Source organism: Trachinotus anak, unplaced genomic scaffold, assembly GCF_046630095.1.
Source record: "Trachinotus anak isolate AG129_WGS33_773 ecotype Australia unplaced genomic scaffold, CSIRO_AGI_Tana_v1 ptg000024l, whole genome shotgun sequence".
Taxonomy (NCBI): domain Eukaryota; kingdom Metazoa; phylum Chordata; class Actinopteri; order Carangiformes; family Carangidae; genus Trachinotus; species Trachinotus anak.
Window position 1 is genome coordinate 10462776 of NW_027273875.1, and position 72089 is coordinate 10534864.

Below are 72089 nucleotides of genomic sequence, written 5' to 3' on the forward strand. Positions count from 1 at the left end.
CTCTGGGCGGGAATGCGGCGGTCAAGCATCCCATCCACGCGGCCCTCTAATGGAGACCATTTAGGCCAGAGCTGATGTCTGATAAAGAGAACGATATCACTTCAAAAAACCCAAGGAACAACACATAATCCAAACAAGTTTGCTGTACATAGTAGAACCGGAGATTTCCGTGCATGTTATCCATGGGTGGATGGACGGGGGTGGGGTTTGTGTGGGGGAGGGGGTGAGTTGGGTGAGAGCGGCGGGGGAGGGAGGAGGTTGGGAGACCGGGGAGAGGGTGGAAGGAGGGGGTGGGTGGGTGTCAAGGATCTCACTCAGCTGATGCCTGAACAGACAAGCCACCACTGATTTCATGAGCTGCAGTAGAGGATTTTTGATTACAATAAGTATCAATAAAAAGTCAATGGGACTCTGAGACATCTTTTCTCTCTCAAGAGCTTTCACTTTCTCTTTTTTCTTGTTTTTTTTTTAGCAAAAATATCATGCAGTCTTTAGTTCCAAAAACCCCTGGTGGGATCTCATGTTTGTTTGTTTGTTTGTTTGTTTGTTTGTTTGTTTGTTTCAGGAGGAAAAAGAAACTCAAAGCCTTGAAATTCTTCTCTCACAATTATTCTTAAACATTCAAGTCATCCTATTAATATTTTGTACAGCAGAAAGGTCCTTCAGATTTCACACGTGTATATATAAATATAATATATAGAAATATGCATATACATATGTTCAACTTGTATATGTGTATACATATTTTGGAACTGTATCAAAGCCAATTTAATGTGCTCTCAAAATATGGCCCATGATTCCTAGTGGGATGCACATCAATTCACATAGTACAACCAGTAGATTAGGTTGAAAAATCCAAAGGTGATAGGGAAAATGACCCGGGACCACTTGTCAATGGTGCTAACATCTGAAAGGTTTGGGATTTTCAACTTGAGCTTGGAGGAGCGTCGTCTTAGCCGACAGTTGGCCCGGCTCCGCATGGCGCTCCGGTCCAACGAGTGGTGGCTGAAGCCATCTCGGGGCGCCATGGGCTTCCTGAATTGGACCCCGGAGCTGTCGAAGGACATGACTGAATTCCGAGAGTCACTGACACTGCTCCCCACGTCGGAAGGCATCACTTCGTTGTTCATCTCCAGTGTGGTGAGGAGGATGTTTCCATAAGCATCCACCTGCGAGGAGAGGGAAAAGACACTGAGAGTCAGCCAGGGCGGTAATGTCGAGCAGTAACCCCAGATTCCCCCTAATTGTAAAAAACTTACATTAACCCCCCTCCCATCCCCAAAACTTTCAAGCTAAAGCAAAATGCAGGGATGATATGAAATGTCTCGTTTTTGCATGCAACAGAAATAGTTAACCAAGTTTCTTTAAACAGATATCTACTAGTCAATTTTCACTTGCAAAAAAAGTGACTTAATCATCTGACTTTATTGTGAGGCTCTGGCCTACAGCTGATATGATTTCTAAATACATGTACCCCAACTTTTCTTTGTTCCTCGTGATACAGATTTCTTCGCTGTGTAAATGACCTGAAGGTGTTGGTTTGAAACGGCACGGAAATGGAGTCCTTGCAATGTGAAAGAAAAATGAAGAGAACATTAAAACGGCTATAAAATACTGGCAAATAAGCACATTTCCTAAGATTTACAGAATGCATAGGACATAAAGTCAACAGGAACAACTTTGAATAAGCACAGCATTTAGCACTTCACACACAAAAAACAGGGGGAGGGGGCTTCATTCAGTCTGACTAGTTCAGCATTTGCCATCGACAGACTGTTAACGTGCCAATGCCTTCTCATCCTGCGCGTTCAAGTTTTGTCTAATTTCATTGGAACACGTTAAACCACAAGGAAGCAGAGTGAGAATGAATGAAGCCTACAGCATAAACATAGACAACAACCTTAATAAGAAATGAGAATGTTTACACCACTGTTGAGCTAGATGAATCACTATCTCAATGAAAAAGCCTAGGCTCGATAAAAAGCAGTCAGTGCTTGAGGGAGAAGCAATGGATGATGGCTGGTGAATGCATATTGGGCTGTGGTGGCATCAGTATGCTTCTGGAAGATTACTCCAGGGAAGGCTGTATATGTGTCTTTGGATTAAATGACTATGAAATCTTGAAATCTTATGTGCAGAACATAGTTGTTTTGTACTTGAACTCTGACTGACACACAGAGGTAGAGTAAAAGAGAGGCAGCAGACGAAGTTGCAAACCTGTTCCCTCAGGCGCTTCTCTTCGTATCTTGTGCGCTCGTTGTTGGCTTTGTTCAGCCTCTCATTGATTTTCTTCTGTTGCGCAGGGCCCCGGCCAAAGAACACGTAATTTACAAAGGCATATTCAAGCAGGGCCAGGAACACAAACACAAAACAGCCCATGAGGTAGACGTCGATGGCTTTCACATACGGAATCTTTGGGAGAGTCTCCCTAAGGTGGGTGTTAATTGTTGTCATGGTAAGCACCGTTGTCACACCTGAGTACAGCAGCACACACAGAGACAAACAATTCACCATCAGACAGAAATTATACTGTATTTCACTTTCCTTAAACAGTGATGGAAGAAGTATTCAGTTCATCAGTACTGCACTGTAAAAATACTGCATTAAAAGTACCTGGATTCATGTACAACAGCATTACCAGCAAAATACACTAAACAAGTAACATTATGTAACAGAATGACCCCAGTCAGTGTCATATTATCATATTATTAGATTATTATTACTATGGAGCAGCATTTCAATTGTAATAGCTGGTAATTATAACCACTTTAAATATTGTAATTCTATAACAATTTAGGTTGCTTGTATTTTTCTAAAATCTGAATTAAGGACCTGACAATGTTGTGCAGCTAAACTGGAAATGCTCATGTTTAAATACCCCAAAATTGTTCTTAAATACACTTCCTGACTACACGTACACTGTTGTATACAGGTCTATTGTGGCTTTCCCTACCATTAACTCCCTATATATTTGTATTAGTGTCTGTTTTTTTATTGTTAACTACCCAATTATTATTAGAAATGTATTAATTACCATGTTATTGTTTACACCTGTCAAGTTAAGTCAGGTTATGTACATAGTTCCTAATTTCTAGTGCATCATATCATCTGGACCCAAAATAATTCAGATATAACTCTGATTGTAAATTTGATAAATGTCATCAGTATCTTGACGAACAGTGTGACTGAGTCTTGTTAGATTCTGTTTTGCTATTTTAGGGTATTTGGGATTAATTCATTGTATTATGAGTAAGCATGTCTCTTATACTTGCTCATAATGTGTAATATGTGCTATACAATGTACACATTTGTTACGTGACACCTACATGCTGTTACTTCCTGTGATAATCGGTGGATTTGAATGGGACTGAATGGGAACAGGCGCTTTAGGAGTTTCAATAACTCAGCAGTGGCTGTGTCTTACCCAGGGCCACCCGAGCTGCAGAGGCATCATAATTGATCCAGAAGGAGACCCAGGAGAGGATGGTGATCAAGATGGAGGGCATATATGTCTGCAGGATGAAATATCCAATGTTCCTCTTAATCCTGAAACTCAGTGAAAGCCTTGGATATGAGCCTGTACGGAGAAAGGATGGAGCGATAGTTTAGAAAAGAGCAGGGCAAGACTTCCAAACTCTGCACTTTGACAACACGCAGGGTAGTCATTTCTCCATTTGTTCAGATGGAGCACTTAATTTCCCCAAAGCGATGGATTCCTTTCCAGGGACAAGTTCGATTCCAATTAAACATGGCAGAAAGTCGCAAACACGGCAGATTTTTCTGCAACCCCCTATCTCAGCAGGCAGCTCCAGCGTCCCACTGAGAATTGTCACAGAGAGCTGCTCTGCCTTTCTTTCGCACTTTCTCTGTCCTCTAAATATTACCAAAAGGGCATTTTAAAAGGTGCATAATTGCAACACATGCCATTACACTGCAAGAGGGAGGAAAATATACAGTTTGTGGTTGTGAGGTGGTAAGTCATTCGATTTGTACATTTTGCAGGAATACGTCAGCTGGTTGTGCCAAGGCATTAATTGGGCTTTTGATTGCACTTTCATTTAAACAACCATACAATACAATGCTGATGCAAAAATCAATATAAACATATAGCTGGGATCGCTCTCCTTCAGCTACAGAGATATTTATGAGGTCTGAAACTATACAAATTGCTCTAAATAACAGTTAAATTCTGTTCTATGTATTCTATTCACACTTTTATGTCTAATTTCACACAAAAGAAAAAGACTTGAAATAAGTGTGATCTTTTTAATCTAAAAGCTATGGAGAACACACAATGATGAATGACCGCATCATCTCCAGGTTCCTGTAAATCTTTTAATGAATCAATACTTTAGCATACATACTTCATCAAGTCTGAGACAAATGCCTTAGATCACCTAAGCACTTTGTAGAATGGTTGCAACAAATGTTCACAGATTTCATTAAACTCAAACATGAGAATTACACTAGAGGACACTATCTAGGGCCAACTGAAATAAGATTGCAGCTGCATTCACAAGGTTTTAAATTACTTAGACTAACATCTTACCACATGTAACATGTATGAGGTTACATGTTACATGAGTGAGATAAGATGGCCCATACTGCTCTTATGTCCATGTGCTAACTATGAAGCTAAAGGCAGGAGGATGTTAGCTTAGCTTAGCATAAAGACTGGAAACAGGAGGAAACAGCTACCCGGGCTCACATCTAGATCTCACTAAATGACACGTCATATCTTGCACTACAGGAAGTCACTGCGCCCAGGCAAAAAATAGGCACAGAACCTCTTGTAAAACTACAAATTGTTCTTACACTTTTTTTTTTTTTTTTTTTTTACTGCTTAAACAAACAAGATACAAGATGTTCATTAGTTAGCTTTAGAGGTGCTGATAGACATATATTTTTTACTTTTACCTTTTTCTCTTTTTTTATTGCAGTGCCAGGCTAGATGTTTCCCACTTTTTCTCTTTAAGCTAAGCTAAGCTAACCATCTGCTGCCTGTAAAGTCATAGTTAGCTACCCCCTTATGTAAAATTAGCAATAGCAGGATGAAAAATAGTAAAGATCAAGTACATAATTCTCTATTAAAATGACCCATTCCAGAGGGATGTTTTAGTAATTAATTAACCTGTATGTGTATGCCACTGCAAACTACTATCCTAGTAATTTCCTATACTTTTAGCTGGTTTAGTAAAATAATGCATTATAGTATCTAATGGTTTTAGCATGCAATCTCAGTTACTATCCTTGCTGAGAATAAAGATGAGCTTGTGAGTCAACATTTGGTACTTCAGTTTCTTTTTCTTTTTCTTTTTTTGCATGTCAGCTCACATTTTATAAATATGTGGAAATGGCCACCTACAATCTGCTGCACTGAAAAGGAAATTGTCTTTCTGCATGACCCAAATATAATCACGTTCCCCACAGTGAAAATGACGTATTTACTGATGCCCACACTCACAGTGGTGGCGCGGATGCAGAGGTGTTTATATACGATTCAAGAATAATTTGGTGTACACAGTGGACACTTTCAGTCTAATTTAAGTGGGTATGAAACATTTTAAATGAAAGTCTTACCTGTAGTAAACCGTACTTCCCTGGATACCAAGCGGATGTCCACAATGGAGAACTGAGGTAACTCTAACTTGTCGACGCCCGTCACAGCATTGTCTCCACCTTGCCAGAAGAATACGATGTCATCTGTGGTATATCCATCTGCGTCAAAGTCAGGACAAATTCATGAGGGAGAGGGAAATAACACGTGAAGTGTAAGTGTGATGAAGAAACAATCATTAAAGTTTCTATTTTTAGGCTGTTGCAGGAGATTAGAAAAATGAGGTGAGGTCACTTTGACAAATCAAACTGTTGTTTCTAACTAACGCCATCATGAATTATAGTCATTCAGGGCTGAGAAACCTCACAACATATGCAGTCTTGACTTTTGGTGGCTATTGCATTGCAAGAATCTGTGACCTAACATGGCTTCATGGTGATTACCTTAAGCTTTCAATGGTCCTATTGCGAGTGAAACACAATGGAAGAAAATTATGGCTTGCAATGCTTTGTTCCTTTGGGGACTAACAACAAATTTTTTTTTAAACTGACTACACACATCATCTGCTTTATTTTACATTATGAGCCTCTCCCAAATTGCAGAGATGTCCATTTACAGTACTTTCAACAATGTGCATGTCTTCAACTGAGTGCTGCAGATGGGTCTGTCAGGTTGAGCTGAGTACAACTAATTTTTAAAAAAAGATATTACAGATAGAAGTAGGATCTAGCATCAACTGTAATGCCACCAACACGTGAAGCAACCCATTCATTCACTACAATATCAACCATAACTTTAATTCTTGTATTTTTCAAGTCAAAGTTGTATTAGATGCCGTAGTCAGACAATGGGAGAAGAGCGGCGTTTATGGAGAAATGACTCTGTTTTCTCTAGTAGGACCATGCGGCACCAAAAAAACAATTACTTCAGTGGAAAACAATCCAAAGACTTAAATCAGTCTGTTCTCTGCAATCACATGCTCCAGTGTCCAGACTCCTATGGAGCTATATCACTGCATGCATTACTACCTGCATGAATATTCATTAACATGTGTCACTTTGTATGGGACTCCCACACATTCTCAACTGGCAGTGCAATTGAAAGTGACCACAGTGGTAGATTTATGTCAATAGGCCAGTATGCATTCACTACAGAGCCATTTCTCAGTCCGGGAAGTGTTACTACATTTCACATTCTACTGCCACATGTCCAGACCTGGATGGCATTAAACTCACTACGGGACCAGGATTCATTACCATTAAATCTTTCTCTGAGGTTATAGGGTAAGGAAGTGTGACATTGTCCATGAAATTGAAACAACTGCCTGCCTAATCAATCAAACTGATGGCTAATGTGCACGACCCCCACTAATGCAGAGCACTCTATGAGCATAAGCAGCAGATATTCTTGCAACTTTTTAATTCATGGCATATCCATATTTCATTGCTTACTGAAGACCCTGAGGGTAAACACTCTGCAGTTTTATCTTGAACAGCAAGAACCACAAATATCTGGTGTATTGAGCAAGTGGGTGTGATTGATGACGCGGTCAATGAAAATGATCAAGCAAATACAATTTTTAATTACACCACTAGCACATTTTTCTCCTGAATAATGATTTATCTAAATTAAAACATTTGAAAAAAAAATGTTAAACAACTGTCGGTTAAATGATATTGTATAATATGTAAAGTCTGCATTTTTCCACATTTGTTTTACATCCCACAATGATCTTGTAGGAGAATGCAGTGGTTTTAGAGGGAGCTTTTTAAAGTCTGAGAGAATAACTTTAATGATGTCACTAGGGTTATCTTGGTTTACAAATTTATGACAGAAATTTTACAATTTTATATGACAGAAAGCTTGTGTTACAAACTGGAGGTGTGGCATTCACCCGGTAAGGGTGGTTTCACAAAAAAGTGCTATTGGTTGCATTACAGGAAATGTAGGAGCCAATGTTTTTGATGCTCGACCTATACTAGAACTAAAACTCAGGATATCTTGGCTGCTGCTGCCATGATTTAAACCAGTCCTTTTAAAAACCTGTATCTTGACAGTTAACCAAGTTTATGGAGGTCCAACGCTAAATCTCTGCAGTGCCCCTTTAACCATCGACAGAATGAAGTATGTCCTCTCTAATAACTGCTGTAAATAAAGGACTATTTTGAAGGAAGATTTGACTGTGACACCTGGTTTGGACAGTCATGGTTCATACTGTACTTGTATTTAATTTGGACTACTTTTTGTTTCATCACTGTGAGGTTACAGCAGATACTCCAGATCTTCTCATCTAACGCTTTACATGAAAGTGAAAAGTGTATTTCCCAAAATGTTGAATTGTTCCTTTAAAGACTGTATGGTAGATAAGGATAAGTTTCTGTGTAATAGAACAAACGGTTGATGTAGACGTTGGTCCAAATATGTGGATATCTGCAAACTGCCCACTTGCTTTTTTTAATTACATATTATAATAATACATTTTATTAGAACAATTGTGACATCCTTTTTATTTATCTAATGTAAAATGTATTAGTTGCTAGTTGTGTTTCCCATTTACAAATTATGCGTTAAAATGATTATTGTGGATGTGGTGGGTGTAAGCTAATATTAAACTATACTTATTTAGACAGTGTGTGACACATATGTGATTTGGGAGTTAAGAGCCATATTGAAGGTCAAGCAAATCAGTTTGGGGTGGACCTATCCATCTGTCACACTGAGGGAATAGTAATCAATGCACATCACCAAGCACTGTGATTTCTTCTTTATTTCTCAAGGCAGGCATCAACTGCAGAGGTAAAGCATCTGACAAATGGTGCACATTGGCAGAAATGCCAAACATTTCACTAATGGCTCCTCTAAATTATCCCACACAAATGCACTGACCAAAAAAAACCCTCCACTTCATTTCATGTAATTTTTATGGTGATTTTAAGGTAGTGGTACAACAGCATGAACAGCTTTCTGGCAACCATGCCTTTTGCTTTTGGAGGTTGGTTAAGAATCAGTGTAAAGGACTTTGTTGTGCAGGTGTCTGCATTACTCACAGCTTTCAATTTCCAGGGTGCAGTTCTGTTCATCAAGTGGGTACCTCCTCAGGTCCATCATGCAAGCAGCAGTGGTGGTTATTCTGAGAAGAAAACACAGAAACACAGCACTTAGGTGATATCATAGAGACACGAGAAGACAAGAAGACGTGGGGGTCATGGTATGTGATAGAGGAACTTTGACATTCGCACAATATGGACCACCATGTCCATTCATACAACACTTAAAATGCACAGTATGTAACTTTCTGCTGCTCGGGGTCTCTCAATCAAAACAAGAATAAAAGATGGAGTTTGGTGACATCGTGAAGTGTGGGATCATGGGAGTTGTTGTCTTGTCACCAACATTGTCATCAGCTTCTCCAGGTTAGAATTCTTCCAATATTAATTGTTCAGGATGTTTTTACTGGGACCTGAAATATCCATAGAGGTATCTTCCTCTCCAAAACAAACAAACTCAGGGATTAAATTTGGTAAAAAGACAAAATAAAGCTAATAACAAAAAGTTTCACAGTAAAAATCAGTGCTTCTGCAACAACCGCTAATGTTTGCTCGGCCTGTTTCTCTGATAACTTAAGATCCAGATGTCCGAAGACTTAAAATCTTTCACCTGGTTAAAATATATAGCTAAAAACAACCAAGATCTAAAATGTAGCTTAAAAGTGGATAAAAAGTCAATTTCGATGCATCTGGCAGACAACACTGGCATATGTGGCATGACGTCATTGACGGGTGACAAATGACAAGGAGAAGCAGAAGTTTGAAAATTGCTGGAAACATTTGGAACAGTTTAAGTAAACAATTACACAAAATATATAACAAAATATATAAATTTTAATTGGACATTTTAATGTGGAAAAGTTATATAATACACTTTTGTTTGTTTTTCAAATTTTGTGGTTGTTTGCTGAAAACATGGAAGTGCATCAGTTATATAATTAATGATGAGCTTTTAAGACTATTATTATTATTGAGAACATTGAGAAACATTTTGCCAATACCACACGTATCTTAGTGCACGTCACTGAGCTCTTAAACCTTTTAAGGGTCATTAAAGTAAGCTGGAGACTCACCCTGTGTACACAGGGACAAAGACAGAGAAAACAATCCATTGCTCTTATGTTTACTTCCTGAGTGACTTTAACTATTTTTCCTTATTTTCCAGAGACTCCTAAACATGATTTATTTTTTTATGTTTCCGTGAGTAGTCTGGAGACGTCATTTCTTTTTACATGGATCACTAAATGCTCAGCCTCTGTGTGCGATTTTGTCGATGTGTGTTATTTATTGCTAGTTCTGAGATATGCATTTCTGCCAGGTGGCTTTAGGAATGATGTATGCATAGCAGTTTATTAATGTCAATAAATCCAGCAGCCCAGCAAAACAGCTTTGGCTACAAATTATACATGTACAGCTCTTTGCCATTTAACTTATATTTACCGGTGCAGCACATTTTAGTAATTACATTTCTGTGGTTCATACAGGCTGGTACATGTTCATCATACCAGCTTTCATTCACTCACTGCCCTCCTGTGAAAATGAAATAGAGAAATTAATTTTCAGCTCATCATCTCTGTGTCAGAAGCCAGCAGCACGTTCACAGGGAAAGTTTGATGTGTGCACAGTGTACGTCTCTGTGCATGTTAGAGTATGATGAGGGTGATATGAAGTTTTACCCTCTCAAGCATATTTCACATTTAGGATACATTATTAATCATGTTTTAGTCAAAACCACCAAATCTACTGCAGTTTTACATTGATGCAATAAACAATTGTACACAGCCATCTACAGTGCCTGCTAATACAGTAGGTAATAAGCTGTTTGCATTGGAAATATACTGCTTGAATGCAGAGTTTGTAAATTGGTCATGGTGGGGTGAACAGAGTGCTGTCGGCAGGTAATTGGAAAACAAAATATGTTCTTCTGAGGCTGATTGGGCCAGATTAATACACAAGCATGTGGGGGCCTCTGGGTCCATGATAGCAGAAGGCATCAGAAGGGTAAAGAAAATAATACATAAAAAAAATGTGTGACAGGTATGTATTTATTATTCACAGTGACACTGAGCAGCATTCTGCTGCACAAGCATTAAGCTGCTCAAACTGCATCCTGTGCTGCTCTGCTGTGCTGCACCTCCCTGCTGTCTCACAGCGCTCCTCTGCCGAGAGCGTACAGCACGGCTACAGCCCATACACACTGTGACGGGAGAACATTCTGCCTAATTACATTAATAGGAAAGGTCACACGGCAGTTATGATTTTCCAGACAAAAAGTTGAACGACAAGCAATGTTTCTCCTCTGTGCTGTGGATGTCGACTTTAATACAAAATATAAATGGGTACGTTTTGGAATTGACAACTTAAGGTGACATTATGGATGGAAAAGGATGGAGGAGTTTTGATTTAAAGAAACATTCAAGCTCACTCTTTCCCTCTCCATCTTCAGCTCTGGTCTTCCACGCCAGATGCTGGAATTCCCTGCGACACTCTGCATCCTTTAACACCTTTGTTTAATGAACTACATGCAGCCCTCATACTTTGCACAACTGGAATAATATAATCCATGTTGAAACTGTAGCTAGGTGGATCACGTAGATGAAAACCTTCACACTAACTTCTGCTTCATCAATGGTGTAGTGGATATATAGATATATTGATTATGGCGTTATATGAGACTAGGATCAAGCAGGAGGTGCTGGAAAGCTGAGAGCGAGCATGTGAGAAAGAACCAGCGTAGTGATACAGAAAATTGTTGAGATTTGTTAACATTTTCAATTTAACCACCTTGGGGTTGGTTAGAGGGATGGCTGGATGGGTAGGGAGGGAAAGGTATGTTTGTAGTACTCATCTCTGCATATGGTCTCTATTATTTTATGATATTATGATTTCTTGAAACCCCAGTGACTTCTTCCAAAATAAAGCATGTAATGGCAAACAAAGCAACATTATCATAAATAGCATGACTTAGATTAGCTAATAAAGCTCAGATAAACCTACTAAAACTAAATCCTGATTGGTTTATGTATGTGACATCACCTTCCTCTTGGTGAATCCCTGCTCACTTCAAACGACTAAGAGAGAAAAAACAAGAAAAACTGAAAAACACAAATCTCTAAAATAACCAAAACTGTTCTAAATTTGGCTTTAAAAGGGATTTTAATGTAGAATCCCATAATTCATAGTAAGAAGCTGACTGAGAAAGGGTCCTTTAAGTTTAACAACAATGAACTGTAGAAACCAGGTATCTAGCAACTCATTATAACTACAGCTACCAAGCAAACTTGGGTCCAAAAAGTGAAGCAGTGGTAAAGCAATATGTTGCTAAAAGAACAAAAGGTGTGATTAAGTTGCATCTTATTGTAGAAACTAAGAAGAAATAAAAGAAACTTAAACATGGAGAGACCATCTGATGTGTTGCTGGAAACCTCAAACTGTGCCCTCTGTGATCATACGCAGGGGGACATATCCTGTCAAGAGTTACAGTCACTGCTCTTAAAAGAAAATACCCATGGTACAGTAGCGTAGTGAAGTAGTGAAATCCTGGCAGAGGCAGCAGCTCGGAGTAATGGACAGAAATGAATTCTTTGCCCCTTGGCAGAGAGAAAAAAAAAACCCCACTACGAATAAAATTGACTTTTTATGTGACACTTAACAAGTCAGGAGAGCATCATCATTGAGTAGGCACAAGTTGGGACGGCTCACAGTGAGGGCCTGGGATTTGGAAATGTCAGCAGATGTAGGTCAGCAACTTACAGTCCCACCAGAGATGGTCAGCAGCAGCCTCAGACCTGAACAGGCACTGCAGTCCAACACTCAGCAGTCTCTGTACTGTGTCGATTTCAGCATGATATGCAATAGTAGCTTTGTTTTTTTTTTGTTTTTTTAAGTCATGTTATTGGACTGGTCATCATCTTTAATAGGTGTGAGATGATTACATCGACAAATTATACAGTCTAAGAAACCTTTGTGAGAGATTTAACTTCTTTCATGTCATTACAATGAAAAACAAACCAGCTAAAAACTAACAATTAAATGTGCATTCCTCTCATTGTTACAGGCCACTCTTGGCTCCTCTGACCATGTATCATGCCAGCATAACAGAACCACTAACAGCAACCTGGAGGTGGATCCCAGAAAGCTCAGCACTACAGACAGGGAGGTTTTCAGATATGTGAGCAATAGTTTTGACACCTACACAGTCTACTCCTGTATCCTTCTCTGTGAGGTAGCTTGCTTACCAAACAAAGATCATTGTGCTACTACATTGTGCTTTAATAAACAGAGAAACATGAGAGAGCAGATTTACAGGAATGGGAAGAGAGAAAACACCATCTGGCGAAAGCTGAGCTCAACAAAGTCCTCAATGCTCTCAGGACCCAGTGCACTACCGAACTGGACGGTCCGTTCGCTAACGATGATTCAGCCTCTCATCTCACTGGCAAGTTAGAAAAACCTGCTCTATCGTGCACTCCAGGCTCTACACTTTCTACTGACACCGACTTCTTTTATTGATGTTTGGAACAACTTTCTTTGTTTGCAACATCCAAACTCCCTCCTGCACCACTCAGCAGTCCTCAGCCTCCTCCCTCCTCTCCACACAGAAATAAAGCACAAGGTTGAAATCTTGCTATGGTATACTGTATCTCACATATTCAAAAATGGCAATTTATGCAAGGTTTTCAAAAAGAAATTAAGTCTAGCGTGGTGGTTGGCAGCAGCTTTCCAGATTTGATTTGGGCCTACATGCACCATAAGACCTCCATCTTTTGATTTGCACAATCAATGGTCACTCATGGGGAAAGGAATTAGGGGCAGGGATGTGCACACTTATGGACTACAGTCCATATATTATAGTCATTTATCACAAGTGTTTGGCATCAGTGGAAGAAGTGCTCAATTCTTTTAACTTATGTAAAAGTACAGGTGTATCAATGTAAAAATGTCCTGTATTCAGGATCCTAAGTGGGGACACACATACAGTACAGTAACCACAGGCAATGGTCACTTTGAAAGGACTGGGGACATGATCTGAAACTCTTACTCTGAAAGGGCAGAACTGACAACTGTGCTGTCTACAATCCTCAAACACCATCAGGGCATTAAAATATGAAGAATTCAGCAACATGGACCAAGACTGTTTTAAGGAGTCAGTATGAGTGTATTCTCATGTGATTATAGCATCTTTTAAATAATCCTGATTTTAAATTTGTATATATATTTTTTTAATGACAAAAAGTTGCTGTAACTTGACTAGTTAGGCCACAGAATAAAGACTGAAGGTACAGAGAATGTATCACTCAACATCCAACACGAGATCAATTGTTGAAAAAATGAGGACACAGTTTTGAAGCAGAGAGAATGCGAGCTTGAACTTAAAATGAATACAAAAATAGAAATGGTTGATCAGCTTGGATTAAAATCAGTGTAAGCTGTAGAAATCACGGTAAATACAGGCTTTAAAAAAAAAAAAAAAAAAAAAAGACAAACACCAGCATCAGCACATTTCACAGTGAGTGGATAGGTGAGAGCACAGCACAAGGTGCAGCAGTGTGTGTAATGTGATTGTCCACAGTTTGTATTCGACTGCGCTCACGAGTAGCACAGGGGACAGATTCAAACAGGCGGTCTTTACAAGAAAATGCATTTAAGACAACATAAACCTCAAGCGGGCCGACGTGAGAGGCGCAACATTCAAACGAACTGAGAATACATCGTCTATTGTTAAAGTTTCATCCACTGTTCTGGAGAAAAAATGTTGACACAACCCTTGGGCAAAGTCGAACATTTCAACAAAGCGATTTAATTACATGCTTACAGGAGGCTTGCAAAGGTCCTGGAATCACCACTGCATGTAGATTATGCGCCGCCTCTAATCACTGTACACTGCTGAAACAATGGTCTGGAGGACAGATCCAGGGGTTTGACACCATCTGCCATACACTATTACTGCAGTGGGTGATGAGAACCATAAACCCCCGCGCAGTATGTCTGAGGATGAGATGTTGGAGGAATGGCTGATGCTAACGTCCCTTGCAACACTCTTAGCTTTCTGCGCCACGCAGGCACAAAGCCAGCGGAGATGCAAATGCAGGTGCAAAGCCATTTTCTTGTGATTTTTTCGATGCTTGTCCCTGCTTGGTGCTCATGTGGCTCCAGAGAAGGCCACATGTGCCGAGGTGCGCCAAGTGGAGCAGCTGGGAATGTTTATTCAGATCAGGTGGTGTATTGTGATATTGGTACCATTTTGGCATGAAATGGATCCTGTTTCCACCTGCTTCCTTTGGAAGCTAAGTTTTTCAGCCAGTGCACATTTAAAAACAATCAAAGTTACATTTTTAACGGCTAATAACGTTATCCACAAGTGCTTGTTGGAGATAGAAGGCCCTATTATTTAAGTTAATTTAATCCCTGTGGCCATCAAACAGCAGCGAGGGATGGAGGGATGACAGGAGCTGATTTAATTGGCCAACACGACTCTTCATGCTGATAACATATTCCTCTTACAAATAATGTATTCATCCTGCTCCAGCCCTTTCTCAGGATCGAGCCATGCTGCTCCAGGATTGCTCCTGGACATCTGGTCACCGGCTAAAATTAGTTTGCCACGCCCGTGTGCAACTGTCACAGATTGTATAAAGCAAACGTTAAAGGTTCATTTAGTAGACAGACATTTGCAGCATTCACCAGCCGTGAGACTGCAGTTCTACTCTGTTCACAATCGTCTTGTGAAGAGTCATAAAGGCAAAAAGAAAAACTTTTGCCATCATCACCATTATTTCCTTTTGTGTCAGCACCAATTCAGTAATTCAGAGTTTGTGAATACTGATTATCGTATTAATAATTCATCACTTCATATGATCTAAACCTTGTCACTGCCATTCTCTTTTATTCATGGAACAAAACACATTCCCAGCTTCTTTGTCGCCATCAAACTATTTTATTTTAATGACTTGTGTTAGCGATGTTGAGAAAGGCAGCGATCCATTCTGAGTTTGAACAAACCTCAGGACGCCTTCTTACTTTTAGCCATCCCCGAGGGATTTTAGATAGGTCCCTCTGTGCACATTACAGTTGACTGAATTGTCTTGTTTGTCAGTGATCTGGGACATTTAGGTGGTGAGCATTTTGAACCTTTTTATAGCCTTTCTGGGTCATCGAATCACCCCTCTCTCCTTCCAAAACACTGTTGTTGTTTTTCTTTAGCCACACTTAAGAGCTTGTACACTAATAACTTTATAAATAAAACTTAAAAGTCTGTTTATTGTTGCCAAAAATAAATCTGTCACAATTCATCCTGCCACAGGACCAAACTGCACGTAGTAGCAGCAGTGATCTTGTTTTTCTGGCGCCACATGTGATCATTGGTTATTTATTTTTTACTTGCCGTATTTCTGCCACATGACAAAGGCCAATGACAAAGATAGCAGTTATTCAATTAAAAGTTATCATATGGCTGGGTCTTCAGCTGTCTCCTGCTGAAAAAAATCACCTCTCCTTCCATCTGTCAATTAAGGGCTACTGCAGGAATGGCTAGTTTTTTCTTCTGGTCTAAAAATCATTTAATTGCTCTTTTTGTTCTAGATTTATACTTGTGATACCATCCTTCCATTTTCTGTACAGACTAATTCTGTTTATGGTCACAGGCTTTCCCAGCGTGGATGAAGTATTTTTCCATATTTTCTTTCAGAGGCATCATGCATGCCTTGCATTATTAAATCGTTCAAAAAGTAAAATTAAAAAAGACACGGAAAATCCATCTTTCCTCTATATTGAAGCAGCTTCCTCTTTCTTGGGCAATTCCCAGCATGCCCCCCCCCCCCCCCCCCCCCCCCAGAGAGTCCAGTTCACCTGTTGTGTCTTGTCTTTGGACTGAATGAGTAAGGTGGAATATGAAGCCGTTCTGCAGAAGTGTAGTGCAGCCACAAGTGACAATTGTGGGATATTTCTAAATACAAAAATGCAGTGTGACAGCAGTACAAGTGGAGAAGAGTGAGAAAGTCAGTGAACCATAATATCTACCCAAAGTTTGCATTAGCCGCCACAAACTACTGGTCATACCAGACCAAGTCAAGATGTAGCAGCAAAACCCCTGAGTGCCCTGAAGTGAGCAGCAGTGCCTTTTATTGCTCATGAATTCATCATTTTAGTTGTAAGAGGAAGAATGTATGAGGTCTTGTTTAAAAAGTCATAGAGTATCATTTTAACTCACATTATTTTAGAACAAAGTTGCAGTGCTGCACTTAGAATGAACTGATGGCCCTGAAACCTTTTTCTCAACAGTGCAGACTTCTGTGGGGTGCTTAGGTCAGTTTAAAGTCTTTTTTGGCTACACAGTTTTTTTTTCTTTGATAAATCACCTCTGAAAACGGCCGCTAGCACAGGCTCATGTTCATCTGGTAGATACATGTTGAAATGGAGAAACAAAACCAACAGGAAATTTGTCTGTATGTTTGTATGTAAACCACTGGACCTGGTATATAGAGTGTAGGAAATCAACGCACATAAAAAGAGGTAACTGTTTAAAAATGTGACACAAAATAGAGTCTGCTTACCTCAGCCCATATAAGACAGTGCCATCAGGGTGCAGTCGGATCATACGGTTTTTTACTGTCACACCATGAAGAAAGGACTTCTTGTCATTAAGGAAGTAGGTGTCAGGGAGCCAAAGCTGGTCTGCTACACGGTTGTCCAGAGTCAGGTTTAGGTTCAGCTCACCATAGGCCAAACGCTTATCTCGCCAGCTCTGCTGGAAATACATTGTGATGGTGTAGTCCTGGAGAGAAGGCAGGAGGAAAAACTTATATGAACTCACAGACAAAAAAACAATCCAGTTATACACAAAGTCGTGTGCTACGGTAACAACTTTGCAAAAAAAAAAAAAAAAAAGGCTTTCTGTTTTGTGTTTTCTCTTCTTTTTTGCCTGCCAGTGCCTGATGAAACTAGACATCGAGATTGGAGTCAGAAATAGTGGGCCTGGTTTATTATCCCAGGCAAAAAATACACAGTTTACAATTGATGTCAGGTCTAAAAGACATGACAATATAAGAAATTAAAAATCCCTCTATTCAGCTTTACCTCAACACAAAATAAAGAGTAAAAAGAGGAAAAGGCAACTTTGATAAGCTACGTCAGCAATAAATAAATACATCTACATTAACATCTACAACTGTTTAGCTTTTTTACGCAATCAGAGAAAGTAATGTACTCAGCATTTGTAGAAAAGGACATGGGCAGCGAACCAACAAATACAGCTGTACTAGTGCTTCTGAACAACACTGTATCTAACACCAAAGGCTCTCAAGTGAAGATATAACGTCTGCCAGCTAATGCATCATTGGCCTGGAGTCACAGGACAGCACTGTTTACAGTGAGTGACATGACAAACACTTATCAGCGCACTGGCTTCATGTAAAACCTACGCAGTCAAAAAAATGTAAAAATGATTCAAAAAGATTTTAAATATTGTGTAAACCAGTTTACGGCATGTCACCTAACACTTTCAGTATAATACAACTCACAGTACTGGCACCTGTGCTAAATAGACTGTAAGCACTGTATTTAGTGTTTCCCTTACAATTTATTTTCTTATATTAGTAGTGTAGTGCAATGCAGCCTTGATACTTAGATCCCCCACAACATCCTGCAGTACATGTTTGAGCATTATGCACATTAAGATACCAAGTATCCCTTACATCTTAATTTATTAATGATACAAAGTGCGTTGTGTTGAGAAATGTCACCTGTGAACAAATGAATAAACACCGAGCTCCTAATGAGCACTCAGCCATACTGCCGATAAACAAATCAATCAACCCTCTCATCCATTTGTCATTAAAAAAAAAGAAAAATTTCCAATGCAGACTTGAGGAAAGGCACTGACTAAAACAGCCAGCAGTTGCAAACATTGACATTTTATCTATTTTTCTTATCTATAACAGCAATTTTAAAAAATCTCAACCCACATCAGATTTAAAGTCAACACAGTCTCACTATACTATACTTCTTCAATCTAATATACTTATCATGTGTCCCTGTGTTCCCACTCTGCATCTTATTCTGTCATGAATTACAGACTTTGTGCAAGCGAAATGCTGTGACTAACAAATCTTGAACATATGTAAAATAAAATCTGCTGTGGCTTTGAACAGGTGGATGGTCATCTGATCGCTTCAGAAGCAAGAGCGAGACAAAGAAATGAAGAAAGACGGAGAGGGTGAAAGGAAACAACACAAAATAGAAAACCATGTGGGAGGAATGAGCGGCACAGTGAGTGAGTGTCACACTGAGTGAAATAAAGAAAGTGCTAAGAGACAGAATGACGTCATCGATCAGACTCCAGCCATATTGCCTTCCTCACTACTCACCCTGCGTTTCTGACTGCTCTCAAGTCTGTAAGAATATGTGCTGTATTTCTTGCACAATAGTGAGTGGATTATACTGTAAGTGACTGATCGATAGTTCTACACATAACACACATAATGTTTCTATTTGTTGAGGAAAGCAAGGTTCTCATTCGGTAAAATTCTTGTCCACCAACACAGATCAAACCAGACTGACAAACACAACTGGCAACTGTTTGTGGGTGGGAAGCTGGTGAGGGAGGAAGTGGAGAAATATAGGAGAAAAAAGCAAGGCTGACCAAAAAAAAAAAAAACTTACCATGTTTACTTCTGAGATGGAGTCGATGCTCGCTATGTTGATGCTCATTCCTACGATGACTGGAGGACCTGCGGGCACAAAGGAAAAACTGGTGTCACCACAAACTTAAGTTCTTAGACACACTTCAAGTCGGAAGTTTTCAAACACGTGTATTTCTCTCTCTCTCTCTCTGTCTATATATATATATTCTATATAATTTCCATTTTCCTGCAGCATTTGAGGTAAATGAAGCCTTGAAAGTTAATGCAAACAATTCCTACAGGTTGATGACTTAGGAACCCTCTGTCTGTACAAAGGCAGTGCTGAGACAAACTGTGATACTACCCCCTCTGATGCATTATTAGGACAACATTGTACTGCAGGAAGTAGTTCTGTATATTGCTATCAGAATAATGGAGAAAACATAAGTAACAAAGAAAGACAGACTGGTTGGTCAGGGGACCAACCTGCGGCAAGAAAATGACCCAAAACATGAGAAGAAAATAACGCGTCAGTGGCTTCACATGATGGAAGAGCAGCACACTCTCCAGACTTAAACCACATGGAGCTGGTTTGGGATGAACTGGACAGAAGCTGAAAGCAGAGCAAACTACATGTGCAACACAAACTTCTGCAACAGTGTTGGGACGAACTTCAGTGTGTTCAGCTTCTGGATGAATCAAACATTTAGATTAAATTTAGTTCAATGAGAAGATTCCCTGAGTCCTTGTTTTTAAAATCTGCAGTTGTTTATTTGTTTTATGTTTTAATTTCAGGAACTTTTGACCGGTAGTGTACATAAACATGTTTCCTTTTTGCAGCCATGTAATGAGACTTTATTCCCTTTTGCATATAAGAGCAACCATGCTCTCGTTAGCATGCACTCCTCCCTTAGGTCATTTTTTTTTCAGGCGAATGATTCCACTCGTTCATTGGCAATGTAATGCTTCAAGTTTGACATTATCTTCAACTATACTGCTGAAAAATGGCACTTTTAAATACAGTTCTACTCATACACAGGCTACTCCTGCAGTGTACAGTGACAAAGCAAATTCAAATGTTCCTGCAGCTCAGACACTGTACGCAGAACAGAAAGTAAAGATCAGTTCCTCTGAGAAGCTTATGAAACAACACTGAGAAAATGCACTCATCCATACTAATTTCTAGGCTAGCAATTCATGTAAAGGAACAGGAAGAGCAAACCGTGCCTCATTTACATGATTACAGTACATGCTGTAGACATATAAACAGCTATGCACATCGACTCCCTTACATGTGCACTAAACACTGAGCCCACTACAATATTCAGACAACTTTAGGTTTACAAGGATTATCCATTCACAGTGCCCATGTAGCCGCAGTCACCGCAACCACCAGTTTCTTCAGACGTAATGTGAGACTGTACGATCATTAACCGATAAGAGACACAGATAAGCCTACACAAAACTGCATGCGTACAATAATCTTTAATAAATGATTGTCATGATAAATTTGTGCTAGGGTATTCCCTGAGCCTCGAGCTCACCCAGAGTTTATTTAGTTTGTTGGTGTCAGCTCTTTTCAGATTAGGTTTTATCCAAACAAACCCTGAAAATCAGCATCACACTACAGCCACAGTTCGTCTTTGGTGACCGCAGACAGTAACACAGAGGAGGCTGGAGACTAGAGTCAGTTTAAACTACATACAGCATTGCTTGATGTTTTTTTTTCTCTCTGTTCTTTACTCGAAACCTTTCCCAGCAAGCAGCACAATAAAGAGACCTGGCGCCCACTGCTTGAGAAGCTGTTACCCTGGGCAGTGGCCTTTGGAAAGGAATTATGATAAATTCTTCTCTTTCTATACATTTTTAGTCCTTAGCATCCTTAACACCCGTCCACATTCCTTCCCTCTTTGTACCACGTCAGCCTATCAGGCCACAAAACATGAACTGCTGACACAGAAAACAGAAGCAGCAGAAACAGTCCAGTGACTGGCTCACGTGGCAGTGCTGAATCAGTATATCCAGATAATGTTATAGTCGAAATGACATTAGCATAAGGATCATAAACAACACAGTAAACAGCTCTACTACAGTGTGGACTTTATTGCATCATATCATCACATTCACGAGGAAAAGAACCCATGTCCTTCCACTTCAGTGAAAGATGGAGGATGTTTATGCGTGTTTGGGTTTTTCCTGCTCCGTCTTTCCAGACGCCTCCTCTCCCCGCCTCTGTTTGTCTATGTCCTTTTCACTGACTTTCATAAATTCAGAGCAAAAGCAGCAGAGGCTAAGGCTATTTGTTCTTGAACATCTGTTTAGCTCATTTGTTTTTATGCTTTTTCTTATACTTAAAACTTGGCAAGGCCTCAGTCCCTACACAATCTTCATTTCACAATGTGAGTGTTATGATCTGTGAGGTACATTCACTGTGCATGAAGATTTGAACCTATTTTTGAAGTTCAAATAGCACCGTGTCACCAAGAATTTTTAAATATTTGGGAATAATGTGATATAGTTTTCACGTTTTTTGTGAAAATACCAGGGTTAGGTCCAGACAGTTATGGACCACTGTGACTCACGGAGAATAGGGCGTTTCATATCTGTGCTTAGCTGACAGATGTACCAGCACAGGTTCACAAAAAAGATAGATATTAAAAAATAAATAAAAAATAGTCGTCTTTAACCAGATCAGATCTACAACTTCTCAACTGAATCCTCTCAAAATACAAAGCATTGAAATGCAAAACGTCTGGGAACAAAAGATTGTGACAGTTACTGAAGACAACAAGAGTCATGGTGATGTTTAGAAAATGTATCAGAGCTTATCAGAGCCCATAAAGATTGACGATGTATAAAAATTCCTAATATAACCCTAATCTGTCCAAATACCATCACTGCCCTGAAATAAAAGATGAAAAGAGCAGGAAAAGGCTACGCAGCTATACCTCTAATTATTGGATATGGCTAAAAATACAGTCTAATCAAAGCTGTCAGTCTGCTCTTTACCTTCACTGACTTTAGTGTTTATCACTGTAATAACAACACAGACCCACAAACTGTGTATCTGTGTTACTTAAAGCATATAGCTCCTTCAGATGTATGAAATAAGAGAAGAATGAGAATGATTTGACCAGAAACATTTTGTTTGACAAAAATGTTTATTACAAACATTTCATTGTGCATCGCATCAGGGCATTTTAGTGTATTCCCACACTCCGAAACAAATATGAATAAAAGTAGAATGGGGTCGAAGGCACACTGACCTGGGACAATGGTAAATGGTTGAATAAGGCTTAAACATGTGATTTAACAAACACTTGTTTGCCTGCTTGACCAGATTCAGAAAACCTCCTGCAGGGAGCACCGCCAAGGACTGTTTGGTCTGTGTCTGCACCAAAACTATTCTCAAAACATCCCATTGCATGTAATTCAAGATTGAGGAAGTGTCTCTTACCTGTTCCAATGTTTGCACATAAAAAAAACCCTATCTACACTTACATCATATATATTGCATCATGCTTGAATTCACATGGGTTTTAAGTTGCTGTTGTGATGCAGCTTGCAAATATAATTGTACTGGCACACATGCAGCTCCTGGGCGTAAAAACCTGTCGCAGCTGTGTGGTGGGCAATTTATCTAAACGCTAACACATTGACACAGAACAAGTTAGTCGGGTTCTCCAGCTAATTTATGGTTTTCTGCAAATAAGTTATCATAAGAGGGTCATTACTTGTAAGCTTTGTAAGCTCCAAACGAAACAGTGTACTATCCTGTACTATCCTTACGATCCTGAGGTATTAGTGTCAGAAAATGCTCCCATGAAGCCTGAGGGCAGACAGTCGTGACTGTGCTCATCTATGACGCCACAGAGTTAAGATACATGTAAAATTTCTACTGTAAAACTCACCACTCAATTCAGCACTACTGAGTGGTGACAGTATGTGTATCAGATATTGAAAAGAATTTAAATCTGAAAACCACGAGGGTATGAAAAGGAGTCAGATCCGTTATTACTGTTTCGATAAACCCTGATTTATCTACTGTAAGTGGCTCAGATCACTTCTTTCTATGGGGCCCTTCCTGGAGATATTGGTTAATTATGATATTTCTCTTCAAATACTGGTACTGAAATATTAACCAGCAAACCACTTGACTGAAAAGGCCCATCTATCTGCTCCCTTATATTCTGTAATCCTATTTCTCCCCCCCACTCCTCCCACTACCACTAAATGCCCTGAAGCTTTGTCATATTCCCTGACCCATCTCCCATCTCTTTCTTAAAAAAAAAAAAAAAAAAAAAAAGGGGGGGGCGGGGGGGGGGGGGGGGGGGGGGGGGGGGTGTAAGGCCATTTTCCATCGCACTTTGTGAAGGCAACCAGTAACAGTTTTCCCCAGAGATGTCAAAGTACATTCGTTCGCGAGATGAAAACAGAACGTACCAAATCTCCCTCTCTTTCTCTCTCACTGCATATTCTGACCCTGCTTTAGTGAAACAGAAGCACTCACTTTGTCACCACAGCTTTCTCAAAATAAAACCGCTACCTGCACTTCACAAGTTGTGAGAGGTACAGCGCTCGTCTAAAAAAATCTTTAAATAAGCATTTCTCTGTTAATTTTCATTCAACATCGGAAACACGGCTAAGAAAATGCTTCATTTTTTCAACATTCAATTCTTTAAAAACAACACTAATAACTGATAAACAAAGTCATCTGTCTTTTTTATTAGTTTATTAAAAGTTGGATCTGGTAGTAAAGGAGTGAGAGAGTGAGAGAAAGAGCTCATGATGTCCAAAGCATATTGTCTGTGAATAACTAACATATCAGCGTGTGAACAGTTTCCTCTACTCTTCCAAAAAGCCACTGAATGTTTCAACCTGCTCTGGTCGAGTAGGAGCACAGATGTCTGGTGATGGGCTGGATATACATGTGTTACATTAAAACAGAATAGAGAAAGAAACAATATTAATTATTTACCAGTTTTGCCTCTTGACTTTGTGTGGAGCGCTGTAACACTGGGCACAGGGACAGAGATTTACTAAAATTTGACTAAACTAAAGGTGCCCTGTGATTTCTCGGTCACTAGTGGTGCAGCGGAGTAATGATTACATGTTCTATTAGCGTGCACATGAGAATGAACATTGAGTGGTACAAGTTGCTGGCAATGCTAGAAAAGCAAAAGTGCATGAACGATATAGGAGCGGGAACGATACTGTTAAGAGACAAAGAACTGTATCTTTGGTTGAGTGTTCCCATTTTAGTGTCTATTCATCAGTGTGTGAATGAACACTAAATGCTATCCAGATGTGCCTAAATTCAATAATTAATAATAAGAAGTTAGAAGCTTTAAGATATGATACAATTTTGGCAGTGAAATATGCTTATTTTCCTTCTTGCTGAGTTAGATGAGAAGACTGACACCCCTCTTCCACCTGTCTGGTGATATAAAGCTATAGCTGCCAGCCTGTTAGCTTAGCTTACATGTCCAAAGGGAACTACATCTAGCTACCAGCACCTCTAAAGCTCTCTAATTAACACCTTTTATATCTTGTTTGTTTAATTCCTATACAAACTGAAACATAAAAACAGCAAAACTGCAGTTTGACAGGGGGCTTATGTGCTGGGATATTTCTTGGCCATGAGCAGTAACAGAAGTCTTGTCCTCGCTGTGAGGTTGCCAGGCAACCAGCAGAGACTTCAGGTGTTATCTCTCAACAAAAGATGACACCCCATATTTCAGTATTATACCAATTATACCATAATTACTTACTATTCAATAATATATAGTTATAACATAGTGATCACACACTTAACCTCTTCTGTCCTGCTGCTGTTCTGTCACTCATGCCCATAGAGAAAGAAAATGCACAGTTTTGCAGTGTGAGTCATTTGTGTGATGACATTTTCTTACATTTTGTGCCACGCTCCTTGTTAGAAATGGTATTACCATGGCAACAAATCCACCATCCAATTGCCGTATTGGACAGGTATCTATCCATAACCCATTTATACAAAAAGCCTTTTTGTTTAGGCTGTGAGCATCGTTTGTCACCACATTTAGCCAGCCAGAAAGGAGACTCTCCATATGGTAGTCTTTGGATCACTCTAATGCAACAGAGGTGGTTATCATTAATTCACACTGTGAGAAATAACACAACAGTCAAGTCATCTGAAGCACACTCAATTCCTGTAGAGCTGAGTGACCAGGAAAGCTCAGCTGATGTTTTGACAGTCAGTGAAGAGATTGACCACCCTGTTCACACTGTTGTGTCCTTGCTAACAGGATATCTGATGAGTGGGCGTAAAATCTTCCAACCTGACACAGTGATAGAAGCTACTATTGTGTATCAATAAAAGAGATGTGACATTTGTTTCCTAGTCATCCACTTTCTGGTTTTACACACCCACTATCAGCAAAAAGGCTGCTTGGGGGTCGTTTACTTGGTTTGCTGCCTTGGCGTGCTTGGCGTTCCACACTTTCATTTTCTAACAGATACAGCTGTCTACAACTTTACCTGTGTCTAAGACTCCAAATGTGGATATCATTACCACATATTATCAAAGCATACATTATAAAGTATAATACTAATGACTGTGACAGTATCTTCGGGCAATCTATCTGAACTAAATGACCAGTTTAACATCATCTTAGAAACAAACAGTCATGATTAGATAATAAAGATATATTAGATACTAAAATGAAATGCAAATGAAACTGTTAAAATAAATCCTAAAAGCCAAGTTGATGTTTTACATTTATTGACTGTAAAGCAGGTTAAGAAAATATTATTTCAAGGAGTTCTGGAGGTTAGAGGCGAACATGTGTTCTAGGTTTTCCACTCTGTCTGTTTAAAGACAAAAATAAATCCTTAGAGAGCACCGCAAACTCTTAGTCACAAGTAAAAAAAAAAATCTGGGAGAGTGTGGTTAGTATAAACAACTGTAGCATTATAGCATGGTGTCAGTGTGAGGGCAGTTAGTGGGTGTCAGAATCAGTGCAGAGCCTACTGTAGTAACATGGGCCTAATGGGAAATGCCCCTTTACTTGCACTCTGAAACAAAATGCTGCAACATTTGCATTACATGGTTACTGAATAACTGTTAATGATCATTTTCACAACACCTGAGTTGGGCTTGTGTTTGGATGATCGGCCTGGATCTGAATCGGCCAGAAGAATTATTAGCATGGCTGGGAACTTTGCAATCACAGTAGCTGCTGTGTCCAGTGGATTCACCAGATGGTTCAAAAACCAGTCATACATCCTGCTGTGCTTATCATGTTGTCACTCCTTGTTGACAGTTGTTTTTTTTATTTAGCCTAGCCTTCCCCTCTTTTGCTTATTATCTTTGTATGCTGTCCTCTCGACTCCAACAATGTGTCGCCACATTCAGCTTCCAGTCTGACAGTCTTATCTAGCCTCAGGGCAAACAAGCTAAACCCATGTAGTGGGCGGCGAGGCTGCTCTATTTAATGTTCCCTTTGGTAAAGGCATTTCATAGCAGTAAGTTTGTAAGTTGTACCCCAACTTCAACTGAGGGCAGCACAGAAGTGTGACTCTGCGAGGACCAGATCATCTAACTGGTCGTCTTGATTTTCTAATCTGAGCGACCTACCACAGTGCTGTACCTCAGATATTCAACACCTCCGACACCCGGGATCTCTATGTGGTATAAATCTGATGAATGCATAAGAAAACATTTGATATTTGACTGTAAGGAATCAAACAGACTTAAAAAGCCAATCTATGTCCCTATATAGAGAATGTCAGCTGCACCTAGACTGTAAAGAATGCTATATTATTATACTGTCTAGTTAATGTGATTGCCCTTAGTCTGTCAGCGAGTGACCAGCTGGGTGCTTGCCAAAAAAAAAAAGCCTCATGGATTGGCAATAGCAGTCAAAGCTCCTACTGTGCACTACATAGTTGTTCCTCGGAGATTATACTAAACCTGTGCATTCCTCACAGATAACAAAGCATCATTAAACTGGGATTTTTTGAATGGAGTTTGGTATGACATTCTCCACAACGGACACGACAGGACAGGACACACCAGGACTGTGCCTACTCTGGCATTTGTTAGGGTAAACAGTGTTAATACTATCCTCATGTAATGTGATTTAAGATACGTCTGCCATCTGGATAATTGCAGGCTTTATCAGATGTAATGGGAGCAGGGTATTTGTGTACCAGGGTCTTTGCAGCGAAGAGAAACAAAGGAACACAGGCTTGTTTGTATACATCCTTCATCAGACTACTAATGTTTAATATACAACGTGGACAGAGAGAGTGTGTGCATGAGATCGAGGCTGACACTGAGCCAGAAGGATGCAGAGAGAGGCAGACCTTTCCAACCCATTGACCTCGAGACGGGTCTTAAAAGAAATCAACTGCAAAAGCACACATACAAAAAATAAATAATAAAATTAACAATTTAAAAAAAAGGATGAATTACTTTCTCTAGTAATAAAATGCTTGATCAGCCTGAGATCTGAATGTAACCACAAGAGGGCAACATAATGATATTCCCTCACTATCTCCACTGCTTATAAATTGGACATTTTAATAAATGAAGGAGCATAAATTACCAGCAAACAGGTGCTGAGATTAGGAGCTGAGTTAACTCTTTTGGCATATCTGGGCTGATTCTGTACTTGTGCCAAGAATAATGAGTTTTCAGCAGGTGAGCTCATTCATTGCACCCCACACAGCAGCGGCACGTGAGATCTGACTTAAGAGGCTCCTTAAGGAAGCTAAACAGTCAAAGATATGGTTGTGTATGGAATACATAGACAGGAGAAGCATTGCTGTCCCCAACCCCAGTGAAATCCTCATGATGTTTACATTCTATGTAAATATGGAGAGCATGAATATTCATTATTCTACAAATTTCAGTCTGGTGTATAAACACAACAAACTGGATGAATTTCATTAAAATCGAGGATAGTGTTGTCATATTATTCCACAGATCCTGTCAGTTTTAAAGCCCTCTGAAAACAAATTTGCTGGACAGCAAAGAAAACACCACTCTGCCTCTTATATAAAAACTCTGATAATCAACCCATTGCCTAGCAACAGAGGGTTCCATAGCAACTGTGCAGCATTTTCCCTACAGTGTTGCAAGAGAAGCATGATGATTTATCCATTCGAGTCTGTGTTTGCTTTTGTTTTCAATGGCTACTGCTCTCATGAAGCCCTTTTCTCAAGAAATTAACAAACACGACAGTATGTTGCGTCGCACTGAATTCTTCTCCCTGCATTTAATACAAAGGCCTCCTTCATTACTTCCATCTTGGCAGAGAGCAACCAAAACAATGGCAGCAAATGCTCAGGAAAAAAAAAAAGCATCTTTGACAGGCATCGACTGTGACTGAATGAAGACGTAGTGAGATTGACACCTTAAAATTCAATTATTGAACACAATGTTTGTGGCAGGTTTAATGAATTAAGCTCCACTGTTGTTCCGGTTTTCTTACATTGGTAAGAGAGGGGATGCAGAAAAACATATCTACCTTTGGTTTGGATGAATTTAACCTACCTAGAATTCTTGTTATTTAAGTCAGTAATCGCAACAGGTTACATGATTTTTAACCTGAAAATAGTGATAAAAAATAAAGATGGCTTGTAAATTACATTCAACTGTTTATGTGCTAACAATGTCCTTAAATACAAAGGTTTTATACAACATATAGATCATGTCCAAACACATGGCTGGCACATACATTACAGAGTATATGCCATCTAAAGGCTGATTACACAGGTGTAAATAAAACTGAAATGTAGATATCAATAATATCTGAGTAAACAGCAAGGCATATAATGCTTGTTGACTAGGTGGTGATATTAAATCAAGCAGATGTATTCATTTAGAGCACATTGAGAGGGAGGTAGGTCTACAGTTTTCATACATTAATGGACCACAAGGTTGTGAATGTAATTGTTTTTATAAATGATGCCATATAGGTCACTACAGGGAGCTACTGAAGTTGGCCACACTGGCCCAATTTATTCTTCCTGCACCCTCAAGACCTTAAATATCCCCACAGGCTCACAAACCTGTGTTCAATGCACAAGTCAGAAAAAGTCACTCAAAACATTTTGATGTCAGCTTCGCCTCTAAAAACAATAGTTTTGATTGCAGTTCCATAAAGTCCATAACATAAAGTTAGCAGAGGCAGACAGGCTCTTGTTTTGTATTGCCACTGATGCACAGTGATGAATGTGCTTTACTGTAAGACGACACTCCTACAAACAGCTCTCCACCACCAGCATTTCATAATCTAATAAATATTCTTCCATTTTCTGTACATGCTCCTGCTCTGGGTTGCAAGGAGCTGGAGCCTATATCCCAGCATGCACTGGGTGCGATGTACAGGTCACCAGTCTATTACAGGGCTACCACACATATAGACTGACAAACACATTCTCATGCACTGGCAATTCAGAGTTTCCAGTTCACCAAACCAGCATGTCTTTGGTCTGTGGGAGGAAACTGGAGCATGGAGAGGAAACCCACACAGACATGGAGGGAACATGCAAACTCACAAATAGAAAGATTTCACATTTGAACAGATTGGTGGACTGGATCCAGGACCTTGTTGCTGTGGGGCGACAGTGCTAACCACTGAGCCGCCATGACACCCTTATAAATATTCAAAAACACTTAAAAAGTTTCCACAAAATGACTGCACAATCGTCTCTCCTCAAACGTGGCCCCTGGTAACAGGAAACTACATTCAAAATAAAATGCTCCCTTTCTCTGTGACAGTAAAGCAGGTAAAACATTACAATAGTCTAATATTACTGCTCCACTGTCATGTGTTTACAATATACATTGAGCACATTTTGCCACTTAACCTTGAGTAATTAAGTATTTCAAACCTATATAAAAAAAAATATATATTTTTTTTTTACTGAGGTCTTCCACTTTTTGCATTTGTGCTTTTGACTTGATTAATATGTAATTTTATGTGTGTCCATTGTAGAGAACAAAAACAGAGAAGATAGAGAAATGCATCTTTTTGTAAATGTGTCAGATTGGCCTGGTCTCAAGAGCTGCATGCAGCCCAGCATTAAACGGCATTAATGCATTTGTATGGCTGATGAGGCTGATGAGGAGATGTACGAAGATGGAAATCACCAGGTTGATGCAGGAGACACACAAGGGGAGAAGTGTTGGTTATAAATTGTTTGACAGTGGTCAAGACAGAAGCCTTATTAAAAAGAAGGAAACACATTCGCATGTTTGCCTTTACTCATTTTATGAACAGAACAAAGGTCTTATTATCTAATAATCAAAGTCTGCTGTAAAAAGGTTAATGCCAGATATTTCAGAATAAATGTATTAATGTCCCCAGTGTAAAACCTACTGACTTGACACTACAATTCATTTTTGCAATCCTGCTTAATGTTTTTCTTTGGGCCTAATTGATTGTGCCATATATTTCCAACTTCAGTCATTTAACCTGGACACTTTCCATATCCTTTTATTTCTTTATTAATTTCTCAGCTTTACATAATGACATAATGAAATTGCCTTTGTGTTGTTTTCAGAAGACGAAAGTACAAAAGAAATCTGCTTCAAGTTTGCTCGACTCTTTGCTTGTCTCTTCCTTTTTGTCTTTAGCCAATAAGATATGATTATTGCCTTAAATAACTGCAGTACTACTTCAGTCCCACCATGAACAATCATTGCTAATACTGTATGTACCTGTGTGTACAATTCAAAAATAACTAGTCTACGTCTTTAAATTATTGATTGTGCTGACAAAAACATTGTTACCAAAAATGTGTTTTATAATCTTACAAAACCACTTAATTCACTGCAATAATGTTGCTTGATGCAGCTGCACGTTAATAACAAGCATGGAACAGTGAATTATGTTGTGTTTTCTTTTCATTATGATGATTATACTTTGCTACTTACTATTTTCTAATGTATATTATGGCATTTATTATCCATGTAGTTTTTGTTACATGTATTCTTCCCTCCTGAAAAGTGAAATCCCAGTCACTATGGGATCTTTGTGATTAAATAAAGGTCATATGGCATCACTGCAGCATTCACCATTGTCGGAGAGGAATAATCTAACTGTAAAATTGGTGGCACTAACTCTGCTGAGCGGCTGTGAATATGCAGAACGCTATTAAGGCAACTATGGATAAAGAAGCAGCGTGGTAAGATTATTGATTGCTGGTGAATAGAGGGAAATCATTAAAGCAGCTCTGGTACGAGGAGGGAAAAGGGACAGAAGAGAAGGCAAAAGAAAATGATGAGGTAAAACAGGAGAGCAGAGGCAGTTCATCACAGGAAGTCAGAGAGACAGAGGATAAAGTAAAGGTGGCCTCGTCTTATCGTCCTATCCTGTCACAAATCTTGGACCTGATATATGAAACCTACTTAGATTCCACACTAAAAACTGCACATGAACGATGCTTCCTACTTACATACACAGATTTTGTCAGTGAATTATGAAACACCGCACAAATTACCAGCAGACATTCATGCTCATAAATCACTATCCCAAGAGGAACATTATTAAAATACTCCAAAAGGATGAACATTGAATTAGAAGGTTTAGTTTAACTTTATCTATTTTAGTAGATTTTAGTTTAATTGGGTACTCATAAAATAAAATACTGTATAAAATTGTAAAGTTAATGACATTGTAATGTTTGAGATGCTACATAATCCAGTCCATTCTGTGAAAATGTCTGAACATGGGAGTAAAGCAAAAATGTATGCCCATTCTCTTTTAAGTTCAGGTCAGACAGTAAACAGCTTTAACCCACATGTTCTTCACTGAAGACAGTAAAAAGGATTTGGTCACAGTCAGATATAACATTATAATATCTCATAGTGATGCTCCAGAGCTGCATTTGACAGGTGATGCAGTGTGGAGACAGAGGACGGTGTGCACACAAGAGTCCTTTCAAACTAAAATTTAAGAAGAAAAGAAACAAAGACTCTTGAAGGTTAATTTCTTTATTCATAAGAAAAGAAAAAGGCAGCATGCCCATACAGCACTGGCACTTGTGTACCCACTGCAGGATTTTACCCTGCAGCCATTAGGAAACTATTGGCTAAAGAAGAGTATAATTCATTTAATAGTCCTTTATGCTCCAACTTATAATTTATTCACTCATAAACCTAATTTATTCATCAAGTCACAGATTGACAGTGTTAATCAATGCCATTAATTCCATGATCTTTTCTAATCTTGAAGTGAACATTTTTGAAAAATTGGACAGGTAGAAAAGCTAAAGATGTTTAGGTATGCTATTAATGAGCTATTAGAGTTTCTTTTCCTGAAATGACAGTTGTCTTTGTCTCTTTCAGCTGATGTCATGTCTCAGAGCTAATCTCCTGAGTAACCTTACATGTGTAGTAAATCCCAGTTACCTCAGTGGCACGCCATGTATTGGTAAGTCCTGCAGAAGCTGCCTGCATAATTATATTAACCTATGGTAATTATGTGTAGATCCTCTTCAACAATCATGGCTAATATGTCTCGGGAGAGTAGGATTCATGAATTAGTTCTTTATTAATATATTAATTTGTGACCGTTACACTAACTCTGGTGTGCGTGCAAGGAGTTTCTTTTTTGATCAAGCTGTTATGAGAAAAACAGCAACCACAGAATGATTTAGGACTATAGACAACCATTGACCCTGACATGAGAAATATTGAGGTGCGCTGGAAGCTTAAGTGTTCAGGCAGCAACAGTGAACCTGCAACATCTGGCCAAAGACCTTTCCATGTCATCCCCAATCTCTTTCCCCTCATTTTTCATTGTCATTTTGCTAATGTTGGCTATCAAATAAAGACACAAAATGCCCCCTGAAAATCTACATTTGTGACAGGCCATGAATTTTGGGTTTTGCCTTTACATAAAACATAAACATAAACATAAATTATGGCCTGCAAATTTCATCGTATCTATGTAGTTATTACCATAAAAAATTGCCAAAATAAAACATACAAATTTAAATAAAAAATGCAAAAACAAATACTACTAATACTTCTGCACTGCCATCTAGAGTTTAGGGTTCATTTATTTGCACATGAAAATATGATACACCAAAGAAGCAGAGAAAGTCACATTGTGGAGGTGAGATAAAAAAAGAAACACAGAAAAACATCTCACCTCAAACAAAACAAAGAAAAGACAACAAGACAAACAAAAGTCAACAGAGCCGGATAACAGACTCTAAATGACAGACTTAAAAACAAGGAAAAAATAGTGTATCAAAAACAAAACGCATAAATGTAAAGTTAGGAAAACAAAATAAACTCACACAGACCAATGGGAAAAGCTGAAATCAAAAGGAAAAGTGACAGTGTGTGCTAGTGTGCATTCAAAGACTCAAAGGAAGAAGGACGGTGACGGAGGGAAACAGAGGTGTGTTGTGCTACGAGATGAAAAACTTCAGTCAGTTTCGCCGTCAGTCAGTCAGATACATACATCTATATTTGAACTGTAGAGGTATGAAACCTTGTCGACAAACTGGACGGATCTATTCTATGGATTCCTCTGTTTTAAAGGAGACCAGACATAAATATAAATGATGTACTATGTGAAAACTTTGTAGCTAGTAAATGATGGTAGTCCAGAACTGGTTGATTTTCTCCTTTAGAAATAAATATATCATATGTCTGACATATACGGAGGTCCTGCTATAAAAAGGCAGAATATCTGACTATTTGGAGACCATCATGATCATGAACCACATCAGCAGAAAAGCAGGTTGACGTAATAACACATGTTCAAGTCATTTCTAAACGTTTGCATAGCAGTCTTTGATTGAAACTGATGACTCAATAAGAGCAACCACAGCGTACCCGCAATGTCAAAGCCATAATGTACCCACCTTGCAAAAAAAAAAAAAAGAAATCTTGAATAATGGATCATTTTTTGAAAGCATGCACTTAAAAAACAGCGCCAACAAACAGCCAGAGACATAAGTTCTTTACTTCCTGGGTTGACAAAGCTCAGTATTTTGAGCTTTGGGCTTGTTGTTAGTCAACGTGCATTATTCTGGCCAAGCTGTTTCTGCAGTGTGCAGTTGTTACAGGGAATAGATTATACATCATAAATGTGCAGTATGTTGGTAACAAGTAAGTATCTGTGCACAATAACTATTACCACCCTAAAACTGTCTAAATACATTAACTTCAAAATGTTACCTAAAACTCTAACCACGACAGTTTGGTTAAGGTTTGGCAACTTAAACAACTTGGACTTGTACATCACTCGATTTCCTGCACTGACCCTGGAAGTTACCGTTCATAATCACTGATGTTGTGTTTAACTGATAAAACACAAAATGGTGTTGAGGTTATTTTCTCTATTCGAACACCTTAGAGTGCTCTATCATGTTTATACTGTAGTCTACACGGATGCAGAAGTAGGCCTACTGTTGTCATGGTTACCTGTAGATGAGAATACACCGTGCGTTGATCCAGAAGGGGAACTAAACTGCTGACCGGAGCGTACCATTTGTCTGAGGTTTCCTTTTCTATGACTTTAATGGATCAGAAATGCGAATTTCCCATGTCTTTAAATGACTTTGTAATTTCAAAGCAATCAGGACACAAAATATTACTGCATATTTTAGACACGAGGCGGCATATGGATTAAAATGACATCAAATCTTTTTCTATGTTGCTAAATGTGTCTGTGTATGCTGAGCCATCACATGCTAATTAGAGAGTGGTACAACCTCTACATATTAATACAGTAGAAACAGGCAAAACATAGGAAAAAAATGCAACAATAAAGGCCAATTACTATATAATAGTCTGATCTTAAGTGTATTAGTACAGGATAAGTCTTAAGTCCAGTTTAATATTTTTTGATGTTTTTCTGATATTGTTGATTACAGTATCTCCACTCTACCATCTTGTTTTTTCCTCCAGCCCTGCATGACGCTCCCATTATTTTTATGTGGAAACCTGGTTTATACAGATGACTGTTGGGGTTCAATAATGAGATAGGCTTTTAAGCACATTTCCTGGTAGTGAGGCTGACAACATCTATCTCCAGATGCTGTAAATGACATTTCTTTCCTTGTTTATCTATGTGAAACAATTGGATAGCTGCTGCATTTTGCCCTTGGCCAGCCTATCCTGGCCTTGTGAAGGGCACACCTTCCATCAATCAGTGCAGGTTCAAAAAGTGACTCAGGAAACAAAAAAGAAAAGAAAAAGACCAACGTCTGACCTAGAGTTTTTGTACTTTGTAGTCCACTGCGATACATTCTGGTGCAATTCCATCAGCATTTTTCTCCTTCATTTCAAAGTTGCTGAAAACAACACTTTGAATGGGAAGATGAAGTATGTCCCCTCTCCTGCATGCTATCTCTCACCACCCTTGCCCCCCTCTGCCTGCCTACATACACACCTCATTTAATTCAAATAGAAAATCTAAGTGAAGGGAAAAGGGGAAAGTGCCCAGCTTGAGCATTTTTCCTGTGTTTCCTCTGCAATAAATCACTGGGCGTTCTCTCTTCATCAGGATAGATATCACTTGTACATGCCCCAACATCCATCCTGGGATTCTGACAACACACTCCTGTTTTGCGCTGAATAGGCATTACTTTGAGACTGAATTACGATGGCCTGTGCTATCAGCCCATATGCAAAACAGCCCACCATTTGACATGTGGCAGCGCACAGACTAAGAGATTGTCCTCAGTATTGCAAAAGTGTCCACTGGTCTTGATAGAACTGCTTCCATATATATCATTTAATAGCTGCGGCTGCCAAATGCAGGTTGCATCTGATGTCCTGCACGCATCCATCAGCGGTCATGTTCACAGAGGGTAACATTGTGTGGGAAGTGATTTCTGTAAATAGCTGCACACATGTGAGAACAGCATTTACTCTGTTATCTCACAGGACACAAAGGATATCCTAAGCTCAATTACTCGTACATTACATACAGTATAATACATTATAACTGAATATAAAGCGCTGCAGCTCCTGCTTTTACGCACATGCCCAGGCTTTCCCTTTCATATTCGGTCAATTAAGTGTCTATTCTACTCACCAGGCTCACTGCAACTGATCTGCAGTTTCATGGCTACATTTACTGCTTTTCCATTACAAACAAGATCAAGCTGCAGCTGGGACTCATTTGGGTCAATGGAAAATGAGATCAGTAAAACCCAGGCTGCGTATGGCAGACAGGGACAGGTGACCATACTTTGATGACATGGCTGCAGGCTGAACTGGCACTGAGCTGCATCAGACCGGTAAAATGAATGCAGCCAATAGCTGGAGATCAGGTGCTTACAGTTATGGCCACAAGCTGCATTACATATAGAGTCTGGCTCTCACAACCCCATGGTCCTGGCACCTATTGGTGCTATTCAATGATCGACATTGTTAAACTGCAAAATGTACGCTAATGCTCCTACAGTTGGAACCATTAAAGGCTCATTTCAGATTCCTCTACGGTATATTGTAATAAATACCCAATAAATAACCATAACAGAGCTTTAAAAGACAGTGGTCCTGTTGTTCAGAAACATGGATTTGACATTATGAGCATCTATGGAAGCAACATGACTTTCAACATACTGTGCATTATCTGGCCATCAGCTGAGGTTTAAGATCAGTTTCGCACTAAGTGGTTTCAGACTTCTGGACCCCGGTGTAGACAGTTTAATATTTAGTGTACATGCACAATGTATGCAGAACCAAAGCAAAGCAAACTGGGCCTTTAACATACAAACATAGAAAATTCAAATTCCAAATACTCCTGACATCATTTGTTGTCCTATGTAAAGCACTTTGTTCTCCTTTGTTGTTAAAAGGTACAATACAAGTAAACTTGTCTGTTTTGCCTAATGATATAAAGTTTTCTTCTCCTTTTCAGGGGCAACCTGTTTTGCACATTTGAACACACAAAATTAAATGAAACCCCTAAATCAGACTCGTCTAGAGGTAAATTACGTTTTTTTTCCCTATTCAATCACTTCACATAAAATTCAAATGTCTTTTTTGGAGCGATACAACGACCAAACAGGATCTTGACAGGATCATGAGATCAAAACCAACGGCAACATTTCTAAAGGAAACTGTCCTCCTGTAAAACGAGCCCATAGGTCATCATTGCAAACAGCTTATTATGACCCACAGTTACATTTTATTGTTCATTGTTTCCTGTGTGAAACTGACAGTGTTATCTCTTTTGACCATGACCGTTAAACAATGTTAATGTTTATCATTGTAACCACAATGATGAAGTCATAGTACTCAAGTTGCTTAAGGTGCTTAATTTAACCCAAAATGAAGCACCGAACCCAAACCACGATCTTTTCCTAACCAAGTAGTTTTTGTGCCTAAACCTACTGGAATCACGTCAATGTCTGGTGTTGTGATTTACATTATTAATAAACTGACAATTAACAGGACTTCCTATTGGAGACCAATTGGGTGTTTAAATGAGGCTTTTCCGCCAAAATAATTTTAATGAATAGAGGGGAAAAATGCTCTGAAACAGAAAATGCTCCCAGGACCCCGGAGAACCCATCAGGGACTCTCACAGTCGCCTCTTTTGTCTTTTTGTTTTATTCTCAGTGGAATTATTACTGCAATTTCACATTGCTGTGGCATTATAGTTCTAGGACATGTTCTTTTCTATCTTCACTCTGTAAAAAGGTACACAGGTGAACATTCATTAATACCTCTTGTACAGAAACATCTTCCCTATCCACATGTACCTCAGACGCCTTTCATTCGAAGCTATCCAAAATAATCACAGATCAGATTATCACTTGTGGTTCTGAGCAGTCACGTGGATTTCTAAATGTGCAGGGCTGGCTACACCAATAGACAACACTTCATAAATTTTCCCAGTACAGCACCTTCTGTCAGACATTTACAGGCTCTCCAGTTTCTTTTACATCCTGTTTATGCACATCTACAGTATGTTCGGCAAAATTCATTTTCTCTCTGCTGCACAACGGAATACCATTTAAGACACACTAAGCCAGTATCACTGTTTATTACATCAGACAAGGACAAAATAAGGAAGGAGAGAAGCTGAGGGAAGCATCACCAAACTGTATTTGTGCTGATAATCTAAAATATTTTTCATGTTCAGTATAGGAAGGAGAGGGAGACAATGTAAATGCTGAGATAATCAACAACCGCCACAAAGAAGCTGAATCGCATGAAACAGACCAATGCACTACATTTACGACTTACAGAGCAGTCTATATTAACACTATAATATACATCAACTCCTGCTATGCACCATATTCATTAACACTGAGCCACTTCCGGTTTAAATCTTTCATTGTATGTTCATGTACAACACTGTCGCTTCCAATTAGTCTTGTAAGATTAAAAAAAACAACAACATTAAAATAAACTGTTTTTCATGCTTTTGCAAACTTCACCTAGTGTCACAAACTTTCCAGTTTCTGTTTGAGAGGCTCCCTATGTGAACAAATAGACAGCAAAATACTGCATCATCCTGCCTGTCACAACCCGACTGTAATTGGAGGCTGCAGTGGTCCAATGTCTCCTCATTGTCCAAATTATATAAACTAAATCACCTGTTGACTTTTTAATTACAATTGATGGGTAGACACAAAGACCTTTCTTTTTCTCTGGATTTTCTATGTGATGAAGAAAAGAAGATAAATGTGTATTTCAATCAGTTACAAATCCATTACTGAGTGATTTTTCCCTATAATGCTGCAGGTAGTGTCTGTTGTATGTACCGTACATTGATTAAGAGGAGATGAAATGTGCAGATGTTCAGTGTAGCACCTCCAAATGTGTTGATGCAAATGATTTGCATTTAAAGTGTTTTAAATCTTTTAATTCAAATCAAATTTAGGAGAAAAACTAACTCTTTATTTTGTATATATTTTGTTCTGCATGCGCCAATTTCACTATTGAGCTTAGCCTGACCGAAGCCTAGTCCGATATGCATTGATATGCATTATTTTAAAAAAACACAATCCCTCTTTGACTACAAGCTATACTCTTCATTATCAGCACTTGTTTGAACACGTTTTGCCATGTTATGTACCAGACATGTACAGTCTACTGGTCAAAATATTATTAAAAAAAGATCCCAACACAACACCTTTAACAATATACTGTATGTATCCAAAAGATTCTGCAGTGCAGAGTGTACATAAATACGATCTTTTCTGAATTTGCAGTTCAGAAATGCCTCAGCAGGAAGACTGGCATGTTCACAGCATTTGTGATATGTCACCCTTCATGCTTTGTTAATGGTGGAAGCTGAGCTCATAAAACCCACTCCTGCAATGATGACAGCTTGATTTGAAATATGTCCCCCCAGAAGGACGAATGTGTGAATGAGGTGAGAGCTGAGCCGGGTCCTCTTATATCTTCCAACTGACCTGACGTCACATTTGTTTTCTGATTTTTCTCAATTATAATAAGTTCAATGCAGTGAATTTCTTTTGTTAGAATCCTGAGCAAGTCTGCACGCTGGTGGTTCATTATTCAACATGTTTCCAGTTCCCATGCACAAATCAATAATGGCAACAGAAGAGGGTGTCAGACCACCCTGCCCTTTTTCCTGACCAACAGCACAAACCTACTCAGCACAGTCCATGGCTCCTGGTAGGAGGAGCACGTAGGCAAACAAATAATCTCTGACTAGATCACAAGCAGAAACATATATGTGACCACAAACCAACTGGCTTACCTAACTGGCATAAGTAAAGGACATCACGGCTTTAGTGATAAACAAACTATGCAGTGATTGGCATCTGTGTCATGGCCATGGGCAGTATTTTTAAATCTGGAAACAAGAACAAGAAGTCTTTTCATGCACACAGAGATAATGAGCAGAGAAGACACGGCTGTACAAACAGAATGAATACAAAATTTGTCTTGAAATGTCACGTTACAGCTAACACTAAAAATGTTATAAAACTGATATATGGTGTGATTATAAAGCTCAATATAATGTACACATTGTTCTTTAAATAAAGACTAATAAAACATTCATTTTTATGTTGTTGTTGTTTATAAAAATAATTGAAACAATCATCTACTACAAGGTAAGACTTGTAAATGTGATATTTGTAAAGGTATTGAGAGAATGATTAATAATGAAATGGGCCTCTTATGAAACTGATTTAGCCAGGTCATGTATTTCGTTTCTCTACCTAATAAATTTATTCAGATACAATTTATGGGTCATCACTTTTATAAAAGCCACTTCAGCATACAGCATAACATCATGTACATACTGGGGCCGTGTGTCGGAGAAACCGCACCATGTATTTCAAAGATGGGCTGTGTTATTTGTAGTTGTGATTTCATTGTAGTGGCGCACAACTTGACAGAGAAATAATCATTTGATGCAGAGACATGCAGGGTCTCAAGCACTCTTGAATGCCTACGTGTGTGTGCATGCATGCAAGGCAGTGTGAATGAGAGAAGGGACAAAAATCTGAGATGGAGGGAGGAATGCAGAAAATATGAACGAACAGTATTTTGAGCAAAAAATAAAATGGGTCTGCTCGAGACAAGAACATGGTTGCAGTGACATTTTGTCCAGATATACAGTCATTATTGAAATAGCAATTCGTTTCTGATCTATCACATATTTGTTCATATACGTTAAGATAACATGACACCCTCCTGAAAAAAACAAATACATTACAACCCATAGTTAATTATGACGGTAGCAAAGAAGGAAGTCAGGCGACGTAGTATACAGAGCGACAAAGTCCACATCAGGAGGAGGCTGGGGTGGATGGATGGGTACCTGTCATTGTTTTAACTGTTACCGTTCCACTACCTTAACTGTGTATTTGTTATTGTAACCATGACGACGAAGGCCATCTAACCATAAGGAAGCACTTACTTTAACCTGAAATTTTCCTAAACATAAGCAGGTAGTTTTTGTGACTGAACCTAACCAGACCCTGACTGTTCCATACGTTTAACTACAGGTTTATTACTATGACAAAGGTCCAGTAGGCCTGCTGCCATAGGAACGCTTTTACAGAAGACACTCCATCGGGTTGAATAAGAGGGCAGGTACGAACGATGAATGTGATGAATGTAATGTGTAACATACTGTACATGTCGCCAAACACTAGGTTAATATGAGACTCTATTTCTCTGCTGCTTTCTTAATGTGCCTGCCACAAAAAGCTCAAGTTAAAGAAGCAGTGTGTAGGATTTATGGGGGTCAATTGGCAGAATACGTCTGATCAAAACCTGATATAACTTATACCTCTGTGCTATTGAATTTCTTGGAAATCCAGATGCATCATCGAAAACGTCTCTGGTTCATTTGTCTCAGCTGGGAAAACTAGCAAAGCAGTCGCAGAGCATTTTCAGGATAACCCAGGCATGGGACTGAGCAGCAGCCAACAGCAGATATACCTCAACAATATGATATGTTGAACTAAATAGCAGGAGACCACTGCAGGAACTCCAGTGTAACAGGAAGCTGGAGGTTCAGGTGATCAGGGGTTGATAATATGAAAGGTTTAGTCCCCCAAAGGCAGGTAAGGGGGTTGTGGAGATTTTCTTTGATTTGCAAAAAAACACTGCGTTGACATTACAATAGGAGGCATTGCAGGACTGGTCTATCTCTTTGTCAGTATGATAATTAAGAGGCAGCTGAGCTGACAGCAAGACCAAGCAGGACCCTATTGTGCACGTTACATCTTTGTGAAGTAGGTAGTACAGCAGGGTCAGAATCTGAAAAGGCTTCTTTAAAATTGCCATAGTAGTTTACCATGCACAAAAAACAACCTGAGCTCAGGTGGCCTCTTTTGATGGCTATGATTTTATCTTTCTGTGACTCCCGAGCACGTCCCAATATGTGTCATTCACTTCTTCCTTTTCAGCCACACTCAAGTATGTTAAAACTCTTTAGCACCTGATCCAGGTGCTCTGCCATTGATGGGCGGCCTCATTTTAATGCCATTGAGGCATTAAAATGAGGCCTAACCCTAACGTGTGGCCGATTACATGTGCATATTTTCAAATTACTGATGATGATGCCCCAGGCCAGCCTGTCTTAGATCAAACACAACACAAAAGTTTTAAAAGAGTTACAGTACTCCAACTTTGTAACTCTGGACTATCAATAAGTGCTTGATAGGCTTGGTGGTTTCAAGATCAGCCCCTCACAGAGAATATCATACACACAGTGTCCTATGTCCTAGAGTCTCAGTCTCTCTTCATACCCCTTACAAGCATTAGTTCTCTCCATAAATGTACTGTTACTAATAAACAGCACCATACTGCCAAGTAGCCCATTCATCCTTGCACATCCCCTTGAATCATCTGACTCACCATCTAACACACCATTAATATAATCGAACTGCTGAAACCCACATGATTTTCTTTGCTTTTGAACTAGCGTTTCCAAGGCTGGTCCTGGACTCCGAAGTAAAAAATGAAATATTTCTGCTCAAGCCATGTCACATTTTGCCATATGTAATTTACACCTTTGTTTTTGCCCTAAACAATGACCAACATACATTCCCAAAGTGAAACAAAGACAGAGACTTCATGTTGATGACAAAGGCAGAGTGTCATGCAAACACGTTTCCTTTCTCCTGTCACAACATGTCTTTTATTTCAGGTACTGGATTAAGTAGTAGTAACAATAGTAGTAACTGTTTTAAATTTACACTCTTATATACCAGATGACTTGCAAATAACCAAAGTACAGAGTAGCCTGATATAATACAGAGGTATAAAAAAGATGATACTCTCCTAACCAGGTCAATGCAATGCTCTGGTTACCTTGCTGAATCTGAATCTACGTAATGCATCATTCAGGTCATATGGGGGTTGTGGTCTATGATTCAGCTCTATGACTGTAAGCAACTTGGAAGTTTCAACCAAGGGCTACAATCCAAACAAACAGATAACAAAAGAGAAAAAACAGATACACCATTTACATCACAAAGCCTCAAGTTGCTCTGCATTTCTTTTTAAGAAAATAGGTGAAATAAGTATAATTGCAATTCAGCTCCTCTGCAAAATCCCAAATGATGGGATAGTTGCCATTTGGGTCTGTCTACCAGTTCAGATTTCTATATCTTGAATTGCAGTTTGGCTCGCTCTTCAATGGGAGAAGAGGGCAGTGTCTGAACAGAGTGACTGCAGAGTGGGCTTTTTATCTGCATATACCGGTGATAAGGCCACCACACATCAGGAATATCCTATGGCATCACTCTTGGCAACCTGTTTCTGATCATTCAAACCACAGGGGTACACCTCTGACTTAGTTTTTATTTCAGATGTGGGTGTTGGCTCAGCTGTTACGGAAGCACAGTCAGTGTCCAGAACTGTGCTAAATTAAAACCCTCTTTGTTGAATCTCGAGAACTGAAGGTCGTCAGCAGTTGTGTCACGACAGAAGTAGCTGACTGATGTTGGAAATATCAAGACATGATGGACTACAGCTCCCTGGCCTGAGGGTAAAGCACAGCTACTCTCTGCCTGGGACACTCACTCTTCAAAACTTCCTCTACCCACTCCAATGAATTCACAGGCTGCTAGACAATAGTGGGTTACAACCAGCAAATCTTTAACCAGCCAACACCAACATAGATGATAATAATAATTTAATCTAGAACCTGAAATAAAAAGATTTCCCATTCATTTAATGACATTTTTGCTTTGAGTTTACAGCAGTGTAAGCGATACATTTGCTGTTCTATATAAGATGTGGCTACTTCAAGCATTGCACAGTGGCAAATTAATGCAGGAAACCAACTCTGTCAATATACAAAAAGTAAGAATATGATTCATTTTCTTTCTCTGTTGCAGATAGGGCAATAGAAGCCAATCTTCCCCTTTGTCTTTATACAGGAAAATACAGTATCTATGCCTCTTTCACCCAATCATATATCCAAAATTCATGTGTAGTTTGATAATTGTGAACAAGATGTTTGTTTTGCACTGTGTTGTTATAAGTGAATGAACAGCAATGTAAAGTATCTGCTAGTTGTTTGGAGTAAAATATGTGCTCTCTGATCTGCTTTCATTTGTGAGCTGTACTGTCGTTGGTGAGGACAATAAAGACCAGTTCAAACCGGACAAAACTCTTTAAAGTAATTTTGATGCAGTTTGGGAACTGTTATTAAGGCACAATTCAAAACGCAAATGAGAAACACAATCAGTTGGCATTTGCAAGCACCAACTACATGGCTGCATAGTTACATTAATGGAGCAAGTAATGTGTGAAAATGTTACAGAGACAATTGTTTGCAATTGAGTGATGTTTAATATTAAATTAAAAAGGTCTGGACCTTGTTAGACAATAACCAAATTAAATAGTCTGCAAATAGCATATTCCTAAATGTGAAAGGTTCAAAACGACTGTTGAACATCATAAGTTTGTTTCAGCAGTTGGAAACAAAGTGAATGAGACATTTCTTTGCAGCTTATTTCCTTCCTTCTGATTCTTGAAACAACTCTGGAATGACAGCACTCCAAAACACAATGAAGACATAACTTCAACTATAACATATTTTTATAATGGCTAACATCAGGCTAACATAGTTTGACACATAAGCCTTCATCAGAGCTTCTGTTTTTGGCAGAGCAGCCAACCAGAGGAAGGTTATATGAGGAGGCGCACCTGCTATATGTTTTTCAGTGCTTGCTCTCATCCTCATCAAGCGTGGTGTAGTCACAGGACTGACAGGCTGCTGCCTACAGCCAATTTCAAAAGACACTGGTGAATAATATATACTTACTAAGCACCATTTAGATTGTACCTGTTGAATTTAATAATGATCATAAATAATGTGCACACAGTGTAAATGTACGTGCGATACACCCAGTTTTCTAAACATATTATGATAGTTAGCAGGAAAAACCAAAGTGCCACTGTGAATAAGGATATGTGAAGTTCTTGATGAACATCATCATGTGCCATGTAATCATTTAATGATGTTGTTTAATGTAGTCCAGCTTTTGAATACGTAACCTGGCTGCATAGCACACTCAGATATTTTGTAGGTGAGTCATGCCACATAGTCACTATCTACCATTCATTACAGTTTATTTTTGAATAAGTTGAATGTCACACCTATTGTTTCTGACTAATCTTTTCATTTGATTCAACAAAAACATAAGCATTTGACAAACTAATAGAGGAGCAATTTTAAGATTTTAAGTAATTGTGGCTAAAAATGAGATGTTCGTTAATTTTGGTTCTTTTCGACTTTGTTGTGGTGTTTGCTCTGTTAACCTGCCCTGGTGGTGTAAAGCCCTTGTTCTTTTTTTCAGGCAGTAACTGTAATATATGACCTTTTTTTTTTTTGAACTCCCAAATTTTTTTCCTTTCATTTTACATTAGAGTATCCCTGTAATTAGCTAAGTCATTAGCAATCGGATAGTTCAAAACACAAACTATTTTTATACTGCTTAACATCTGTTGTTCTTCAGTAGCTTCAGTAAAACAATCAAGCCAAATGACATACACTAATGACTTGTCCCCCACGCCTTCTATTTTCAGCAATTATCAAAATACCATTATTCTAATGAGCGGATGTAAAAGATGCACGATTTCCAATAAAAGTTAATGGGGCAAAAGTGTTTTCCCTGATCTGCAAATCAAACGTTCAAAAACACTGCTATATAATACAAAGAGGCTGTAAAACATCTCTAATCAGAAAAGTCTTAAAATCAATAAATTCACTATTCCTGCTTTATTCCTGTAAGCTATTACCTATATTTTGTCACATGGAAAACTCTTGGACAGATTTCAGCAGAATGACTCACAAGTATCATTGTGTAAAAACCTTGACTTGTAAATACCCTCAACAACAGAACTTGAGGGCCCCCCCCCCCCCCAAGAAAAACAAAAAAACAAAACAGATGCAATCACAACACATACCTCCAAAATCAGGCCTTAAACGGATGTCATATCCCTTCAGCAACTTGTCCACGGTGGTCTTGGCCACAGACATTCCGGTGCTTCCAGTGGAGGAGCTGAGGGCACAAACCACAAGTCTAAGAGCCATTTTAAAGACAAAGACATTTTGTTCCTCTACTACTGTATGATAAGTGAACTGAAAATACTGAAAATTATGACGCCACTTACTCTCTGTTCTTAACATGAATGCCATGAATGCTACCTTTGAGGAGGAAGCCCCTTACATCAACATGGGAACAGAAAGAGACTCAAGATGCATTAAACAACACATAAGTTCATCCATCCCTCCATGCATCCCAGTTCGTGTGAAGTTGGCACTAAGCTGTCATATTTTGTCTGTTTCACTCTCAACTTCAGTTTTAATCTTGCATTCTTGCCTGTCACTGCCTATCAGCAAGAGTAAAACTTAAATTAAAACTACACATAATTAGGCATCATTTTAAAAGCATACTGGCTCTTGTGTTGTTGTCATGACAAAGGTTTAAAAATGTGGCTTTTTTTTCCCATTTTGTAGCCCCACCTACAGTGTCACCATCTAATCAGCTGAGCGGGTGTGATGGTGATAAACCTGTCAAACATTTAATTGATGTCAGTCCTTCAAAAAGTTGGCGTTAAAAGTGAAAAGTGTCATAGTTTCTTTGGCTGACCTGCCCAGTCTTCACGTGCATGTATTTAAATAAGCTCAGGGTTATAACACAGCCTCCCATCATTATATCAGAGGCCTCGTCCGTCTGAGCCTGGAGACAGACTATCCCCAGGAGGAACGTAAAGTCCGCAATAGTCTGACTGACACATATAACATTGGTGCCACGACCTGCATCACCTGACCGGGAGCTTCTCTCCAGCTGAGGTTCCTTGTTAAAGGGAGGGTGTGGAATGAGCGAGAGGGGAAGAAGTGGGTTAAAATTGCTCCCCTGATAGGAGCACTAGCCCTTGGCTCAGTCAAGGAAGCACTGTTCAATTAGCTCATAGGTAGTGCAGCTGTTCATCAAGCTGGCCAGTCCCAGGACTTGTGGGTCTGACACCTGAGAACATCATTATGAGAGAATACCAGTGACACCTGAAACACATACAAGATGACGCCCTTTCATCTGTTATTCGGGGATATTATAATGGAATCAAAATGTCAAAAAGTGCGACCCAGTCCTCAGTGAACACTTTCATCTCATAAGTGAGGCTGTGGGTTACTGCAGACAAGGAAGAGTGGGCCACAGGAGATATATAGGCCATCAGTGGCTTTATCAACAAAACAATAAAGGGATTGATCAGGAGATTCTGACTATGATGATGTTCACAGAGGCTTGTGCAGTAATTCATACTGTAAACACTACAAGGCATACAAGAGCTTATTCAAATCTCACACCCGTCTCCTGTCCCAAGAGCAGCAGCTGGTGATGACCTGCTGAGATGATTTTTCGATTTTGATTGATCTGGTTCCGGTCAATAAAATGGGCAATTAAGATGATCATATGAATGGGAATATTACTTGGAGCTTACAGAGAGGAAAAATATAAGTAGGCTTGCTGGCCGAGTGGCTCCAGCACTGTGGCCCCATACATCTAGCTGCTTACCACAGCGTAATCAATAGAGGATCGAATGACTGATCCTATCGTCTAATCATGGGTGAGCCTACTTGTAGCCTACTGAGGGCTGTCGTTTTAAGTAGGATGAAAGTCCCCCCCACCCCCACCCCCAACCAATACACATGTATGTGTATCCCCATTTTGATATCGGGAGTAGGTTACGTTTCACAATAGGCTTGACACCGTGCATGCGCATGTTTTTACGCTCGCCACAGGACCGTCTCATAGATCATATATCGGCAGCACTGCCCCTAATAAGCAGGCCTGGGTACCCCTTTAATGCGATTTGCCAGATCTCAGCCTTTCATTGACCGGTAATCACGTCTATTTGGTGTGAAAGGTTGTTTTTTTTTTTGTTGTTTTTTTCTCAAAGCAACGTTTTCTTACCTTTGAACAAAGCATGCGAAGGACAAAGCCGCCAGAGCAGAGAAAATTCCACATAATTTATCTTCTTGACGACCCAACATCTCCACAAATCCTTAGATATAGTTTCTAATCCAACCAGTCCAGTGGTCCTCCAGAAAATGCACAAAGTAAAAACTGGCAATCAAAAAATAATTGCCTTTTAAAAATGTCGGATAAACTAGCCTACATCTACGCATGCGATGTCTTCATTAAAACAGGCTTCTCGATTAAAAAAAAAAAAAAATCTCGTAATTGGCCCCCGCTGTTTTCCCCAGCTATGGAAATCCGTGCAGGTCACAGAGCCCCTCGACCAACACCAGAAGATCAGACATCTTGCTCAAAAACCAGCACACACATTAGTTTAAAAAGTGATGACAAGTATTCTTCCCCTTAAAAAAAAAACAAAACAACAAACACTGGCATGAATGACTGAGCAGCAGCCTCTTGGTGATCAAATTGGTGGATGAAATTTCCCAGTCCAAATCTGCAGAAGAGGCATGGTTCCAGCGATGCTCTGGCGCCAGACTATTCCACAATGTTGTTAAAAGATATTTGTTTGAGCTGGAAACGCTGGTCGGCTGAAGGGGAGCGGTGGGTTTAAAAAAAAGAAAAATGAAATCTTCATTCCCTTTTTTTTTCCCCCCGTTGCTGCTGCTGATGATGATGATGTAGATCAGCGCAAAGTCACTGAGGGGAAAATGCACATTGAAAAAGCACTGGGTAATATCTGATGCAGACGTCAGAGCGGGCTATATCACTCCTCTGGTGAAAAAAAAATTAGATGCCGAGAAATATGGATGGCCCCTGATACGCTAATGCATGTATCACAACGTCGGGTTTTCACATCAAAGATGCAAACCTATCTGAAAAGTCCACTTGCCTCCGCTGTCCAGCGTTAAATGGCGTTTGAACGCGTTAATGTGGTCCGCTGGTGCTCTCCTCCAGACACTGAGCAGAGCAGAGATTCAACAGTTCAAAGGGACATGATGAAGAAATCTGCTCTCTTTTTTCCTCTCCATTTTTTTTTTTCTTCCAGTTCTTAGTTGAAATTAAAACAATGTCCTGCTGGTGGAAGGGGGTGGGGGGGGGGTGGAGGGGAGAAGGGGGGGGGGGGGGGGGGGACACCTAAGGTGAATTCCTTAGCGACAGCCTGTTCATGCGCTGAATTGTCTGTCGATTCTCTCTGAAACCCATTAGGATGCTGCGAGTGTGTGCCGGCGCCTTTTCATGCATTTCACCCACTTTGCCACATTTCTGAAACAAACACACACACAGAGACACGCACGTACGCGCCCACACACAGACACACAGACACACACACACACACACACGCACAATCTTTTTTTTTAAATTTATTTATTTATTTTTACTCAATTCCTCATCAGGAGCCAGGACTCGTCCTTTTTGTTTCTGAAACATAAACATCCTCACTGGAAATCGCTAACACCCGCACGTCACAATTCAAGCATCACACAGGCTCGTGTTTCATCCAGAGGAGGAGGTTTTCTTCAGGGATCTCTGTGCTGTCCAGTTGCTAAGCAACCCATCCAGCACTGATGCAGCTGTGGTGAAGGCTATGCGCAAAGGCTCATTTAAAGGAGTAGACCCGGTGCTGTCACCACTGTGGTGTCAGTGGGACAAAAGCAGGCAGCAACTGATGGAGCTACCATGGAGCCCTTTTCTGCTGTGATTTTGGGAGGAGGGTGGGGGTGCAATTTACAATAACGCATGTGAAAAAACTGTGGGTGTCAGGGATAGCGCGCTCTCCCTGCTTTTGCTTCATCATCATTGTTCTCCTCCTCCTCATCATCATCACCATCATTGTCAGGGCCACAAGCGCTGTGACAAACCAGCCCAGCCAATCAGTCTATAGCCTCACTTGTTGTTTCTTTTTTCTTCGTTGTGGAACATGTTATGCACAACAGGCATTTGTTGCTCTTGAATATTCTCTGCTGCCCTCCATACCCAGAAATAAGGAGGATTCAGTTTGTCCCTCCCATAGGTGATGTCACAGCACTGAATTAAAAGGAGAGGAACTGGTGAAGCAGGAAAAGTAACATTTTAGTTTGGTTCTCCGGTGGTGTTTTTCTGGTTTGGATGATAATGTCATTCTTACTTGAATGCTGATGTAAAACAAAAAGAGGATTAATTATGCATTTGTGGTTTGTGGTAGTTCGTGGTTTTGCAAGAGAGATGGCTCAGGACCCTTTTGACAGTGCTGTCTTCAATCCCCTCAAACATAAAACTGACATAATGTGGACATTTAGCATATACTGTACATTAAAGAGCAAAACAATGACTGGCCGTGACTTGGCACCCATGGGTGAGCAGTCAACATCACATGATGAGCAAGATTCAGACTGCCCTGCACAGGTCATACTTGTTGCATCACAGCAGACACCTATGAGCAGCTTTCATACTGGATAGTTGCAAATCTGTTGCGCAATATCAGAAACAAAATCTTTAACTTGAACAGAAAGGAAAAGAAAAGAAGAAACTGGACTTACTAGCTTCCTAAGTGGACACACAGAGAATACTTTTTTAATATATCACAGGGTGATATTATATTATATTATATTATATTATATTATATTATATTATATTATATTATATTATATTATATTATATTATATTATATTATATTATATTATATTATATTATATTATATTATAAAAATCACAGCTATGCTTTTTTTTGCCAACACAAATAAACATACTGTAGAAAGTGGGAGGGGATTATGTTTTTTTTGTTTCTGCTAATGAGGTGCTTTTTGGGAGAGCAACTTTTGATGAATTAATTTTCAAAATGTTTTAATTTAGTCCCTTTCTCATGAGATTTACTGTTAAATGGATTAACTAGCTGCATCAAAAAAAAAAAAAAACTGCCTCTTGTTAGTACCATGTGTATTTTGTGTCTGAATCAGGGCTTTATTTCCTACTTGCGAGTTGAATCACTGTCCGTTTTTAACGTGTACACATACATTAAAAACTGTGTCAGTTTTTTAGAAACAGCAGATGTGGATCTTTAGGGTTAGTGGGGACTGAACATCATCTCTCTAAAGAGCATTTCCTCATTTCATTAGCCATAAGTTTCCTTCACTTTATTCTGCATTATAACATAACTAGTTAAGTTAGTTAGTGAATTTACCTTATGATGTAATGCATGTTCAGCACACCCCAACCTGTTGTACTAATAAATACCTATTCAGTGACAATGAACTGCATAAGCTAATGTTCATTTAGCAGAGTTGCGTTACCCAGTAGGCTTCCACCTTTAAATTTGTGGTAGATACTTTACCTGACTAATACCAGAATGGTTTTCAAAATGTGATGCAGTGATTAAAATACAAATGAATCTTCAGGTCATTTTTTTAATCAGTCTGTTTTTATATAGATGCCAAAACAACGGTAATTGTGTCCTGGATTACTTGCTGAAAAAGCAGACTTGACCATATAAATTCTTAGAAAGCAGCCCATTTCCCATAGGTCATGTTGGTGAGGGCCATAGCGGAGCAGTGTCAGTACATAATGGAGTGTAATGTGGGGCTGGAACCTGTGTGACAGCGTGCTACATGGATCCCTTCAGTCTCCAGGCATGCTCAGTCTCTGCTTCCCCCATAGCTGGTCTCCCTCACAATAGTGTTCCCGTTCACAGCGTTCCCTGATTACTGCAATTAACTCTATTTGGCATCTATGACAAGGAGATCCAAGCCCCTGAGATGTGCATGCACCATGCTCTTTTTTTGCTCCATTCATATGTTGCATAACACGTGTGAGTTATTGGGTCACCCTTGCTCCTCTGATATAAATAGTATCACATGGTTAATGCATTGGTGCCTTCCAGTCACTCGCCTTCCCTATTGCTCTTCATATCTGTCAAGCACCCCAATCAGCTCCAAGTAACAGATGATATATTTAACTCATGTGTTTAGAGATGTTTCATCTGGTCTTCATGCAACTTCACCATCAGACTGTGACTTAAGTGAACCTACCGTACAGGTTTTTAAAAAAGGGAGGGACTTAACGATACTTCACTTAACATTTATGTGTTGGGGGATTTTGTGCGTTCCCTCTGATTCGAGAACACAATCAAGGCTTCTCATGAAGAAGCTGAGTTTCATTTACCACAGTGCAGTCTGCAACAGTGAGATGAAATGACAGTTTAAGTTCATGTTTGGTCAGTCTCACTGAGAGACAGGGGTCTCCCCGGATAGCAAAATAAATCTGGATTATGCTCGGGTCACATGCTTGTTTTCTTCTGGTTCAGTATACGCCCGGTTCCATGGCTTGAATCTGGCCCATATATAGCATGATTGTAAGATGCTACTTCCACATCTGGATCAATTGTGGCGCACACACACAGAAAATCTTCCAGCTGTCAGTCAATACAGGAAGATAACAGCCAGACTCTGCCTATAAAGGGTAAGCCTATGGGCCAGACTCGGGCTGAGGAGTCAGGCATATGTTGGGCCAGAGGTTCAAATCAAATCAGTATCACTGCTGTCTCACCTCAGTGTGGGAAAACAGATCAGGAGACCTCCCTGGAGACAGATGTTGGCCTGATTTATGTCTGAACTTGATGATATGTTGATTACTGTATTTTATTAACTATCCACACATGCTTAACCTAGACTAGATGGGTGGAGTGGGCTGACCTGTACAATGTGAAACAATTCAGGGTTCACTCGTTCAGTGTCAGTGCCCAATTTTACAGGTAAAAGTCTTCTCTTGAAAGTAGTTGCAGAAAAAAATATTAAACAATACCAAAGAGGAAACCAAAACATATAGGCAGTGAGGCACATAATCTGCCAGCAGACTCACAGTGTAACTAAATATGAGTCGAGTTGAAACGTGTGATCTGTGTAAGCATTGTGCGGCAGGTGAATCAGCTTTAATGTGTAGGGGTGGTGCATGTGTTGTATGACTTTGTTGCATGATTATCCACTGTTCACCATGGTACTCATACAGTGTGATCACACAGACGACACTGCGAGAGCTCACCTCCCCACTGCGTAACAGTGCACCCGACAAGCTTTGAGAAAAATGAAGGTTCAACTTCAATGTACATTACGCCACTCATTGACCGCAGTGATGAGATTGGAGGCTTTGAAAACACACAGATCTGAAGCACTACCTCGAAGCGGGCTACCAGGCAATTGTTGCTATGCTACCGTAGAAAGCTCAATCAAAGTGCAGCGTGTTGCTCGTTGAGGCTGAACTGCACCACAATGTTCCAAATACTTGTGAGGAGCGCTGTTTATACTCCAACCATAGACAGCACACAAGAAAGGAGGAAAATGCATGCTAATGCTCCTGCTTTGTCCACCTCAGGCTTCTGCAGAAAAAAAAAAACAATCATGTAAACAAGCCAGAATGATGCATCACATGAATAATATCCACTATTGATCATTACGCTGCATGTGGTCTAGTTTACATACTACAGGATGGCAGATGAAAATCCTGTTTATGACCCCAGACTGGCTTGAATGACATTTATTCATGGTTATTAAACATGGTTATAAAAATGATAGACAATCAGCCTCAACATTTACGACTCCTTATGTTAGACTGCTCACAGCCACATAACGGTGTTCCCACATGATGAGAAATTAATGATCATGTGCTGATTGACCATAAACAACAAAGTCATGGCCCTTAAAGGAAATCAGGGAAAATGTAATATATGTTTTAAAGAAATCAATAATGATGACATGAGGTGCTTATCCACAGTAAAAAAAACAAAAAAACAATTAGACTATGGTTAGACAAGTCACACCACCCTTTTGTGCACTTACATGTAATACAGAGTCCACATCCAGCCAGCAGCTTAACACACAGTCTACCTGTTCATCCCTCTAAATGAGAAAACTAAGGGCTTGCCACCCTGCAGGCAGCACACAACTAACTGACCTGAAACACTCATCTGTCCTCTACACCAGAGGAGTGCACATCTCAAACAGTCACATGGCTCGCCGGCTCCAAAATTAGCATGGATGGAGCACAACACTTGATGCTAAATAGCTATTGATGGAGGACAAACACTAATACGAATCTGTAAGTCTGTCCCTTACCTCACCCATGTCCCTTTGCAACTCTCAGTGCATTTCATTTATGGAATATTTGGGGTTGGTGCATATTTAACTGGACCCAAGTGGCCTTTTATTGATACAATCAAAAATGAATAATTAAGTGTTTGTAAAGGTCTGGCATGAGGTTAATCTTCTCAATGGTTTATCAATATCAAAACAGCATGTCTGTGATGCATATGTCGTCCAGCAAAGTCTTCAGCTAGTAACAGCGTTACCTCTCTCTCCCTCTTGAGAGTAAGTGTATGTAAGTGTGCTTGTTTGCCTTTCCATGTGTGAGTAGGTACACCCTGTCTGTACATATGTCATATATTCCTCTTCGTTTTTTGGACTCGGTGTATCTTTTATATTACGCCATCTTTCAGCTAGGTGGATTTCAGCATGCCATTGATTTATCTTTTATCAAACACAGTCTTAGTATTTCTCCCTGTGAGGATGACTTAAGGCTGCGAGATAGAGTCTTCATTTGGTCATTCTGTTATTCCTCTGGCAGCGGGGTAACCCGCGTAATGCCCTGATTTGCATTCAAAGTGTCCTCATTTCAGTTTTCCTTAAACTCAAATGTCAAAGCCTGATGCAACAGCCTTGTTGCCTTGATAACGCAGAAACGATGGATGTCAACACCAAGCAGCAAACATGGATTCACCCGCTATACATCAAAAGATATGTATCGTTTCATAAATAGTAGCATTTTGTCAAAAATAGCTCTGTAGCATCCCTTCCTGTTTTCCTATCTGTATTCTACGTGGGATTTCTACACGGAACTCCTACGAGAAAGGGTTAATGAATTCCTCACACAGATAGATATTGCCATGGAAACAGCTGCGTGACTGCTTGCAGCTTGTATACACACAGGAGAAAAAAAAAAAAACAATGGTGCCAAAGGTATTTTAAAATTCAGTGAGCAGAGGCTTTCCAGTGCACATAGCTGCATTTAAGATTTTTTTTAACAAGCACAGAGCCACAAAGAGTAAGGAGTAGCCACCCTCTTCCCCCTCTGTCTCTCTCTCCTCTCTCTCTCTCTCTCTCTCTCTCTCTCTCTCTCTCTCTCTCTCTCTCTCTCTCTCCATATTTCAAATTCAAAGGAATATGATTGGCATTGGAGATGCATTTGAAATAGCCATGGAGTTAATGCATTCAAAAATATGAGGTCTGGATGTGGTAGATGGGAAATAATACTCTGCTCTATCATTTCCTTTGCAATAACAAGGTACACACACACAGACACGAAAATACACACACACACACATACACACGCTCTAACACAATTCCAGCAGAGAATAATTAATTCACAATATGATACAGACCTTAGGCAATGTGCCTCGCGGTTGAGCTGAGAAAGAAGGAATAGATTGAGGGCCGCAATGCTGCTTACACGCTCAAATACAGAAATGTACAAATACACAAAACCATGCATAGCCGCACGCACACACACACACACACACAAACACACACAAACACACACACACACACAAAGACACACAGTGCACATGTACATGCAATAATTATTTGTCCCTTGAAACTGTCCCTGTGTTTTCAAACCAGGTAGTACGCTGCTGGTGGGATAACCTAATCCATCTCAGCACAAAAACATGTTCTTTTAGTGCCATTAGCCATCCTCCCAATAGTGAGTCAATAGTCTCTCACACTGCCCAAATGGACTTTTATGCTTGAGTCTGCAAATATGACTCTATAGGTTGGTTTCTGCAGCATTCATCACTGGCACTCAGTTGCTGAAGCAAAATAACTGTATTTAGATTCATAAATATTTTGAGATGCATTCAAAAGCTTTTAAGTCCATAGAGAGGAGCTGGCATAGTGATGCAAGGAACTGTAGGTACAGCAGGCACAGAGCATGGGGTGTACAGTAAACAAACAAACAAACAAACAAACAAAGAGAAAAGATAAACGGGGCCAAGCAGTAACGTTAAAAACACGGTGAAGTCTGTGACTTGCAGAAATCTCCAGGATGTAGCTTTCTGTCCATTTTGGACTAAAAGGTTCTCGTGCATTTCAGCTTGTTTTTTTTTTTCCTCCTCCAATCAGAAACGAGAGCAGGGAATTCTCCCAGGAACTGAACCACATTCCATCAGCATGTGTCCTGTCCATTACGCTGGATGTCGAGTGTGTAGTACGCTCCAATTTTTCAGATACATACACTACATTATATGGCAACAACATTCTTTATGCTTTACGTTCACCCATGTAAAGTTGCGCAGGTGTAAGAAAACAAATCTTCAAGATGTGTTTTACAGTCATTGTATTCTTTATTTTGTGTTGCTGTGTCCGTTGGGCTGTGTGTTATGAGATTCTCTACACAAAAGAAATTCGCTGAGAACCAGCTTTGAAAGAGTCAGGCCTGTAAACTCTGACGTTGTTTCTGTTAGGGTAATAGAATAAGAATAAAAACAAAACATGAAAATAAATTCAAACAGGGACAGATGAACATAATCACATCAAGTTTTCGCATTCACTTGACAAAAATACACTGAAGCTATTTTCAGAAATCAACCAACATCAGCTATAATTAGTCAGAAAACGTCACAGGTTGAGGCTCACATGGGATCAGTCAATTCATAATTTGAGCTCAGACCAGTGCATCAGCCTATTGTGTTAAGTTTTTGAGCCACATCCATCCAGGTTAATTAAAAAGAGATGGACTTCAGCAATCCCCTCGTCACACAGCAGGACGAACTGTGGTCAAGTATAATTACACAGCTGAAAGCAGATCATAATTGGATAATAATTTTTTAGCAATTCCTTTTGGGATCCAATCCTCCAGTGGGAATTTTTAATTGATGAGATAGCTCACAGCTGCCAGAAGTTACAAGATTAGGTGACTATCATAGCTTATCACACAGGCACAGAGAAGTAAGTCATAAAGCAAATTAGTGGGAGGCTGTGTGACTTTGTCAGACAGGTAGAGATATTATCTTATTTGCTAAATGAGCTGTGGATGGACGCTATCGTTCTTTATAGCTAGATGTTACACACCCGGCTTTTATAGTGACATGCAGCCAAGACATTAAAGGTACATTTCTAAGGCCTTTACAGTCTAAAAAAATAATACTTCTAAGGAAAAAAACTCCAAGGTCTGTGACCAGAATGTCATTTGTGGCAAGGTGCACGATTCAGCCTTTTCTTAAAAAAAAAAAAAAAAATTGAAGAAAACTTAAATAATGATATTCTTCTGTTGTAAGTTTTACAAACACAATTTCTAAGAGGTAGGGTTGAGGGATGTTACACAGTACACAAGAACTCGTGAACATGATTCTGGAGCAAAAGGAAGCACAAAAATTAATATGTTGTATGATTCATCCATAAAAACTGAAATGTTAATTGAAAATGTCATGGTCTTAGGGAGAGTTATGCGTCAGACTATTTCTTGGGCTGTTGTTTGATGGTTGAGGTTGTAGCGTGTCCTACACGCCCTCTGTAACGACATCAGTACAGTGACATCATTGTGTTTGCTTTTCAGAACCCTTACAAATAACTGTTATAAAAAAAATTTAAATAAAAAATAAACAGGAAACATCTGCAAACAGGAAGCAAACATTGGTTTCCTGTCTGATGTTTCATCGACCCATCCATCATGACCTCCTCCCCACATGGACTTTGTTGCTCTATGACAGGGTTTGGTCACTTGAATGTAAACGTGGTTTTGGGGCACAGGCTGAAACTACTGATGCTGTCGTTCTTCTTGGGAGGACAGTCTCTGAGGTTAACCAGCAGTGACCCCAGGAAGTCACTGCTCCATGCTAAGAGATACCACAATGTGACAGTGGAATCAATCTATTTATCTAAACCCCTAGGAAGAAAACAAATAGGAGTATTTTCCAAATTGTCGAACTATTCCTTTGAGGACACAAACTGGTGATTTGAAGGAATGATTTTTAATTAGTCAGACAATTTTGCTCCTGACTCCTGCATGGACTCTGTGACTTGCAGATCTTGTGAGTTTTAGCTTGAAATATAATTTCTAATCTGCAACTTGAGCAATTCTGCTTCTTGAAGGATTTGTATGAGTATTTGACTAAAAATCCAATTCTTACTGTTTTTTTTAATCTAAATGGAACTTTCAAATATGAATTAAAACACACGCTATGAAGCAACAATCTGTTTATTTATCTTCACATAAAAGGAAGATATCAAATCCATATCAAACTCACCATGTTCAACATTGAAACAACTGCTGTGATTAAGTCTTAATTACAATAGGAAATTATAGATCAGCCCAGCCTTAGAAACTGCTGCGACTTCTCTCAGTGTGTTTAAGCAGGCACGAGATTCTCACCAACATCGTCAGGTCACAAGTCTCCGTCATCCACACCTCCAGAAGGACCGGCAGGCGTGACTGACATGAAGTCACATTTTCAGAATTCCTAAATCTTTCACAGTTACTTAAAGCACCTGAGATTGGAGTTGCAAAAGAAAAGTATAATGATTAGAATTAAAATACAGTAACACGGTGCTAAATCACAAGACACTGCTTTTGGTTCAAGAACAAAATGTTTTCTGGTGCCAGTTGGTCGCTCACAGCATCGTCCTCCATCTTGAAGCAGTTGAAAATGGAAGCTAGCGGGAGGGAAGACATGTCTTGAGATTCCAGTGAACAGGAGGCTTCATCTCCAAAATACAGCGGAAATCTCAGCATCTGGTGAGTTGTGTTGATTCACTGGCATTGATCAATAACCCTGTCAACCCACCACAGATATATTATGGTCATTTTGTGCGACAGGGCAGTAAAATCTTACTTATTACCCTTTTACAGTAATGTGGAGGTGTTATTTATCGCAGACATTATTTAGCCTGATATTCAGTTTTGAGCTCTGGTTGTGTGCTGACCTTGATCCTCTGTGTTATCGCCGCACTTCTTCCATTATAAATATCTGCACATTATTGCATACAGTCCTGAAGTGAACTAAATTAAATTATGTTTTACTTTTCAATAAAACTGTTTTCCCAAATTAATAAGGGTAAAGAATGCAAATGTTCTACTGAAGTGAAATGTCGCAGAAATTGTTGGGTTATATTTCAATAGGTGTAAAAGATATCTACGCCTTTTTATGTGGCTGCTCTGCAGCATCTGGGAGGAAAAGTGCTGTCTTCACGTTTTCTGAATGTGAACCTAACTGAAGCAGTCAGTACATTTATTGTATGTAAAGGACACCTCTAATAAATGTGTGTGTGTGTGTGTGTGTGTGTGTGTGTGAACGTTACTTTGCAAATTTATATCTACACTATTAAATGATAAATAAGAAATCGCTGGTTCTGAGCAGTGCAGTACAGCCCCACTTGGGACGGTCTCATCCTCTGAATGGGAGACAGTGCTGAATGGGAAGTGCAGGGAAGCAGATGTGTGCTTCTCCTTAACAGAGGTGGGGTCGTTAGTCAAGACATAGACTTGCCAAACCAACCAGTTTGTCCTCATCTCATCAAGTCTTTTCTCTCGTAAAACTGAAAAATACTGTTCGAGAACACTTCTGCTAAAGCGTAAATCTCACCTTTGTGTTGCTTGCTGAAGTTTGTTTTCTGGTGTTGATTTGTCTCATTGTTTCCCATTGTGGCTGTTGGGGGAAAAACGACCCACCACAACTACTGGTTTTCACCAACCATCAAATACCAGTGGGTATTTTTGTCTTTTGGCCTCAGACGTGAAGAAGTGACAGAAAGATTTTCAAACACTATTTATTGTTTTTCTAACACAGGAGGGGACTTTAACTGGTTGGTTTGACACACTCATCTCTGGTTAACTTCCCCACCTCCAGTTAACAGGAGTGCACATGTAGTAGACGAGACAATCCCAAAAGTGCTCCACACTCACAGACCACTGCACGTGAATCAGTGTGAATCAACAATCCCAAATCCTTTACTGAATGCTCTTCCAGATATCTATATTTTTCTCTGTAGTCCTTATTCCCTGATTTGTTTAGGGCTTTTGTGTTTGACTGCTCGCAGCTCTCATCACCCAGTGGTCTGATGACACATGTCCTTAACCTAAATCATCCAAACTGTCCAAAGCTCACTCTATCATAGCAACTTTTTTCTCCCTTTTTGTGGATTGCTAGATAATTTTACAGATAATATACTAGCAGTGTTTAAATTGGTCACAAGTCAAAAATGTTGGGAACTACTGAACTACGAGAGATTGACTGCCCTTGTTGTATAGAATTGTGACTTCAGTTACGTAATTTAATCAGTGAAAGGTGAGGTAGTTGTACCATTTAATGCTTCAGGTCATGTCTTCAGACACAGCTGTTTGCTGACCTTCAAACCCTTGCCCAAACCCAAACAACCAATTACAGCCAATCTGTCAGCATGCCCATTTCTGTCAACATGTCCACTTCTCTTGACACACCTACCAGTTCCTGTCAAAATGCCCATGTTTCAGGGCTGCAACAACACACACTGAGGAAAACACAGCCACAGTGGTGCACAGAGGCTCTGTAGCAAAGAAATCCTTACTTGTAATTCTTGATTTGTTGTGACTTGAATTCTTGATTTCTTGTCTGGGTCTACATGGGAAATTCCTCCAGAATCTCAATTATCACACCAGAGGCCTAAAAATGTAACTTACCATGTTGCTTCAGTTCTTTTACAGGCTCGGCAGTTTTATCAGGGCTGAAGCTAATAGTCACATGTTGGTCCAGAGTACAACCATTGCGTTCTTATCCTCTCATGTGGCCTGGCTGGCTGCTGCATTTGCGCACCTCCACTAATGGAAAGAAAATCCCCAAATTTTCCCTTCTCAACTACCATTATTCCTGTTTTTCCTGCCTCTGATAGCAGACTAAACCGACCCTTCGGTACTCCCAAAAATGCCGTTAGATTTTGATAAGATGGAGACTCTTGCGTGCCATGCAGGCACACTATCTGCACCCCCAAGGCCAACTGTCTGCTGCATGCAAACCCACGCTTCTGAGGAAGGCTTTTGTAACCCCTCAGCCACTCATCTGGACAGATAAATTACTGTGCCCACACACTCACAGCCAGAACAGTGAGCTTAGCCACTACACTCCAGACTTGCTACTGTACATTATGCTACTGGGTGACCTGTACCAAGGGTCGGTCACAGGAGAGGGTCACCAAGCCCTGGATGGCCATTGTAATCCAGATCCTCTTTAATGTAACTATCATTTTTAATGGGTGAGGGAGTAGCAGAGACCAGTGGTGGGTCATTGTGACAGATGGTTTACGTATAATGACCCAACAATAACCGCCACTATCATGTCTTTGGAGTGCAGTGGAGTCGAGAGTACTATTCAGCCAAGCTATGGACAAAGTCCAAAACAGATATGAGGCCATCCATCCAGGTTGACTGTTAAATGAACTATCAAAGGGTAGTTGATTGTCCCTAGCTGCTCCAGTCCACACACAGACCAGCTTTACAAATGTCCCACACTTCAGAAGCCTCTGGGCTTTTCTCAGAAACTCGTGGCTACCAACCTGACCATCACAAACATACATTCAGGATGGTTGAGGCCAAGTCAGAGATGCCACAGAAAACAGTTTATACAAGCATAACAAAATGGATGACCTGCAATTGTAAACCTACTCAATCATATTAATCTTTTTCACCGTGTTCATACTACAAGTGGTGTGTACACCCTTGAGTTAAAGCGCAGCCACGGCTGTAGCCAAGTTTATCATAGTCATTGGATTTCGTTTGACTTGCACCTGCAGCCTTATCCTCTAACCTTACAGGATGACTGGTTACCAAATGTTCTTTAATCAATAAGTTGTTCGATCATTAAGTGGTCCAGTCAATAAGTTGTACCATATAGTTACAAGCTTGCTTGCTTGTAACTGGGCAATTAGCCTGAATGAAAGCATCAGAAAAATATTTCCTCTATGGTTTTGAATCAACTTTGTTCCTCAGACCTGGAGAGTCAAAGGGCCAAGTTAAAAAAGACCCTTAGAAAAATATCTTAATATAGAAGTCCACAGAATTGGGGCTTTTAAGGCAGCTGTGGTCAGGTCCATCATCTCATAACCTATCTGAGGGTATGAATTGCACTATTTCTCAGCAGGTGCCATTGCTGACATCCTGAATGCTAATGTCTTAAATCACACATGTAGTAGCCCACTGTGATTTACTACAATATGCTGCATCTCTCTCATATTTCAGCCGTGTGATCCCATCAGCAGCAGGAATGGCACAGGTGTCACTTTCAAAGAGGAAATGCCCCTGCTGGAGAAACAGGAGATCAGAACAGTTCTCCTGGCAGAGATACAGTGCTGGTTTTACAGCAAATGTTTTTAGTGCCAAATATCATTTTGTCTGGATGTCTCTCAATCCTTATATTGAAATACAAAAGCTGATTTAGAGAAGTGAAATTTTGCTGACAGCAGATGCTTCCTTCTCACACTGTGTCTATAGGATGGGTAGTGAACAGCCTTGGTCACTGGAGCACAGTGCTTCTGTTATGTACTGGCAATAGATGCATACATTAATGAACATGCAAGGACATGGTCTATTTCCATCATACAAGCTATTGGCTTAGTGATGTTCACTCATACTCAAAGTGATTTACAACCAGATGCCCTCTCTCACCAAGATCCTGCAAGTAGAGAGGAGACTACAACCTTGTGTTGTCTCACAGTTGTGTAAAGTATTGACACGGCAGTGTCCACGTGTTTACTCACTGTTGTTTTCACATGGGCCATCATGTGGTATTGCCGTAGGCCACTGAGGCCCACTCGCAACATCCATCTAACTCACAGGCTGAGCTGTGTATGTAAAGTACGCAGTCCATACACACTCATTATTACATATCCATACACACAGAAGCAAAGCAGCTAAATGCAAACACTAGAATGACAACATGCCCACAATGACAATGGAAACATGATAATGTTTAACAAGTATGATATTTACTTCACCATTTAAGTTTACAGTGTTAGCATACTAACATTTTCTAATTATCATTAAACAAATAAACAAATGAGAATATCATTAGTTTTGCAGGTATTTGTTCATAAGCCACAGTAGGCAAATTAAAATTTTGATTACGCAAGAGGAAAAGTCAGGGGATCACCAAAGTTATTAAAGTTTGTCCTCAAGCCACTATGAATGCCTGTACCAAATTTTAAGGCAACCCACTCAATAGTTGATAATAAAATTCAGTCTAGACCATAGTGGTGGACTAATCAACACTGCCACGCACAGAGCAATGACACAAGCATGGCTAAAAGTCTTAACAGTGTACAGTGCCCCAACTAGCCTCTACCCCTATTCTCGTCATTAACTGAACATTGCTCATATAAGCAGCGTGACTGGATGGCATCCATTTGATTTAGATCACTATACCAGCCAAACCACTAAAGCGCATCATCTGGCTAATCAGATCACAATCCAAGTATCCAGATCCACCACTTAATCTACCCTGGCATAATTGAATGATAGAAATTGCAGTGAAACAACTGAGGCCAGCGCTGCCTGCCGATTTGACACTATGCTAACTATGCCAAGAGCTCTCACATCTGACACCAACATACACACAGTTGTAGTGGCATACTGCCACTTTCAATTTGTTTGTTGACACTTTTCTAGATTTTTTCGCCGTCTTCCCTTTCTGTTTATCTGCATAGATAATGAATGGGATATCGTCACTTTGCAGCTATTGCCCCTCCTAACAGAATTACTGCATTTCTTTGAAACTGACACCTTCGCAAGACACGTTTTGTTTTGTCAGAGTGGGCTGAGAAAATTAGTGTGTGTGACTACAGAATAATCTACACCTTATTATTACTGTTGAGAACTTTCCTTTGTTATAGTACTTGCTAAGATAATCAAAAAAGCTGAACTTCCATCCACTGATCTTGTTTCCTCACAATATTTTCTAATCTATATTTAGCTTTAAAATGCAGGAAAAATAATTTCAACATTGGGACTCATTTTACATTTGAGGTTAATTGAAACATTGTATGTTCTCTGCAATATGTAACACAGGTATAAAATGACCTGAGGTCATTGCCATTTTAGTCATGAGCAATCAGCAAGCACTGTACTGTTCATGGCTCATTGGCCTCACTGATTGAGATCAATATATGGATGCACTGGGTGAGGGAGAGGCTGGATGTTAAACATGTCCATTCTTGTCCTTAAAAACTGCACCATTTGATTCAGTAGTGTCGGCAAAGACAATAATATACTTATCAATTATTATATTAATTATCATAATTATTTTAATGATTCATATATTGGTTAATTATATGAATTGATGTTAAGTATATTTTCAGACATATTGTACATTAATTACTAAAAGGCTTTGAATAATATAAATTTGTAATATAATGTTCCTGGTCTTGCTGGCCATTACCTTGTTTATACAACAATGAAATTCATAATTTTTTTAATAATTTGAGACGGTTTGCCTGTAAAAAAAAAAAAATTCCATTGGTCATCTGTGTGAGAAGCTTATTACGAACCATAGCTACGTTTTACTGTTAGGCGACCTCCAGTGGCCACAGTAATTACGACAGGAACAAAGGAGGAAGTCAGACAGAGACTTCTGTTTGTTTCCCACAAGAAACTGAAGATCAATGATGTTTCTGGGCATGAGAGTGTGCCGTGTGCATGTTCTGGGACAAGGCTCAATGACTAAATAATAACCGCCCCCCCCCCCCCCCCCCCCCCCCCCCAAAAAAAAGATTTCAGTACCCACCTTGCACATTGTCATAAGCAATGCAATTATACAAGTCTGAAGACGCCTTTAGAGAACAAGAGACACATTAAGATAAGACGGTTTCTTTGAAAACACGCTCTTTCAGAAAGATATAGTGGACAATCATCTGCATAGCAAGGAAAAACAATTACACTTATACATTATTATAAGAATAATAGTCTATTTAAAAATGTGCTTTGAAGAAGTTTATGATGGATTAGTTACCGGTGCAGGTGAATCCCTGCTTCCTAACAAGCGCATGTTGTGTTGAATTATTCTCCTCTCCCAAACCCAACCCAAGACCAAACACAGAATCTGCACCAGTTGCTCAGATAAGGATAAGTTGGGTAGTAGGATGTTATCAAAACCACACACATTTGCTTCAAAAAGCAGTTCATCGTATTTGTACCTTTCTTGGTTGAGTCTGTTTGACTTTGGATGGTTTACCTCACTTTTTATAAATAATAAAATAAACATTGTACTTGATCCATTATTCCTTATTAATGAACAATTACAATTCATCTTTCTTTTTTTACCATTAATTTACTCAGGGTAGGAGCGTTGAGCTGAGATTTTTTTTTTTAATTTAGAAATGCCCAGTTTCATTCAGTCACACACATTCACAACAGGGAGTACAGACACAGTCTAATACACTTGCTTTCAGGGATCTCCACTGGACATCTCACGGTTAAATGCCTTGCTAGAAAGCACCTCATTGGGTGACTTGTGAGACATTTACAAAAACATCACTGCAGACATACAAATGCACAAGTGTGTTCTCCCGTGTCCTGAAATATATTTTGTTAAATATCTGACATTTGTTTTCATTCGTACTAATCTTCCTTGAGGCACCTATTTTTCCTACAGTCGTGTAGACTTTGTTCTGGCCCGAGCGATCCAAATCACACACACTCCCAACAGGAACAGCTGCGGAGCCCCCACCAGGGGAGAGGAGGTGTGTGTGTCTCTATGTCTGAGTGCATGTGTGTGTTTGTGTGGTGGGGTTCAGCCAAGGGACCTGAGCCATCTCAAAGCAGCTGCGCTACTCTTTTAGAGAGGTGGCCTCACATAGATGGGAACAAATAAATCAGGTATAAGCAGCACATATTAGTTTTATATGTCTGTTCATCAGTGTCTGAAAAATGACAAATTACAGAGCTCTTTTAAAGCTAGTTCTAAATGCATAAAATGATTAAAATCATGTCATGTAAATTCTTATAGCAAGCCTCTGACTCAATCAGCTATTAAATGAGTTATGCCATAATTAAGCTAACATTGCATATACTATAATCACAATCAATATCACAAATAAGCACATGACTGACTGACTTGTTTTCTCTCTCCCCCTCACTCTCTCTCCCCCTCTCTCCCCCCCTCTCTTTCCCCCTCTCTCTCTCTCTGAGATGGTCAGTGTTGAATTAAGTGCACTTGAATCTTGATTATGCATTCTTCCGTAATGTGGCCTTCAGTGGCCACTAATTTAGAAACACAATCTTCCCCAGGGCTTCTTTCTGCTTTGCTTGGTATATACGGATTCTCATATAGATGATTCACCTCATATTCCAAAGGCACAAGGTTGTGAACTCATGGGCAGGTCCTAGTGGGTTTGGACCTCCATATTTCTCCTGGCAGGCCATGCTTTCACACTAAACCAACCCAGAAAGTAGCGGTCATTACTGCGGGCGAGCCAAGCCCTTCTCTTGTGGTGTCAAACCAAATGTAAACTAATCTGTCAACCTAAATGTGCACAGCTCAGTATTCTGCATGTCTAAGAGACCCGAGGGGAGAAACTCATATATTGTACAGTATCAAGCAAAGACAAGGCCAGAGCCAACCAAAGGGCCTGGAAAGCAAATGGATTTTGCAGCATGAGAGAGAGAAACAGAGAGGAAGTTACAGAGTGAAGCACAGGTTATGGTGGTGGGGAAGGTTTGGGTAAAGATCAGACTTTGATCATTTCAGTCAACCACACTAAACACTGTGATTTGACAACAACATCCACATGATAAATGTGCAACAAGTCTTTATTCATATCTTATAAGCCATGAAACAGAATCAGTATGCAGTCAATTGTATTTGTACTTTTCATGGCCTACTTGGATCATTTTTAAATTATTTTTGAGATGTGTTAAGTATGGCCAGCTTCACCTGTCCCTTGGGCATCTCATGGTTATTTGTGTGTGAAGATCCAGTGTAGGTGCGTAAAATGTGGCACATTTGTGCCTTTTGATCACATCTGACAGAGAAAAACAGTGCTGATTTGTGCAGATGTGGACTGTCCTGAGGGAGCTCTTTTGCACATGTGCTTCATTGATTTCCCAACTGGGGGTAACTGTGGAACCAGAGGTCAGACCCCAGTGCCCTTGCACAGATATTCACCCTTTTATAAGAATAGGGTGTACACAGTGAGAAGGCAAATACATGTAATATCGCATTGTACACACGTCACCACTCACGTCCACTGGCCTTCTGCTTCAGTGAGCAAACAGCAGCCTTTAAAACGGGGAGGAAATTCTGAGCTCAACACATAGACAGATGTAACTCCAATAATTTAACCTCTGACATCCTCTGGTTAGTCCTGTAGTGTTCCAGTGAAGCTATTGGTTTCGCTTCTTCTGGTAAAGAGAATTAGAAGCCACTACATCATTCACCCCACACTGCCGGCCCAGAAGTGGCGTGCGACTGTCTCCCTGCAAATTCATCATGCCATTACTGCTGAGGGAGAGCATGCAAGGCCATGGAATGAAAAAAACTGAAAAGAAAACATATAATTTTAACAGCGTTTGTAACTGATTTTAGTGATGTCAATGCTAAAACATCAAGTACTGCTCACTGGACCAGTCGTTTAATATCACGGCCTATTCAATCATTGTCATTTCTCTGTTCACAATCATCAATCTGTTTGTCAAGGTGCATAAAAGGCTTACAGTGTGGTGTTGTATTTTCTCCATTCAGCAAAATCCCCAAACTACTGTACATGCAGAAGAAAAAATACATAATCTGTTTAAAATAGATCTCTGCTACATAATGTAGCAGTTCATAAATGCAGCAATTTCATAAATTTTTATCATCATTTCTGCTCAGAAGATTTGTTTTTGTTTGGAAAAGAAACAGTAAACTGCTGACATGCCCTCTTGTCCTACCATTGTAAGTGCTCTTGTACAATCAGAACCTGAAAGACAGGATTGATTTATGAATCTCCTTCTGCCCCGAGGTATTGATAGACCACTCGTGACACCACATCTCATTGCCAGTATTGATTGCGCTGTATTTCAGGGTGGGGGGCTGTGACCTTAGATACTGTTGTGGATTGCCTGACCGTCACTCACTTCACATCAAGGGTCACACGCAGCCCCCATACAACGCATAATACCAGCACAACATCGGTCCCACTATTGTTCATGAGGAGCACTCTCATGATTATCAGTGGTGCACTCTTTGGACTGATACTTTCCCTTCAGCTCAAGGTAGAGAGTCATGAATAAAGATAGGCATCCATGAATATACACATAAATAAATGCACTACACATGTATTTTACAAGCATTGATTGTGGTGGAAGAAGTACTCAGGTCATTTATTTGAGTAAAATCATGTATATTTGTGTGTGTATGTATGTATAAGTGTATATTTGCATATATACATATATACATACACATATACTCACAAACAAATGTATATATAAAAAGTACAATAGTTCCCTCTGGAATAGAATGCAATAGAAGACAAATGGACATGATATAAATTACAAGTACATCATATTCTTGAGTAAATGTCCTTGACTTTCCACCACTGCTACAGTAAACCCATAAATAAGAGGATAAAAATAAGAACAGCTGCAAATAAGTAGCTTTGTTATGATAAAAAAATGGAGCATAAGGACATATGTTGCTGTAATAAAGCTAAAGTATTCTCACAAATGAAGTACACTGTGAAATCCAAACAGACTCAGCTGGGTTCAGCCTCAAGACATGCTGTCACAGATTCACTGAGACACGGAGCTGATGGGAAGAACTCAGCACCTATAGTCTGTGCTGCATATTGCGATGTGTGTGCACTCTAATCATATGTAAAATATGCCTATTTATAAATGCCTGTGTGTTTACGTGTGTTGGTGTGTGTGCAGTGGGTTCCATGTGTTTTGCATAATGAAACCTGCTTGAAATATTGCAGGTTTGGACTGTTTGTGCCTCCATTTATGTTTGTGTTGGCATGCGTGGGGCAGCTCTGGAAGTGTGACAGGTGAAGCCTCCACCTGGACCCGCTGGGTCCACCTGCTCCCTCACTGGCAGGTGACACAGAGGGGGCCGACTGTTGCCATAGGAAACGGACAGACCAGTGAAAGGATTTCTTTTAGGGGCAATCTGGAGGACCATGGGTGAGCACTTAGTTCCTCAGGGCTACTGGCATCTGTTGGCGCTTGTGGACTGGCACAAAAGGCAACACATAATTAACTTCATTATCTCACCTGGCATTGTTAGTCTGGGTGCTAAGCATATTCTTTTATTCTTTAATGGTGTGCAGGCAGTATTAAATATGAGGGTGTGCATCAGTGTGCTGTTCGCCACAGTGGTATATTTCTGTCTCCTGCTTATGTTTCATTGGAGCGCCTCTTCAGAAGCCCCCACCCCCTTCATGTTGGTACCATTATAGCTCCTATGACTGTCTGTACTTCCCTCTCTATGTGTTTTTGTGCACCTAATGCCACTGAACACAGAAGCTTTCACTCGCAGCATATGTTTTCACTGCCTGGCCACGTGACTGGAAGGAATCCCGCATGTGGAATTGAATGCATGTCCTGTTTCTCAAACAAGACAGTGACTTACAATGGTTGAAAACATTTTGATGAAGAGATGACTAATAGCTGGGTGATTTTTGCAGCAGGAAATAGAGTTCTAATTGGAAATATTTAAAAATAAAAATACAACTACAAGCACCTTTAAGATGCATGTAGGCTCTCATAATTAACTATATTTGGGAGCTATACATAGGTTTGGTATCTCATCATCATCTCCAGGTGCATTCAGAGTATAAAAAGCATACTGAACTTAAAAATGATAAGTGTCCCTTTTAATCAAATCATAAACAAAGCCAGTAGTACAGTGTGTGTTTCAAGAGAGGGTGCCATACTGCAGTTATTGACTGGGGGAGATGCCAGTAAATTTGCATTTCTCAGCAGGATCCAGTAAAAAGGGGGAAAATATGGGGAAACCCCCTTGAACCGTACAAAGCCCACAGAGATTTCTGGTCTCATGAAAGTGGGCCTCACAGTGGCAGCAAAACGAATGGCATCCAAACTATGTCTCATGAGTGAGGCGTGGGTTAGGACAGAATTACTCTACAACAGCACGCCCATTGGTTCAGAGAGGAAAAGACAGCTCAATCCGCTCCTGGGGGGAGGGGGCTGGTGAGGGGTCGACAGCGTGGAGAGATGAGGATCCAGGGGAGCAAGCATGCATGGGAAAAAAGACCTCCACCGAGCATCTGGAGCGGAAATGGCGTAAAATACGGACCTGAACAAATCTTATAATAAGATAAGAGCAAAAAGGTATATACCATAGAAGAAAAGGCTATATTAGACAATGAAGGCTTGCAATATAGTTGCCATGGAGATGAGCAAGTCTCCCAAGCCTCGTCATTTCTCTGACTCCTCCCGTGAATGCTGGGATAAAAATAGACATGGGCAGAGAACAAAGAGCTATTTAAAAAAAAAAAAAAAAAAAATTACAAGAAGAGTGAGGAAGAAAGGTTGTGGAAAAATTGGGACATGTGTATAAAAGTGCATGTGTGGGTCTGTATATGTGTGTGTGTGTGTGTGTGTGTGTGTGTGTGTCCGTGTTTGACTGGTGAATGAAATGGTGTGAAGCCACCATGCAACCATGCTTCCCTGTCAAATGGTGGAGAGGGGTGAGTGACTGACACACAGCCTGCTTGTGTGGGCAAGGAAATCCCGTCATTATCATCTGACATTATTAAAGTAACAGAGGAACATGGTGAGGGTTCGCTGGCTTTGTCTTTACAACCTATAATGACCACATGCACTGGTAGTAAATCAGCTTTATTATTCCCCCTTTTATTTTTATTATTATTTTTATTATTATTATCATCATAAACCATGCTAGTAGTAGTAACATCATACACATTGTGTGTGTGTTTATTGTGTGACAAAAGATATTTGTATCTTATCTTATTCCAAGAAGATTTATTTCATTATGTTTTATCTTATTTAACTGATTTTATTATTTTTCATTCTTTGTCTCATTTTTATTTTACAGCTCTGCTACTACTACTACTACAACTATTACTATTAACTACTATTACAACAAATAACAACAATATTAGCATCATGGTCATCATCAACAACTAAATCTATATTTTGGTTCTAATCTAAAGATTATTTCCTGATGACAACTTCTGTGTTAAATATTCTTCCCTGTTAAATATGTGATAATCTAAAAGGTATGATATATTTTCTCTGAGCCCTTCATGTTGTGTTCACATGTCTCAGTGCTGTACAACATTCAGATTCTAGGCAGGTTTTGAATATTCAGTGTCTTAGCAAGAGAAAGGTGACAAAATCAAGTACACTCACAGCAGACAGGATGCATACTAATACAGTTGAGTGTTCTGTTGATGCACACTATTCTCCCATAATGCAATGGAAAAAGGCAACTGAGGAGCTGCACACAGCTGGAAAGGATTCACATAAATTGTGGATGGTGGCGAAACAGCTGCTGTGAAGTTTTGTGATGTTTCACTGACGGTGATGTTTCAAAGTCCCAGTTTGATTGACAGCCGATGTCACACATATTGTATCATTTCCAGCTATCAACAACATGGTGGCTGAGGAGCAGGTCTGCAGCTTCACACAAACAAGACGCGACTAAACCAGCTGCTAAATTCTCTTTCTGTGAGTCTGCATGTTCTCCACCTGTCTGTGTGACTTTTCTGCAGGTTCTCTGAAGATGTGAGCTGATCACATTGTCAATAAAAAAATAACTAAAAGTTTAATCTTCATTTTGACTTGAACTCCACATGAAGTGATTCTGTCTCTAGGTCTTCACTGCGAAGTAAAACAAATCAATCTTAAGCCATGGTACATTTTCAATTCTGTTTTCTTTTTTTTTTTTGTTTTGTTTTTGTTAACCAATATTTATTTGTACTATAGTACATAAATAAATTGATTAACTGCTAAAACAGTATAC

The 72089-nt window shown here is 39.6% G+C and overlaps 1 protein-coding gene across 2 annotated transcripts; it reads right to left on the reverse strand.

Annotated features, from left to right (window-relative positions):
- Positions 1-450: 450 nt before the first annotated feature.
- gabrb4 (gamma-aminobutyric acid type A receptor subunit beta4) lies at positions 451-49084 on the reverse strand. Of its 2 annotated transcripts, XM_071461029.1 has the most exons (10): positions 48117-49078; positions 46108-46202; positions 19264-19331; positions 17157-17377; positions 8605-8687; positions 5581-5718; positions 3425-3577; positions 2218-2474; positions 1475-1564; positions 451-1169 (listed from the first exon to the last, which is right to left on the reverse strand). In XM_071461029.1, exons 1-10 carry the CDS (start codon positions 48194-48196, stop codon positions 816-818), a joined length of 1539 nt encoding a protein of 512 aa, XP_071317130.1. In that variant the 5' UTR covers positions 48197-49078; the 3' UTR covers positions 451-815. The 2 variants fall into 2 exon arrangements, with proteins under 2 accessions (XP_071317130.1, XP_071317131.1); XM_071461030.1 differs by lacking the exon at positions 1475-1564 and having other exon boundaries at positions 48117-49084.
- Positions 49085-72089: the final 23005 nt, after the last annotated feature.

What these genes read in the sequence shown, in the direction of transcription:
- gabrb4 (XM_071461029.1), bottom strand. Translation starts at nt 48,196, where the DNA reads ATGTTGGGTCGTCAAGAAGATAAATTATGTGGAATTTTCTCTGCTCTG. An exon ending in GGAAGTACGGTTTACTACAG is followed by an intron (nt 3,578 to 5,580) that starts GTAAGACTTTCA and finishes TTCTCCGTACAG; the next exon opens with GCTCATATCCAAGGCTTTCA. An exon ending in TGCAGCTCGGGTGGCCCTGG is followed by an intron (nt 2,475 to 3,424) that starts GTAAGACACAGC and finishes TGCTGTACTCAG; the next exon opens with GTGTGACAACGGTGCTTACC.